General features: G+C 40.4%; 1 protein-coding gene across 1 annotated transcript; it reads right to left on the reverse strand.

Moving 5' to 3' along the window:
- Positions 1-5,436: 5,436 nt before the first annotated feature.
- Positions 5,437-57,647, reverse strand: chd1 (chromodomain helicase DNA binding protein 1). The gene is made up of 36 exons (XM_084383414.1): positions 57,249-57,647; positions 55,637-55,743; positions 50,565-50,763; positions 46,287-46,415; positions 45,943-46,139; positions 45,555-45,829; positions 44,531-44,756; positions 41,822-41,922; positions 41,520-41,698; positions 40,324-40,448; positions 39,876-40,092; positions 36,373-36,462; positions 36,014-36,204; positions 33,038-33,226; positions 32,529-32,691; positions 31,281-31,433; positions 31,047-31,118; positions 30,797-30,946; positions 27,341-27,489; positions 26,999-27,095; positions 26,808-26,903; positions 26,523-26,699; positions 26,229-26,389; positions 25,142-25,183; positions 24,924-25,057; positions 21,493-21,631; positions 21,153-21,303; positions 18,706-18,828; positions 18,396-18,539; positions 18,019-18,291; positions 10,769-10,900; positions 10,190-10,368; positions 9,525-9,624; positions 9,398-9,440; positions 9,051-9,309; positions 5,437-7,048 (listed from the first exon to the last, which is right to left on the reverse strand). The coding sequence occupies exons 2-36, from the start codon at positions 55,687-55,689 to the stop codon at positions 6,769-6,771; spliced, it is 5,388 nt and encodes a 1,795-aa protein (XP_084239540.1). The 5' UTR covers positions 55,690-55,743; positions 57,249-57,647; the 3' UTR covers positions 5,437-6,768.
- Between the last annotated feature and the right edge of the window lie 14,442 nt (positions 57,648-72,089).

The raw sequence follows: 72,089 nt of genomic DNA on the forward strand, positions 1-72,089 counted from the left end.
AACAAAATTACTATTACCGAGCAACTCAGTCTGTTAGTTGCAGGTAGTTGAGTAACACACAAGTGACTGTCACTTTCCAATACTTTTAATCTGGTTGTTGTCAAGAAAACGGCTAAAATATTTTTTTTCCACATCTCTGAAAAAAACAAAAAACTTCAGCCAAAGCACAACAAAGTGAGTAAGATAAATAATTAGCAACTCATGTGAATTATTACCATATTTTTGTGATAAAGACATCTATACACTAGTAGAAAAAGAAATCTGAGTAGTTGTAATACATAATCATCTTCTAAGACACTAAAATCACAATTCTAGTGCATAACAATGTGATTAAAAGTCACTGTAAGTGGCCATTGGGTGCTTGAAGTAAAGTAATAAAATCCCTGTGTTATTGGCAGATGTAATACATGACAAGCTGGTTGTAAATCACTATACATAAGTGGTCATTGTCTGCTTTAAGTAAAGTGAAAAACAAGGTTAAATGAATGCACAAAATGCTGTAAAAATGATTTTTTAACAGGAACCAACATACATTATACTAATGTCTATGATGCATAATAGACATTGGGGTGATAATGGATTATATTATTATAAAGAATTGTGAATATTCATAAGTGCGTAAAACTATGAAAATACGTCACTATAGGCAGATTTAAAAGCATTTTAGGTATGTTAATAATGTGTGTTCATGCATTATACACATGGGCTAAACAGAAAGTGCTACCAATAATTAATATCACATTTATTTGACTAGTAAAGTTGATTTGATTTTAAGTAAAGACAAAGTTTTTCTTTTACATTGTACAAGAGTGATGAAAATGAGATAACCATGAAAAATATGTAATAACTGACAAATACTTGCAGGAGACTTCTGTTGCCATTGTTAATTACCTTCCCTGTGTCTGGTTCAGATATCTGTTGTATGCAAAACAAAACAAAACAAAACAAAACAACAACAACAACAACAACAACAACAACAAAAACCCATAAAATTATAGAACATCATTGTGAGTAAGATAACCAGTGACTTAATGAAAAGGTGGCAAAAAGATACATAGAAGACTTGTTAAAAGACTGTTCATGTTGTTGTTGTTATTAATTATGCCTCTGTTAAATACAGACATCTACTTAGTAAAACAAAACCATTGAAGCACATCAAAATACAACAAAGAACCAATTTATTAAATAACTGATAAACATAAGTGCAGAAGACAATTATTACTGCCTTACCTCTGCTGCTTCAGTCTGCTTAAAAAATAGATAGATAAATAAATAAAACAGGATAATCATTGAATTTTATAGTGTCAAAAAACAATTAACACCAAAGCTCCAGTTTTTACTACTCTAACAGGGTAAATCTGATGCCAAAGTTTGTTATTAATACACTATACGATATTTATTTAGAAGACAACAAGCCTTTTTCCTCTGTACATTGCCCATGACAGAAGACCAAAAGAATTTTGCTGCCGGAGGTGTAAGACAGTCCAAAGCATTCCTAATATGTGGCTTACCACATGGTTTATTCCAGATACCAATATATAAATGCCAAATAATGTTAGGGTGAATAATGTTACCCTCTGTGAGATTACAGTTCTTTAAAACTAAACAGAACCTCTGGGAATTGCATCAAAAATAAAAGTATATTCTTTTGGTGTGATTGGTATCCTAAATTTTTGAAGCAATTTTGAATAGAACAGGAACACACCATTTGTGTTGATCAATTGAACAGGAAACTAAATTAACTAAATTCCATGGTCAAACAACGAGCAATTAAAAAGTTATTTATATTTGTATAAATATCCTTATTATTCCAGATAGAGTATCTATGAGGACTGAAATTGTTTTGACATACTAATGACCAGGCCAAAGGGGCTTGCCTACGAAAATGTTGCCAATTTGACTGGGATTTTGTCGACAGCTTTACATTTTAACAAAAAATAAAGATATCAAGATTGTGAGATACATTGTCCAAACAAAAGAAAAATAAAGGAGAGTACTCCAATCAAACTGTTTATTCTTGCCACACGGACGTTTTCAGGCAAGATGCCCTTCTTCAGCATGAATTCTGGTAAAATCACAGTAAGACTACACAGGTGTGCTAATTATAGGTTATCCAAAACTGCACAACAGATATACCAGAAGCCTATTTGATACACTTCATCGACACTCTGATTCCAAAAGGACTGAATAAGGAGATTATTTTTCTTGTTTCCTGTGACACAAACATGTGCTATGTTGTTTCTGTGATACAGTTAGGTGCTATTCTGTTGTGAGATTTTGATTTATTTGTATAAAATCGTGTGGTCCTTTGCTCTCCTTCAAAAGGATACAGCTCCCCCTATTGGGGTATATCTGTTGTGCAGTTTTGGATAATCTAAAACTGATCACCTTTAAAAAAATAAGGGTGTATAAGGGTGGTTACCCGAAACATCCGTGTAGCAAGAATAAACATTTTAATGGGGGTGCTGTCCTTTATTTTTCTTTTGTTTATTCACTACAAGAGTGATTCAACCTGAATGTACTGAAGCTATATATGTGAGGTGAGCGCGTTGTTTCTTATTTGTAAGATAAATTGTCTCCAAGTCTCTGAGAACTCTAAAATCCCAAATAAATTTGAAAGGACATTATTTACACCCTTAATGCGCAGTCGAGTGCCCAGTTTAGACAGGGTGCTTGCCAACACTTTTAGCACAGCAGTTACAGGGAAGATTATGGCAAAAAAGAAAGGGTGTAAAAAACTTCTTTTCAAATAAACTTGGGATCTCTGGAGACTTGGATTAAGCTGGACCAGCTGTACAGAGCCATTTTGTTTAAAAACAAGTATCAAACAAGAAAGCACTGTTTCGCTGTGAAGTGCCAGAAATATTTTGTGGACTACAAAACTTCACCTGACTGTCCATCAGAGGTTGAGTAGAGAAGTAGACAAAATTGTAATTTTTGGGTGAATTTATCCATTAATTTGTATTTGTATTTGTAAGTATTAGGACCTAGTCCATGACCAGGACTTCCTGGATATGATGTTCAGCTTGACATATTCCTTCTCTTCCTCGATGGTTCTCACTCAGGTTGCCACCACAACAGATGACCTTTTGATCACAACTCCGAGCAGTCAACTCTACGATGGAGCCTTTGAACATGGTCCACTCAGAAACCATGTCCAAAATTTCTTTGCAGATACACGAGAAATTCTTCCTGTGGTGGTAGTCAAACACCTTACAGACAGGGGCATACCCAGGTCACCTTCATTTACTATTTTGGTTTACCAGGTCTGTGTGGTCCCATCATCTGATCATCTACCATTTAATCACATTCGTAAAGTCAATCATCGATCTTTGGCCTAAGATGTTCCAACATCAGGTACACATGTACAGTACAGACATTTAACTTGAAAATGTTGAAAATAAACAAACAAAATTAGGAGATTTCTCGAAGGCCAACTTCTTCTTAAATCAGAAACACAGCAGTGTTACTCTGTTAGTGCGTCTAAGGAATGGAAGCCAGTATAGTAAAATGCACTGAATGGCTTTCCACAGATACGCTAACTAGAGCGTTCATGAGTGTACGTACTTTTAGTTTTCTGCCTATCAAAGATGCAAAGTGATAAGTTTAACCAGTTTTTAACTAGATCTGATGACAGGACTACTACAACGACAACTGTAGGCTGCTTAGGCTTGTTGTGGCAGTAAAAAGTAATTATGTTTTATTGAAACTGGTGTTGGAATAACACATTTTGATTAATACTACTGAGTTGGCTTTAGAAGATGTTTGACTTGAACATTAGGTTACGGATTCTGAGTCTCTATGAGAGTCGATACAAATAGTTTCAGTGTCTTCTGTCATACTGACATTTTCATAGATATTTGACTATCCTGACTTAAGCTATGATAAAGGAACATGCAGTTTTGGTGGCAGTGATAGACATTAAATAATGTTTTTTAAATCAATGACAGCCTTTTGCAGAACAAGTGAAGTGTTATGCGGCATTCCAACTTGTGCATTACACTCTCAAAATTCAGGGCTCCTGACGGTTCCCAGGGTTAAGAAGAAGTCAGCTGGCTGCGGGGCTTTTCCCTATCGTGCCCCCTTCCTCTGGAATAACCTCTCAGCTGACATCAGACAATCTGGCTCTACTCACACCTTTAAATCTAAACTCAAAACTCACTTCCTTGACTTAGCCTTTAATCAGTCCTTGACTTCAATTGCTAGCTTCTTCAGTGGGTCAGTCTCAGTGTCAATGAGTTACCTATAGTATTAGAATTCACAATGTCCTGCCGACGAGAAACAATGTATTCTGATTAACATCACATTTCTCTAACTTTTCTTTTTGTTTTCTGTCCCCACAAGCTGCAAGCTGTGTCGCTCTCTCACTCTCTACAGCTTCCTCCTCTCTTTTCATTCAGGCTCCCTTCTGATGGACGACGGGCCCCTGGGACCATCTACCTCTCCTTGCTCCTGCTGCCTCACATATTGATGCTTATCGTCATACCCTGGGCACTACTGGATCATTGCTCTCCTGTTTTACTATCTCCTTATATCTGTATTTCTGCAAAATTTAAAGCCTGTTCAATCTGATCTTCTCCGTTTTACTGCTATTTATCCTGTGTGTCCTGCCCTCTTCCAGGTCGCGACGGTGGAGGGGAGGTCATGTGGCTCGGGCACCACTTGGCGATGCCTCGTCGTCTCTTGGATCCACACACTTTACATATATTATAATTTGTATCAGATATTCTAACAATGTGACTTGTAAACTGTGATTTTGTTGTTCTTTTCTGTACATGCAACATCTATTGCATGTCTGTCTGTCCTGGGAGACGGATCCCTCCTCTGTGGCTCTTCCTGAGGTTTCTTCCATCTTCTTTTTTTCCTTGTTAAAAGGTTTTTTTTCTCTCAATATGGCAAGTGTTTCCTCACTCGAATTGAAAGTCTAAGGACTGAGTCGTTCACTGTACAGATTGTAAAGCCCATTGAGGCAATGTGATTTTGATTTTGGGCTATATAAATAAAATTGATTTGAAGATACGAACAAATGAGATGATTCAGCCATTGTTTGGAAAATATAGGGGCGTTCCAGTAGCTCAGTTGGTAGAGCTTGCGCCCCATGTACAGAGGCTGTGCCTTCACTGCAGCGACCTAAGGTCTGAATCCTACTTATGGCTCTTAAATGCATGTTATCCCCTTTCTCTCGCATCCTATTTACTGCAACACTTCAGCCATTTTATCTAAAAAATATACATACTGTATTAATAGAAAATGTGCAACTTGACCATGGTCCTGGCTGGCCCAACACAAATGAAATAGTGAATTATTTGCAGTAATTGTGTCTTGATAGAAATTGGCTCGAACTTTGCTTGTGATAGCTGAATTGAATGAAATCAACCTACCTAGTGTGCTCCAGAACAGATTTTGGACAGAAGCAAAACTTGACACATTGTTCAATAGAGTTGGTACGCGTGAGTACAGTAATTGTTTTTAATGGCTTCATAAACAACTATATAAAACAGTTCATAAAAATTCATGCACTTTCAGTGTAAATTCATTTGGAAATATAAAGGAAATTTATGTACAACAATGTGAACCGTAACAGTGACTTCATTCAGTTGGGTGGTTCACCACAAATATACTTGGCTGCATAGAAACATTGACATTATTATTGCCTACGTAGAATAGAAAATGAAAGGTAAAGAAAAAAAATATGTAAACAGTCTAGTTTATTTAAGATCTAACAGGTGCTTCTACTGAAAGACAATTGTCTTTTTTTCAGACTGTGATTTTAGAAGTCAGTTCTTTTTAACTCACCGATTTCCACACTGAGGCAAAAGAACTAAGAACTAGTGAATAAAACTGAGTATCGTTAATGAACTTTCCCTTTACCAAAAATTACATTCTGAAAGCATTATCATTAAAAGAACTATTATACAGAAACTCACTTGTAGGACGACAAAAGAGCCTGAGTTGATCGGGAAAAGTAGAGTCATAATAAATCCCAAAAGCCTGAGGAAAAGACCACTGATTTACTTCTTTACAAAAATTTACAATAGTATTAGTGAAGGTAAAACAACATGAAAAAAATAAAAATTAAAAAAAAAATCCAATTGTTGTTGTTTTTTAACAACGAAGATGATATTAAATAAATCCACACCTGGTGGAAAAAGAAAACCTGCTGAGGAAATGAGAAATGCTGTAAATGTATAAATGAGGTACTAATGGTGGTGAGCCTGAGCCCAGACTGGATTCAACAAAACACCTTTACATCAACTTTTAACATGATTCATGTGACAACTGACTTCTCATCAAGTTAACACTTAAATTAAGGTAGATAATCACATTAAGCATGATAGAGAGACAGAGACAGACAGACAGACAAACATAAAGAAACAGTCAAATGCAGGATCCAGTGTCATGGGTTGGTGGGAATATGAGGCAGCACTCAGGGTCAATTGTGTCCATTTAAGATTAAAAAAAAAAGTTTATAAAAATAACAAAAAATTGTGCTGCATGCTGTTGAGCCAACACAACGATGCAGTTTTAAACTCTTAAATACAAAAATATTCTTTGATTTTTATTATCTGCTGACGGGTTTGAGCCGCTCCCTGGCGTTCATCTCCCAGGTTCCAGAGATCAGCTGCAGCTGAAGCGAGGAGATGACAGCCATGAACTGACTGATACACAGTGCTTCGAACAGCTTTAGGTTAGAGTCCACAGTCCCTGTAAGGCATTTGCTGTGTTGCTGAGTCTATGGTCGCTATAAGCAGACCCGGACAGCTCCTGTTATGTCTTGCGGCTGGTCCAGATCTGCTCTGGTGTGCTCTTATGGTCTGACGAGTAGTCGAAGGGTGAGCGGTGTCCCATGGGTGAGCGAGAGTCGTAGGGTGAGCGCTGGTCTCTGGGAGAGCGGGGCCCGCTGGCTGAGGCTCGCTGCTCTGCCTGCCACTCCGAGTGGTAGCGATAGGATGAGCGGTGGTCTGAATGGGAATGATCCTTCATGTCCGGCCGATCTCTGCTCGAGCGGAAATCCTCTAGCTTCCTGTGCTTACTGTCATTGTAGTATCTGCACATACAGAAACAGGATGACTTAGCAACAAGGCAGATATGATACTAGAACAACAAAACTCTTTTGATGTGTGTTTACTGATATTCTGAACCAACTTCAACTTTGATATTTGATTTTGTCATTTGGATGACTGTAGACTGTAAGTGGAAAGATGAGTTGGCATAGATAGACCACTTGATGTGACATGTCATTAAACTGTACCATGTAATGCTTGCAAAACATTGGTGAAAGCCTAGGTTCCAATTACTGCAAGTCCGGCTGCAAAATGGGGCTAAGTTGCCCCCCTTTTCGGGCCCAAGCATTGTGAATTTGGGGGAATGTTTTTTTTTTTTTTTTTAATAATATAAAATAAAATTTTGATAATGGAACGGAAACTGATGGTACTCAACACCTCAAAAAGGTATGTTTGCAGTTGCCATACCTTGACCAACATGGCCTCCATATTTTCTGTCAACATGACCATAGCATAGCACTTCAGATGCTGTTTTTGCCACTTATCACGAGTACAGCAAGAAAAAAAGAAACTGACCTAGGGAAGTGAAATGTCTGACAGCAGGTTGGAGGCCGATTGATATTCATTGCATATATACACTGATCAGCCACATCATTATCACCACTGACAGGTGAAGTGATTAACACTGATCATTTATTACAGTACAATGTTTTGTTGGGAAACCTTGGGTCCTGGTATTCATGCGGATGCCACTTGACACAAATAATCCCACACTGTTGCAGGCAAAGTTCACCCTTTCCTTGCAACTGCACTGCCCGATGGCAGTGGCCCCACCAGTTAGACAATGTGCCCTGACACAGAACAGATAGGAAAGTTTGACTAAAACACAGTACAAATAGCTACCCATGAAATTAAACCACTGAATGTCATATTACAACCAGTGAAAAGTAGGAATCTAAAAAGCTTTTTATATATATATAAAAAAAGATTAAATGATTTAGTAATATAACATCTTTGAATTTTTCATGTATATGCAATGAATATCAACACTTTCACATAAGAAAGTTTCAAGGAAATTAAAGAACTCCTTCTTGGGAAATCTACAATATATATATATATACATATATATATATATATATATATATATATATAAATGTTTTTAAAAAGTGTGTTAATAAAGCTCCCAAGCTATATAGATCTATAATAATAATAATAATTATATATTATATATATATAAAAAAATAACTACTCATTTATTGTGCAGCTTTAGATTGAACCCAACATGAACGACGGAAACCTTAAAAAATAAATAAATAAAATTAAAAAACGATAACATTTGTAAGGGCAGTGTAGTTTGTAATGTATGTACCAAGTGCATTGTGCAGTGAGCGAGACGAGAATGCAAGCAAAGCAGAGAAAAAGAGTTAGCAATAAGTTTTTAAACTGGCATTAAGTCTAGAGTATAGGTTGGAAAGTACCATCTCCAGAGCAGGGAAGTTTTGGCAGCTGAGACAATCGTATAAGAAATACATTTAGACCTCTGTTTCACCGGTTGAAACCTGAATTTATATCCTTATTTCCTAAAAATGTCCTTGGTCCCCTGGGAAATTCCTCTGGTGAAAACACTCTAAATGAACCACACCATTGCACTGAGCAACATGTAACTCCATTACCATGAACACATGCGCACACTGTAGTTTATTTTGACTTAATCCCTCTTACACCGTCCTGCTGCTTCGGAAACTTACTGAAGCACCAAATGTGGATTAATAAAATGCTGAAAATAGTCCTATTATTGGCCTTTAATGATTTGATTGATTCAGTAGGAATCAATGGGCTTGTGGCTGAGAGCCACAGGCATAGTACAGAAATAAGAAAGTATTTAAAGACCGACTAACATAATTTTCACTGGGATTCTTTGACATTGTAAAAATATGGAATGACAGCTTTATACTCCAAATTCTAATGCCTTTTGTTTAGATCTTGTAGGCTGACATCATTGTAGATAATGTGACAATATATTCCTGGAAGCAGCATTTCCCTCACCTGTCCTGTCTGTCTCTGTCTCTGTCTCTGTCTCTGCTGTCTGGTCTGTAGTGATCTCTGTCTCGGTGGTCTTTGCCATTGCTGAAGGAGGAGTATGGTCTTTTCCTTGACTCCGCTCCCGTGGTCTTCCTGTAGGATTCTGAGCTGTGTCTCTCCTTACTGCTCTCATGGTATCGACCTGAAGGCTGATGCCTGTCTGAGCTGCAGCTATCCCTGCTGCTCTCATCCTGGTGAGAGTTGTCCTTCAGCCTTTCAATATCTAAAGAAAAAGACCACAAATGGATTAGTACACAGTGAAAACTTGTACATCTTTTTCTCTACGCAATACATAAGAAAACGGACTGTACCTGCATGTTTATAGCCGTGGGTGTTTCTAGTGTTCTCCATTGCCTGAAAAGACAAAATCATAATCATCATGGATTTCTAATGTCAGAACAGGATGTAACCAAAGAGTTACTGAGGGCCTTCACTTACCTGCGCATTCTCTTGTCTTTTCTTGATTGCATGCTTATATAGTTTATGTAGCTTCCTGGCATCAAACTCAGTGAATTTTGAAACAAATATCCACAGGTTTCTGTAAAAGAACACCAACAGTTTAACATATGTACACTAATACATCATCTACATCTAATCAACGATTAAAGCCTTAGCCTTATTTAAACAGACAGTGACCCCAGTTAAATCCTTTGGAATCAAAATAAAAGGGGGGGGGGGTTTTGAGCTCCAATTTTTCCCCCCCCAACAATCTCTTCATTTAGGAGAAAAGTGATTCATTGTTAATAATTTGATTATTGTAATCATTCATCAACAACTATCTAAATGAATACTGTACGTGTTGGCAAGTATCCTTAGGGTTTCTTGGATGTTCAAGACAAATTTCAACCCAATCCAGTTAAAGATAAACAGTTGATGAGGCTTAGAATACACATAAAAACAATCACAAAAATGATAAAATGTAGTTCTGAGGGCCAAACTTAAAACATTCAGTATGTATTTGGAGAACAGCTATAGGATTTTGCAAGGTCCCTGACATTAACTGAAATTCATGACATGTACTGGGAAAAGTTCTGAATTCTGGGTTAGTTGGCATAGATGTCCCAAATGCAGGTACATCATTAGAAGAGACAGTTCATACTAACTTTCTCCACTGTTTGATCTGGTCAGGATTTGAATATTCCTTCAGACACTCTGTAATATGGTCTCCGATCTTTATGAGGCACTGCCTTGTATGTTCAAGCTGCTCGCGCTCCGACAGCCCTTTCTCTGGTCTGTCCAACTGCTTCAGGGCTGCTTTAACTGGCCGCATCCTCTCTTTACACTGCAACATACAAACAAAAGTGAACCCCACCACAACTTTATTATGCCATTTGGAAACAACATGGGTTGCTGGATCTTACCTGAATGAAAAATAGCAATTTCTTCACACACATTTTTTTTTCTTCTAAACTTGCACCGGTTTATTTTCTAAAGAAGGTTGACATTTGGTTACAAAGACCTTGTAACCAAAACGTCAACAAGTGTCTGTGCTGCCTTTGATTCAATTGGATCTTAACTTTGTCATCAAGGTCTGTTTTAATGTGATGCTATTATTTTAGTCAGTGACATAATATTATAAGCCGAGCCATGTTGAGTTAAATTAAGTCATAGAATATATGTTGTTATATATACTGAATAATTATCAGGTTCTATCTGTAGATTTAATTATCCATGGAACTTACCACACTGAAGGTCCTCTGGTCCAGTTCCTCAGACTCCTCAGATACTGGCACATTCTCTCCACTTGCTGTGATATGGACCGGCATATCAGAGGCTTTCTTTGCTCGTTCTCGTACCTCAGTCTTGACTTCATTCTGATGAAAAAGGATTTGAAAATGAATTCCTTACCAAATTATCGTTTACTTATTTAGACAATATTAACCATAATTATCAATTCATTTAATACATTAAAAGGTGTTACTGATAACATTCAGACACTATATGTGGCATTCTATCTCCATTGTATTCACTCCACAACACCACTGTTGTTTGAGTCATCTGCCCCCTCAAGTGGTTGCCTGTTTGTTGCACTACTGAAAGTTGCTAACGCAAGCTAACTATTGTTGACATTGCTAACGCTAGCTAACAAACGTTAACTTTGGGAACGTTGGCTGATGTTAACGTTGATTACATTAGCTGGCTAATGACAAAATGACAATTCATAATCATAAAATGTTTTTCAGGAAAATACATACTTTTATTCTGCACCTTTCTACAAGCTCTGTAGGTGTATCATTTTCAAAAAATGATTTGTCAACATAACATTTTTATCAATATGACCTTTCAGACTATCGTCTACAGAGGGTATATCACATTATTTTACCAGGCTGTATGCAGGAATTCTGAAGCTAAATTTTGTCAACTAATTACTGCACTGAAAAAACCACAGAGCCACAACTTTTCAGCTTTCAATAGGTGTATTAAAGTCAAGCAGGCAAAGCAATACTGGTGCACTGGTCAGTCTCAGAGTTCAAACCAATCAGTAAAGAGTCAGTTTTGTTTTCTCCACAACCCAAAAACAGTTCAGTCCAATCCAGTTCAACAGAAAGATAGTAAAACATCCACATGTTTTTTTCATTGATCCACACACAACCAAATCCCATCAAGACTGAAATAGCAGTTAAGTAAAAGCCAGGGATGCAAACGGGTCAGGACAAAAAAAGAGTAATTGTCTAACTAAATTGTCTAATTGTGTTACATTATAGTATCACGGAAAAGTCCATTTCCAGTAGTTCAACCCCAACCAAGTATTGAGTGCATTTAGATGGACATAGTTTTCAGAAGGCCAACATTCCTATATTAACAATGCTTTAAAAAAAAAAAGAAAAAAAAAAAAGTTCCTTTGTAATATTTAATTTTTTGGGGATACAGAATTTTAGGTCTTCATTGAATGTTAGCCATAATTATTACTATTAAAATAAACTGAATAAATAAAGACATGGGATGTTTAATTCGGTGTGTAATGGACATGTATATAATGTATTAGTTTCACTTTTTGAATTGACTTAGTGACATAGGCCTTAATAAACTCTCCCATGACATTCTAATGCACCTGTACATCAGAAACAATAGGAGTGATAGGTACAGTAGGATATGCAATAATTAACTACTGCATACATCTTGACAGCTCTACTTTACACTGTTGATTTGTATAATCCCAACAGACATGTCCAGTGATGTTCAGCTTTTTGTGTTTACATGTGTCTGTTTTGATGATACAAGTCAGCGGTCCTGAAATGTGTGTTTCTCTTCTATAAAACACATTCTACATCGCGGAGGCAACGTCTCTCCACTTAGGGCTTCCTTCACCTTTGAAGCTCCACGGACATGCACGGGGGAAAAAACGGCGTCGCAGTCGCACTGAATGCACGCGGCGACGCGCCGCTTTGGGTTGTGAGCGCGCATGTCGCGCGTCTACATTGGAAGCTAATAGGTAGGCTATTATCAGTATAATCAGAGGCAACCATGAATGAGTTCGCCTCAGTTTCACGTGATTGTCACTGTCAGCCTGTTAATTTTACTGACCCGAGCTGAGACGCGCACCCCCCCACCCCCCAAAAACAAAAACTCTGCGGATCTGAACGATTCACACAAGTCACCTAATTGGCCAAGAAAAAAGCGAGTTGCGCTTTTCGGCGCGCTGTTTGCATCCCTGAAAAGCAGTTATTTACAATATTGACATTCAGTCAGTAGTGATTCAGGTATGCAGCGTTGGCCATAGCTCCACCAACACCAACAAATTCTGGACTAAGACTGTGAAGACAAATTATTCCCCTTACAGCACAGACTCCAGAGCTGAGGCTTTTGTTTTTCCACTAGTGGGCAGTTTGCAAGCTTGTTTTTCTTTACTTATCTTTTCTGCTTCATACACGTCCAAGTAGGCAGGGTTGGAGAGGAATAAAATTGGGAAAGTATCGCTTATCCTGCTTTTGATTTTGATGTTCAAAATTGATTATTTGCTTAAAAGCTTATTTCAAGTGATTTCTGATTGACAATCATAATCAGGATCTTAGATTTACTATACACCGATTGTAAGATAGCACATTAAATACTGGTCAGAAAAGTGATGTGTCACCTTGAAGTTGACATTGGACCTTAGGAAATACATTTTCACTTCCTTTTTATTCTATTAGACATCTGTGTTAAATTTTTAGTTAGTGCACACGTTCTTGAGTTATGACCAATAAAGTGGGGACTTCTAACCACAGAAATCTAACTAATTTATCCTTGAGTCCAACTGGACATTTTTGCCAATTTTGATTAAGCTTAATAAAAAACAATCAGCGGTACACAAAGCTTTTTAATCCGACAGAAGTTGTGAATCCACACAGTTTCATGTGTCTGACCTTTGCCCTCTGCACCCCATAGTACTTAGCATGTGGGAGAGTTGATCTCCATTGAGGATAAACCTTTTGAATGGCTATTTTATTTGAAAGTACAGCTGGAGTGTGACAGGAAACGGGATGAAAGAGAGGGAGGATGACAAGCAGCAAAGGGCCACAGGCTGGATTCAAACCCTGGGTCACTGCGGCGAGAACAAAGCCTCTGCACATGTAGCACATACTACCAAAGAGCTGCTGGGGCACCCCGCCTCATAGTTATTTCAAGAGACAGGCCTCAGGTATGGTTCAAACTCCTTAGAGGGAGTTACTCTTGCACACAGAAAAAAAATACGCCTGAACTGCCAGAGAAGCTTCGTCAGTGGTCCAGCCTTTTCTTCCAGCAAAGGGACATTCACACTAGTGGTCTTCACAGGCTTGAAAATTAAGCTGCCTGTGACGTAGAGACCCAACCCAACAATAAGCCCGACTGAAATGCAACATTTGAAGCCCGCTCCCGAGCCTAAACCCGAATATCAGAAAAAAACCTTTGCACCCCTGGGCGTGTTGGTCTTACAGTGAGGCGTGGTCAGGTGCACTGATGGCAGATTGCTATCATAAGGAAGCAGGAAGCAACAACGCCATAGACAAACAAAAAGCTGGTCTGAAGTCAAATGCGATTTAAAGATTTAAAGGACGCATCATTCAGACAGTAAGATGTGCCTACACAGGTAGGTTCAGGCCGTGCATACACAATTCTATGATGTGAGAGGCTGCTTTCAGTTATTTTAAACATTTCATGAATGCAGTCATGTCACTGCAACAAATATCGTGGCACATTTAATCAGCAAAACTAAAAGCTGTAGTTATAAACTCTCAAAAGGAATAAAGTTTATCAGCTGTTCCTCTGCGCAAATATGCATGTTAATATAGAGACACACATATAGTTTCTGCTGCTGGGGGATCGATGCAGGTAATGCCATTAATATTGTCCTCATTAAGGACGCATTTCTCGCCTCTCATCCCACCCGTTATTGATCAGGATACTTTCTAGTGATTCAGTGATACAAGCTAGAGGCAGAATGGATACTTGCTGAGCCGACTTCAAAATTAGAAAGCTGTAAATTCTGCTATGTTTTGTGTTATTTTACTGTTTATTTTGTAGGTTAGCCTGTTGAACTTGGGGTTAAGTATGTTGCTTTGTTCATGTGGCCGCTGCCACCACAGCTTGTAAAACTGTAATATTGAGGAGGCAGGAAAGAGACACTGTGCAAATGATTCTTTTTTCATGTTGTTTTTTAGGTGTTTATACTACAGCACTAGCTCAGTTAGCATTAGCTTTGTTGTTATACAAAGCCCATTTTGCTCCGGGATGCCCACTGGTATGTATTACCCTGAAGGTTGTGACACTGCGTAACTTTCAAGGATGAAAACAAATATGGTAAAAAAGGGAGACTGCTTGTTGAATAACTGAGACTGTAATGTCATACGTGGCAAAGGCCTGTGCTATAGGATTATATTACTGAAATTACATTACATATACATACTCAGATGAATAAGAGAGACATGATATTAGTAGGATCTGATCTTAATCTTATTGGCCCAGTTATTTATTAATACTCTTCCATGTTCTTTTTTTAATTGGATGTATCATTTAAAAAAAAAAAAAAAAAACACGATTCAAATGGATCTATTTACCAAAAAAAAAAAAATATTGTTCCTAGAGCAGCAACAGCAAAGTTAACAACAGCATACGCAACAAATCCAAAATGTTAGTAAAATAAATAATATTCCTGGCATCAATATACTGATGGAGTTTTGAAAGAATGAAGAACATAGATCTCAGTCAGTATCACTCCTTCCTCCTGTCATCTGTCTTGAGGACAGGAGCTGTGCTGCCGCGATTCAGTGCCTTGAGGTACTGCTTGGAGAGGGAGAGGGGGATAATCCAATAACTTGCTAACTTTTCAGTTACATACATCTTTTTTAAAGCTTGTTCATTAAATTTTGTTATTAGCTTAACAAGCAGTTGTGTCAAACAATTACAACCATGCTCAAGTGTTATATTGGTAGGGGAAAAACTTGCATACAGCGCAGAGAAAGAGTTGTGTGTTCACAGACAAACCTAACAGCCTTCACTGCTGTGTCAGCCACTGTCCAGTAAGACTAGAGTAAACAACAACATAACCAGTGATGCTATGGCAAGGACGCTGCATGAAAATGCAGTGGCTGGTAGCTCCTCCACATATGCTACATTTTTGTTTTTTAACTGTAATTCTTTCGGCTTTATTGCTGAAACATGTACTGCCTATGGCAAAAATACTGTCATCAGCATTGGAGAAGAAAAAGCAGGTGTTTTTGGATTAAGAGCAGCAGACTTTGATACCATCACGGCCCATGGCATCTTTCGACCATCCAACCTGACAGACTGTACCACCCCAGGGAGGAAGAAAGTCGCACTAAAGGGCCATGCTAATCCAGTTTGGTTTAAGTCGGCAGGAAAAGCAATTGGACAAAATGGGACTTAGACTGGCCAACAATGCGAAATCAGAGACTGTTGTGCCCGCAGAGACCTGTCATCGCCACTACATCTCAGATCAAGCTGTTGCAAGCCGCTAGGCAGGCCATGTTCCAGGCCAACAGAGCACAGGACTACAGCGGGACGGGAGAGGTCGACGGTTTATAATACTGATGCTTGGCTCTCACACACCATCAAAGTTGATGGACAGCGTTTCCCAGATGTTGAACTTTTGATATATTTCTTGCCTTCTTAATGTGTAACATTACCATCACAACCTGCAAAACACAACCATCAGTTGTGTGGTGCAGAGGTAGGGTTGGTACACAGTTCTATACAGGGAATAGCAAGAACCACTCAATTAAGTAAAGAGAAACGACAGTCCATCATTACTTTAAGAAATGAAGGTCAGTCAATCCAGAAAATTTCAAGAACTTTCAATGTAACCTCAAATGCAGTCGCGAAAACCATCAAACACATGATGAAACTGGCTCTCATAAGGACCCTCCCAGGAGAGGAAGACCAAGAGTTACCTCTGCTGCAGAGGATAAGTTCATTAGAGTTACCAGACTCAGAAACCACAAATTAACAGCACCTCAGATTAGAGCCAACATAAATGTTTCACAGAGCTAAGTAGCAGACACATCAGGCCTTCATGGTCGAAGCCGCTATTGAGGAAGAACAAGAAGAGAAGTGTTTGGGCCAAGAAACACAAAGATTGGACTTTAGACCAGTGGAAATCTATACTTTGGTCTGATGAGTCCAAATTGGAGATTTTTGGTTCCACCCGCTGTGTCTTTGTGGGACGCAGAAAAGGTGAGTGGATGGTTTCTACATGTGTGGTTCCCACCGTGAAGCATGGAGGAGGAGGTGTGATGGTGTGTTGCTAATGAAACTATTGGTGATTTATTCAAAATTCAAGGCACACTTAACCAGCATGGCTACCACAGCATTCAGCGACATGCCATCCCATCTGGTTTGCGCTTAGTGGGACCATCATTTGTTTTTCAACAGGACAATGACCCCAAACACACCTCCAGGCTTTGTTATAGCTATCTGACCAAGAAGGAGAATGATGGAGCGCTGCGTCAGATGACCTGGCCTCCACAATCACCCAACCTAAACCCAGTTGAGATGGTTTGGGATGAGTTGGACTGCAGAGTGAAGGCAAAGCAGCCAACAAGTGCCCAGCACCTCGGGGAACTCCTTCAAGACTGTTGGAAAACCATTCCAGGTGACTACCTCATGAAGCTGATTGAGAGAATGCTAAGAGTGTGGAAAGCTGTCATCAAAACAAAAGGTGGCTACTTTGAAGATTTTACAATATAAAACATATTCTGGTTTGTCTAACACTTCTTTGTTTACTACATAATTCCATATGTGTTCCTTCATAGTTTGGATGTCTTCAGTGTTAATCCACAATATAGAAAATAATAAAAAATAAAGAAAAACCATTGAATAAGAAGGTGTGTCCAAACTTTTGACTGGTACTGTATATTTGTACATAAATAACTGTATATATGTTCTGTATTTATGTAGCATGAAGGAGTTCACAAACTTTCATTTTGTGATGCAACCCTGTGTTGAATAATGACAAATACTTTACCCTACACTTTGTATTTGAGGTCCTTGCAATAGGTCAGTTGACGGTAGAGTTCAAAGTAGTTAACTCATACTGGCGTGACAGAAAATACACTGTAGAAATCGTCCTTCATCCATAACCCAAACCCAATATTAAACTCTTCAGATCTGACCTATTCCTGAAAAGCAAGTTGTTTGCATCCTTGTACTTTGATGAGCACCCAGCAGCTAGCTCGCTTTAACTATACAAAGACTGTTACAAAGTTGTAAAGCTGCCCACTGGGCAGTGTGGCCGAGTCTAACACGGATCAAATTACTGCTCCAACATGTACGGAAACAGTCCCTGTGGTGATATTCATGGTAGAATAGCAGCAAGTTGGGAGGCGAAAACACTGGCATCACTTATTGGGACCACAGAGAGTTTTGGACGGGGGGAATAGAACTCTTTAACATTGTACAGAATGAGAGGTATGATGTTTTTTAACAATGAAGACTATGCAGACACCCCGTTTACCTTTTCCATGCTCTCCTCTTGTTTATGTACTGCCTCCAGAGGCCTTGTTTCCTTTTTCTCTTTTGGCTCCCTGGTCTCCTTAATGTCCCAACTTTCCTCCTTCTTCTCCTTTTTGCTTTCTTTTTTGATCTCTTTTCCTTTAACCTCCCTCTCCACTGATGAAGAAAGCTCCTCCTGCTCAGGCTCATCCTCCTCCTCCTCCTCCTCTTCCTCCTCCTCCACCAGTCTGTCGGCTCGACCCCGTCTACTTAGTGCCTTCACTGGTACCACAGCCTGAAAGGATCATAGCATTTTACATATCAGCTCAAAACTGAAAACAGGAAACATTCACTTCATGCTACGGCAAGCAAAACCGTACAAGTCGAATCTGAATTTACCTTTTCCTCCTCAATTTCATCGTCATCATCTGACCTCTTGTCCGATGATGGATCTGAGGATATGTTTTTCATCACCTCCTCTGTCTTAGTTGGTTTCAGAGTTTTGCTCTTTTTACTTCTTGGTTTCCTCTTCCTCGAATTGGCCTACATACATACAAAAGGGGAATGATAGATTCTGGTCGACATACATTTAATTGTATCTGCATCAGATTTAAAAAGTGACTCATGTTTAAGCTAGTTAGTGATTCTAGTTATTGATTTGTTAGTGATGCAGAAGAAACTTGAAAAGTAGAGTTTCTGTAAAACTTACTGTCCCTGCTTGTTTCTGTGCTTCTTTTTTGGCCAGGTCCTTGCTCAGCAACTTGATGAGGTAGTCTGCTCTGGTCTGTAACTGTTTGGCCTGTGGCTTCTTGTCAGGGTCGTCTGGTAGGAGCTGATCAACAATGGACACAGTAAACATCATTATATAATTTTTTCAGAAGAAGATAACAGTCCTGTGAGTCATTAGGGAGAAATAATTCATAGTACACATGACAAAGCTTTTATTACTGATACATGTATCCATTAAAAAATTAGATACACAATCAGGTCAAGGATTTATTTGTGGTGGTCAAAGCTCTGAAATCCAGTGTTTGAGTTGGCTGCAAAATAGCACTGTAGTTGCAACTATAGTCAGCTTTTCTTATTGTTGCACACATATCAATCTTTGTGCGAGGAGGAACAGGAGGAGCACTGCCAGAAACAGACTCCATGAGGGTGGCATGAGGGGCCGACATACTCTAACGGGACCTGTGCTCACAGCCCAGCACTGTGCAGTTCGATTGGCATTTGCGAGAGAACACCAGAATTGGCAGGTCCGCCACTGGCATCCATTTCTCTTCACAGATGATGGCAGGTCTAGAGACGCCATGGTGGATATTGTGCTGCCTGTAACATCATCCAGCATGACTGGTTTGGCAGCTGGTCAGTGATGGTCTGGGGAAGCATATCCTTGGAGGGTCGCACAGAGCTCCATGTCATAGCCAACAGTACCCTGACTGCTGTTAGGTACTGGGACGAAATCCTCAGAGTGATCGTCAGACCTTACGCTGGTGCAGTGGGCCCTGGGTTCTTCCTGGTGCAGGACAATGCCCTAACAGAGTGTGTAAGTAGGTCCTGGATGACGAAGGCATTGATGCCATTGACTGGCCCTCTTGTTTCCCTGACCTAAATCCAATTGAGCACCTATGTATCAGCGCATTCGATGATGCCAAGTACAGCCACACTATGTCCAGGAGCTCACTGAAGCCCTGATCCAGGTTTGGGAGAAGATCCCCCAGGACACAATCCGCAGTCATCAGGAGCATGCTCAGATGTTGTCAGTAGTGTATACAGTCACGCGGAGGCTACAAAAGGACTGAGAGCTGAACAAACATACTTTTGAAAATGTCTTTCTCTCAGGTTTCCTGCACAGACATGAGTTGAGTATCGATATGAGGGGGAGATGGGTGCTTGTTATGGGTTTGCTGCAGTCGCGAAACGTCACCACAGCCTGCTTGGCCCTACTCTGGAGCAGGTCCATCACCAGCACAGCTCAACACGGTAAAAACTGGTGATGGAAAAAAAAAAAATGCGTGGCTAGGTTTGACTCAGCACGGCCAAAAGTGCTAGTGAAAAACGGCAAACGTGTGCACTAGGCTTCAAAGGATGTTCTACCAGCGTGTGGTGGCCAGTGTCATCTTCTTTGCTGTGGTGTGCTGGGGAGGTGGCATTGCCAGCTGTGGCACAAACAAATGGAATAAACTGGCGAGGAAGGCCAACTCTGTGGTGGGGAAGGAACTGAGAAGAGGATGAGGAATTAACTGGGCTCCACCTCCAACACTGTGTCCAGTAGTAAAACGTCCTTAATAGACCCAAATACCTTCTTATTTACGCACCACCACTGAATGTTGATAGCACTCAGTGCAGTTCGCCTTTACTGAGTCTATATTTAGCAAAACACAAGAACGACAACAAACGACTATCAGCATCCAAAAACTGAAAACCAAATACCTAACCCAACAAACGGATAGTCATATATTCGGGTCCAGCCCTAGCTTACAGTAATAAAATGTACTCAAGTATGGTTTAGAAGTAAAAGTACCTGAATGATTACTCTTTTGGTTGTCTTAGAGCTGTTGTAAGTGTTTGTTTTGCATGCATCAATCCCCTCCCACATCTCTATGTAACCACACTTGTAAGATTTTTTCAAGGCTGCCCCTTTCTTTCTGCAAGCATTTTTCATCACTTAGCCTGTTTGGTAGTATAAGCTGTTACCGGAAGCACTGCCATTGGCAGCTTTTCCTGTTCTGCCATTGCTGGTGTAGGTACCAGAACAGGGTTGTCTGAGCAGACATGACTGCCACTTTATGGAGTTCTCTGTCCTGATTGAATAAAGTGGATAGGGATACCAGAAATGTTCTTTTCTCTTATACTTCATGAGCGAGGAGTGGCATGGGTTACACTCAAACAGTGATTAAGGCTGGATTCCAGAGCTATTTAACATTTACAGCAGCTTACGGTATAGATGATAATATTTAAGTATGGATGATACAATAAAAGAAACATTTTGGTTTTTGGGACAGTTTACATTCACTTCTGGAAGGTTCAAATTATTTATCGAAGCAACTGAAGCTATGTGGTGTATAGCATGTCATTTTAAAAAGAAGCCAATATATTATCATGCATGGTCTTTTTTAAGTTCTACACAGATTAAAAATGTATTGTGCCTTGAATTACCTTATGTGTGAGATTGAGGTCAGGGTCCATCTTGATCATCTCCCAGCTGCCGTAACCATACTCATAGATTCCTATGAGGAGGCTAGAGTCATCCTCCTTCCCCCACTCAATGTCGAAGTGTGCTGCCTTTGAGTGGCATGGAATCATATACCTATCCAAAGACATACAATTAAAATCTAAACATACAAATATATTTGGTCACGTCCTATTTTGCGACTGGGTTGCTTCATACAGAAAATACATAATAATGTGTCATTAACTAACCAAAGAATAAGACCTAAAACTAAGCTGTGATGCTAAATCCAAACTAACAAAACACAAAGTCTATCAAGAGCCTTACTTCTTTCTCTCCTCAGGGTCAGCAGGAATGGCTTTGTGGAGTGGAGCCAGTTCTTCCTCATGGGATATAACAAGCTTGGCATTAACCTGGACTCCAGAGATCCTGAATGTAGGGCCTTTCACCTTCCCTCTTCTGCCTCCTGATGATAAGGAGAACAAAATAATCAAGTTTTAAACATAATTAGTAATTTAATTCTGCAACAGAAAGCTGTTTCCAACACAATGTTGGCAAGAAAAAAGAAACAACATTTTATATTATCCTGAGCATGAACACAGATGTCAAACAATCCAGGGCAAACAAGTTAAAAAGAAATACAAAAGTTCAAAACAACAAACGTTATGAGTTCATACACATTCAGGCCGAGAGAAGACACTTATTAAAAGAACAATATGTCATTTCAGGCAAAGCCCCTGCTCAGCTGCTCAGAGTTGGGTACAAAGCTAGAACTTCTTGAGGTATAACACTGGGAGTGACGTCAGATTCTGCTCTCATTCAGAAACATTTACCAAAGGGAGAGGAGAGCTCAGAGAATTCTTTTAAATTTTGTGATTACAGGAGGATTTATCCCACTTCCGCTCCATCAACCTGACTGCCATAGGGAGTCCAGTGAAAATGCTTCTATTTCCTATTTGATTCAAATTTAAAACATTTGTTTTTCTTTACACATGATAATATGAGCCTAACAATGCGAGTGAAAAGTTGTATCTTTGAAAAATGTTCACGAATTTTATGATCTCTTAGTATTTGTGAATTAATTTTGATCGATTTCCATTTAAAATCGAAATCGTGACACCCTTAATAATGACCATAAGAAGTGGTTGTCTGAGCCAAAAATGCAATAATGGCAATCGGCTCTGTGGGAATCGCCCTTGATGCGTTTGTTTACACTTAAGCGAGTACCCCCAATTTAAGTCCATTTGGACAAGGAAGAAGGCTCGAGTCCCGCTTGGCTACAGCAGGTCAAATGCTTTGTGTGATGCTGACATAAAGGGAGCACATGGGAGGTGTCTCAGTTAATTTTTTCTCTACATGAAGAATGGTGTGGTACTTCTCCTTCGTCAGGGTGGAGGCATTCTGTGCAGGTGGCCAACTCCAGAGGAGGCAAAACAGCCCCAGACTTGAATATTCCCACCACCATGTTTTCCTGGGGGTTTGAAACACTGAGATACATTTCTCATTCTGTCTGTCTCCTTATATACACCCTTCTGTTACAGGCATACATCTCCAAACTGGATTAATCAGTAAGTAGGACTTTTTTCAGTCATCCACTGTGAAATTCTGGTATTTCTTAGCCCACCTCAAGCAATGGCCTTGTTTCCATCCTGAGAAGTGCAGACTTCTTTTGACAGTGCTGTTGACTGGAGTCTTGCATTGTTTATTTAGCAAATTCTGTATCTGTGATGAAGTTGCTTTTCTAACTCTCTGGGAACTAAGCTTGATATATTGTTCTGATGGTGTGGTCAATTGATCAAATTTCTGAAAAGTGTTTCAGAGTTCCCTGCACTGCCCCCTTAGTAACCTTTAGTCTAGCCATGATTTGACTTGACTTCATACTGCAGGAGGGAAATGACCCCAAACACACCTCAAAGTTTTATAAGAACTACTTAAATATCAAAGAAGACCAAGGAGACCCAACTGTCATTGACTTTCCTCCAGGCCAGGTCCAGTGCATGCAATCAGGAAAGTCTTGAGGGGAAATACCACATACACATTTTCACTATTATTAGGCTTATATTATCATTTCCAATGAAAATAACTGTATTAAATTCAAAACAAATACAAAATAGAAGTATTTTCACTAGTAATAACACTGGACTGTCTGACCCTACTGTAGATATAAATTTATTTTTACACAAGAAACGCAAAGAGAAAATTTGCTTCACTCTCGGTGGGGAAAATATGACAGAATTGTCCTGACAGAGACTCTGCATTATCTCCGCAGCAGAGTTTCGCCAATTCTCCGCCTTTGTTTGTTCACAAAGAACCAAGCAGCTCCGGTGTAAAGACGCACCAGTGTGTCAATTCATACAGCATGCCACTGATGTTGATCAAAAGGAGGCGTGGCAGTACACATCGTGACGTTGATGTCTGTGTGTTTTTTTTCAACGTGTTTCCCCGGTGTCCTCCTGTTAATCTAAACATGTACCTGCTGACTGTTTATAATCATATGGATGCTGTTATAATGTGTTGTGATTGAGATCCTGACCCACCATGCATCCTGGAAAGTGACAAAGTTACGTTTTTCGCTCTAAATTACATAATTACGTAATCGCCATCAGGAAACAGGACGCTGTCTGACTCACTCACTCGCAGGGAGGGAGGCTGTTTTCTGGAGGAAAGTTCACTGAAGTCTTGGTGGAGGGCTGACCGTCACCATGAGACAGTAACTACAACAACGCAATAGTGGAGGAGACAAACACTTGGTTTTTTTTCCGGCAGAAATGTGAGGAAGAGTCCGTAGGACAGACAGGATGACAGACAGGATGACAGACACTCCTCCACGTATAACTGCTGTATTTTTTTCCTCATACAAGTTGCCAAAGACACTACCTACGTTACAGTTACTACGTTACTGTTGTTTGGTCCTGTAACGTTGCTTTGTGGGTCATTTCCCTTTATTTTGTTGAGTGAAGGATCTGTTGACAGACAGGATGACAGACAGACACCATCAGATCGACACGTCCCCGCTCTGTGCCGCCAGCTTATCTATTCACACAGATGTCGGTTCACCTCGACTGCGCCTGACTCTACCTCTGATACTACCTCAGGAGGCACATCAGAGCCACGGCGAAATTTCACCCCTCACTGCATCTGAGACTTTCACACAGACGAGGATGTGGAGAATTGGCGCAGGATCCCCGCACTCAAAGGGGCAGTGTGAATGGGGCTTGTGTGTGTCTTTTACTCACTGACTGCTCTGTTAAAACCTCAAGGATGTGTGAACTTTACCACGGACTGCATTATCACTGAGGGCCAGAAGGTGTACAAGCTGAATAATAGATTGATCCCAGCTGTCCTTGACCTGACTTCAAACTTGAAAGCCCTGCTACAGAAGAGGTTCGCCTGGTGATATTCACAGTAGAAGTGGCATTAACTGGAAGCTAAATACAGCGACATAGGTGACCTGAGGCACTATAAGTGGCACTGGCTCAGGCCTGAATGAGCTGACCAATCATAGCAGACTGGGCTGTTTCGGGAGGGGGGCCATAAAGCGACAGGAGCTAAACAGAATATTTCAGACAGAGAATACAGTGCAGTATGATGAAACACTTGTGTTTTTGGTTTTTTTGCTACTTGGTGAGATGTTCCAATTTTTAGTGGGCCCCAGATTAAATCTCATCACACAGTGAAATTTGGATTAGATCTTTGAGTGTATATGAGTATATAAAAAAAGAGGGTTTTTTATATCACAAGCCGATTTATTTGGTTACCTGAGGTCTTCTCTGGTCCACAAGGGTTTTCTCTAAGGGTTCTAACGCAGCCATTGTGAACCGTCTCTGCCAAGCGTTTGAGGTCATGTTCAGACTTATCCACAAGTTCAGCATCACGAGCAATAGCATCCAACCTGAAGACACATGTTGAGCAGACTATGTGGCATGTTGTGGTTTGTTGTTTGTAATGAACCGTAAGAAAATCTGATGCAGCTTACCTTTCCAGTGGTCCTCCAAATTTTTTGTAACTCTTGACAAACCTGCAAGTAGTTCACACAGATGTTATCAGGAATATGGGAGGAGGAGTAGATAATAGCCAAATTGAATGAGTTGTTAGGGCTGGGCAGTGTGTCAACTTTTTAAGATAAATGTATACAATTTCAAATGAAATATCGTTTTTAGGCAATATAGTTTATGTCAATAGAGTGTGATGTCTTCTGTAAAGCCAGGCCAGTTCTCCTCTCTCACACTCTCTGCACAACCCTGCCTCACTCACAAGTTCTCCTGCAACATTGAGGGAGGCACAGTGCCAATACAATATTTTAATAAGTCTGTTAATTAGTCTACAGTGTGACATAGGCATGTATATTGCATGTGCTACGCAAAATCTGTCTGTGCCATGAATTAAATCTGCAAAGGCACTCATGGAATACAGCAATGTGTTGCGTGCGCATGACACAGAGCTACTTGTTCGGGTGAGGTGAGGCGCCTGAAAGTGGGCGACAGATGTGTTAATAAAAATGCAGCGCAGTGACGATAACGATATTTAGACAAAAGTCATTAAACTGACAAAGTCTCTTTCACTCACTGTCCAAGCTATGTGCATAAATAAGAATAATTACAGACATTTAAAACATTGTCTGTATCTTTTCAGTACTATATTCATTTGAAAGGCCATTGAAAATACCGTAAGAATTGTAATTGTCTCAACCTACAATGGACTTACTTGATACTGTTATACTCCTGCTACAGTTCAGTGGCCTGTGCTGCAAAAGTTTTAACCTAAATCTGTAAAAGTTAACCTACAGCTCTGCTATTCCTTTTATAGAATTTATTTACAACTTTTGCAGCTGGATATATTATCCAACGTGGATGAAAACCCTGTCTTTACATTTTATTTTCAACATAGTCTATTATAATAAAAGTGCCTGTGACATCTCAAACATGGTTTTGACTTGCAACTGAACTTTTAGCTCACTTAAAAAATACCAGATATATATATAACGTGCATCGCCATTCAACATGAAAATACAGGGGTATGAATTTTGGACCATATCACACAGCCTCATCAGTTGTTAATATAACCTTCGGATCTCAGCATCACTGAAGCCCTTGATATTTTCTCGTGGAATGGTCCGAGGACGTCCTCGTTTCTTTGGCCTCTTTCTGTCTGAGGGGGAGTCACTGTCGGACCCAGAGTACCTCCTGTTCCTGCTCTGCCGGCCCTCACTCGCGTTAAAGCTTGTCTGTTAACACAAACCAAGAAAATCACTTGGAAGTTCATTAAGAACCCAAACAGGCATTATCCCTGAATAGGACACAATTTCTCAATTTTTTCGGGAACTAAAAACCTTATCATATTTTGCATTACTCGAGTACCTGTTTGGCACAGTTCCTCATGCGTGGCAGCAAATAGATTTCCTCAAGCTCCTTTTGTCTCTCCTCTTCCTCCATCCTCCTCCTCTGCATCTCAGGAATGATGTCATCCCAACTCCGATGACTACGCTCAGAGTCAATGTCTATTTCTTCATCCTCCATCATGGAAAAATTTGCCACCTGCACAGGTAAACAATTATTAATGTTAACTTATTGAAAAACACAGTAGAATAACTTTTGATATTGTTTAACTAGTTTCTAAAAAAAGACAGATTTTTTCAATTTTACCTTGAACTGAGACAGAAGTTCTTCTCCCACAGTGGAGGGTCCAGGGTCATTCTCCCTGGTCTCTGCCCGTTTGAGGATCTCATCAATATCCATTTCCTACAGAGCAGAACACGCCATGATATGCTACTCTAAGCTCCTTAAATATTTCAGGAAAAGGTGTTATTATTCACATTCAATATATAACAACCCACCTGAGGCTCTTGCTCCTCCCCCTCTTGCTCTTTGAAAAGCTCCTCTGCACCAAACTTTAGGATGGCAGACAGCTCCTCCTTGTTGAATGGTGCAGAACTGTTTGATATAAAACACACACAACTGAGATAACAAAAACAACAACAAGTGTAGCAGCAACCTTTGAGAAGAGTAAAACACTACAGACACTACTACTACCACTTTTTGGGTGAAAAAGAAAATCTGCACTCATCTCAGCAGCTCTATCAATAAGTGGGTCAATAAGCAAAGAGTTCAGTACAAGAATGAAGTAGACAAAAAGAGGAGAGTCAGTCAAGCAGCTGAATGATCTATGTGTTGCTTGCCTGGAGGGAGCAGCACCGGTATGGAGGACAGTTTTTCCTGTGGTGTCCATCCTCTGAATGACAAGGTGGTCCAGCACCATTTTCTTCTTTGCCCTCTCAATGATATCTTCTTCCACTGAGCCCTTTGTCACCAGACGGTAGATATTCACCTGCAAACCCACAAGCAAACAGTTGGACAGTGGAAGACACCCAGTTATCTAGAAAGCAAGCTACAAGGGGCATTTTATAAAAAGGCTAGCTCAAATCAAACAATTGGATTGGTTGTTGGATGTAATATAACAACTGTATATAACATCAATGACACCTAATTGGTTGTGAATGTTGGAGGCATTAAACATATGTTCTTCTATGCACTGAATTCTTTATATCATATTATTCCCATGTCATATTTTTTGGACTCCTTCACCTTCCACATTTTTCAAGGTATTAACCCCATTCAAACATCAAACTATTCAGCTCAATTAGCACATGCCGGCTCTAGGTTTTCTCATTGGTGGATTTCATACTTTCAGAAATACTCAGCTTTTTGTGCAATCCCATAGCAACCTGCCATAGTTTGAGTGCAACACCACTGTAGTAAATACAAATCCCAGGTCTGTAACAATTTGTCAGACATAATGTGGGTGCTAACTACAAACAGAACTTGTTACATCATAATAATGTTTTGTCTTGAAAATGTATATCTTGAAGTAAACATGTAATGTGATGAACCTACCCTCTCAAAGAAATTACATGGGGGGGCCGGAGTGGCTGTGACAGAGACACCATTCACGCTTTTACAAGACAATTAACATTTTAAAAAGTAATAAAGTTACATAACGTTGCTTTAATTGCACAGCAACTTTGACATGACTTTGCCCTACTGCATGACAACTGAGATGCCCATATAAACAAGATCCAAAGGCTTCCTGCAAAATTTGTAATGTGTCCAGTGCACTTCTCCTGATACTTCCCCTGGACAGTCCCTCAACTGGGGGTCTTTTATTTGTTATAGAATTCAGTCATTGTATTTTATTTTATTTCATTTCGAGAGCCCCTTGTGTTCTATGCTTGGCAAGGGCTTTGTAAATAAATGTTATCATCAGTATCAAGCCAGTGTTTCCACCTGTGTAACGGTCAACATTCCTTCTCAAATGGAGAATGGGAGTCTGGTTAATAGTCAGACTTAATCCATTACCTTGGCAACCAGACTGCCATTATAGCAAGATCAACATCATTAGCATGGATAGCGATAACATGGACATTAGCATAGATAGCAATAGCATGTATATTAGCAGGGATTGTGATAGCAGTCACTCTAAGATGAGGTCTTCTTGCCTATTTAAGAGCTGCAGTGTTTAATTCATGGTCAAACAACACTTGATACATTGCCAGTTCTCCTACCGCTTCTCAAACTGTCTTCTAAGTGTGCAGAGCTTTGAGGTATTTGGCGAGCTGTGTGGCTCATCAACATAGTCAAGAAATGACTCTGAAAAACATAAAATAACCAAAACAAAATTCTGGAGTGGGGCTTTCACGACCTAAATCCCTTTTTCTTATGAATTATTAACCACTACCCAACCCTTACTGAACAGCCTGAACACCTAACACAAATAGTAGCCACAATTTTGCCTACAGGCAAATGCAGACTGAACTTTACTAATCCTGACAAATTTGAATTGTACATTTAGGTATGTAACTGCCCCAACCCTGATCAGCTTATCATACCATACTTTAGCCACTTTACAAGTGATATTAAGTTACGTTTTGCAGCCCTGGTGTAGTAAAATTATAAATTAATGAACTATGAGACAACCAAACCCAAAATCTGTATGATCCATAATATTATGCTAAATTGACAAACTGACATTGCCATATGACGCCTGTGTTTTTTCGGACATGTGTGGAGTTTGAATGAGAGGAGTATGAGTGGAACACAGTATTTTCACAGTACATTCATGAAGTGTGTTTCAAATATGAATTTATAATGGGTATTGTGAAAATGTGACTAAATCTCCCGGGTAAAACTATAGATACAGTGATCCTAACATTTGATGAATGTCCCTTGGTCATTTTCACCTCAATTAAACACAATTAAACACTTTTGATGCCATGCACAAGCTTTTGGCAAGCCTCTGAATGAGGTTCAGCTAAATTTGTTGACTTCCTGGCACAAATTTCTTCACAACAGTCACACATGTTCTTGATGGGGTTCAAGTCAGGACCTTAAGACAACTCCAGAAACTTAATTCTAGCCTGATTTATTCATTCCTTTACCACTTTTTGATGTGTGATAATCCTCCTTCTTCATTATTACATTTACTTTCTTTAGAGCAGCAGATCCACTGGCAGCCAAACAGCACCACAGGATAATACTACCAGCACCATGCTTGACAGTAGGTCTGGTGTTTTTGGGGATGGGATCATTGCCATGTTGGAACAACCAACTACACCCAAGACCCAATCTACTGGCTGATGATTTTAGGTTTTCCTGACGAATTTGGAGAGAATCCTCCTTCATAATTCACCAGATACACTGGCCGCAAACCAGCCCCACAGCATAATACTACCAGCACCAAGCTTGACAGTAGGTATGGTGTTCTTGGGATTAAAAGCAACATTTTTATTTTTTTCATCTGACCACAGAGTTTTTCTCAAGAAGTTTTTTTCTTTGTCCATGTGATCAGCAGCAAACTTCAATAGAGCTTTAAACAAGGGCTTCTTTCTTGCAAAGCAGCCTCTAAGCCCATGGTGAAACTCACTTCCAGCAGCTTCTAATTCATCACAGACTTGCTTGTAGGCGGTTTTTGGTTGACTCCTGACCATCCTGACCAGTTTTCTCTCAGCAGCAGGTGGTAGTTTGTATTTTCTTCCTGATCGTGGCAGTGACACAACTGTGCAATGCACTTTACACTTACAAACAGTTGTTTGTACAGTTGATCTTGGGACCTGTTACTGCTTTGAAATGGCTCCAAGTGACTTTCCTGACTTGTTCAAATCAATAATGCGCCTTTTCAGATTGATGCTGAGCTCCTTAGACTTTCCCATTGTAGTGTCTGTGGCTGAGTCTAATGGCTGTATCAAACAAGCCCTATTAAAATGGGCCCAGAAAAGTCACCAGCTGTTATCAATCAGAATCTCTGAGAAGAAGAGGCCATGCCACAAACCAAACTTGATTCAAACAACTTTCTACACTTCAACTCGGTGTATGTATATTTTTGACCTGGCAAATTTGGTCACATTTTCAGAAGAAAATAAAAAATATATGAACCACACTCCAGAAATGTTTTTTGCAATCAAGTAGTATGTGTTCCACTCATTCCATTACAGAAAAATGAGAGTTGTAGAAATCACTGGAACTCAAGACTGCCATGATATACATGTTCTTTACAATTTAAACGTTTGACTTGGACTGTAGGTGATATCTGGCACACTGTGGGATAATACAATGAAATATAAATGACAGCTGTTGCTTACCTGTCTTTTCTGTCCAATCCTGTGGGCTCTGGCCTGGGCCTGCAGGTCATTCTGGGGATTCCAGTCTGAGTCAAAAATGACTACTGTGTCAGCTGATGCCAGATTGATACCGAGACCACCCGCACGCGTTGATAACAAGAAGCAGAAATCCTGAGCACACAAGTGAAGGTTAACTATATATGACAGTCCTGGTTTATTTCAATGACGCACAGACCACATTCATTTACTGTATCCTGGGCATTCAATTTACCTCTGAGCCGTCCGCATTAAAATGATCCAACGCCTGCTTCCTCATCTCCCCTTTGATTGAGCCATCTAATCTCTACAAAAATTTACAACATATCAAAGACATTTTTAAACAGAAAATAAGTAGAGGCATTTCATATTTTCTGGTTAGGTTTAACGACATTATGGGAGTGCTTCTGTGGGGCATATTTGTTTATGAACGTATACTATAGGTCATGTGAAAACAGTGTGTAGCTACCTGGAAGAGGAACTGCCTGCTCCTCAGGTAATCAGCCAGGATATCCAACATCCGTACCATCTGGGAGAAGATGAGAACTCTGTGGCCTCGCTCTTTCAAACGCACTAGCAGTTTGTCCAACAGAACTAGCTTCCCACTGCTGCGGATCAATTGCTGTACAAGAAAAATGGGGGCAAAACATTTCTGGTCTACCCTTTCAAGTAATATCATGAAATTAATATTTACTCAACTGTGTTTATTTGGTATGCTGCTGGAATAAACCAAATCCAGCAGGTTTGTTGTTACAAATGTTTCAGTGAGGGTCACCATTTCTTTCCCGAACTCCCAACATACACCCACATATAATAAAACAGAAACGCACTTTGCTGTGACCTCCTAAATAGAATTAATTTGCAATTAGGGATGGGTATCAAGGACGGGTACTTATTGGCAATGCTACATGATTGATAAGTACCGAAATGTGATAAATGACAAAAACAAATCAAAATGACCAAGGCTAAAGAATTTAGAATTATATAGTTTGTCAGGACTAAAGGTGCGTTCACACCGGACCTTTTATTTTTGTCGCTGGCGACAAGTTTACATATTAAGTTAATACAAACGAGCGACTGAGCGATTAATCGCTCAGGCGAAATGTCGCTGGGGCTCTGAGCGACAGCGTCCGAGCGACGGAGCGAAAAAACGCTCTGTCGCTCGAGTTGAGAAACCCCAACTCTCTGGCCGTCAGTCGCTTGTCGCTCAGCGCTGACTGGCTGCCGTAATCTATATGTAGGCCTAATTATGACAACTACTGAAACCATGTAAACGTAATACAACTCCACCGGTCCGGAAGAGCAAAGCCGGCTTTACGTTGACACACACACAAACACACCCACACACACACACACACCGGAGACAAATGGCCAGGCGCTCCTCAGCTGGGATGGAGCGCCTGTAGTTGGTGTCCAACCGGGCAATCCTGCCTCCGATTCTCGCCAACAGCTCGTCAAACTGGGCCGTTGTCAGCTGCGTATACCGTTGAAAACGGGAAGAAATGAGCGCCTCTGAGCGACGTGAAATTCACTGGAATCGCTTGAATGACGTTATCAGAGCGATCTGTTGAATTGTGCCGACGAGCGACTGCAGCTGAGCAACAGAGCGACTTTTTTGGAGCGACATGAGCGACAGCGACAAAAATAAAAGGTCCGGTGTGAACGCACCTTAACAGAAACTCTGATGTTGCAATACAATAACATAAAACATACTGACCTGTAAAACTTCAACTTTGTTGAAGAACTCGTTGTCCTCTGGGGGCTTGATGAGGTAACAATGGTTACAACACTTCTTCAGCTCCATCATGATGTTCAGGAAGCCCGACGTGCTGCCTTTGGTACCTTTACTCAGAGCCTTGTAGTTCCTGGTCAGGATCCATCTGATCACAAACATAAGACTCTTCTATAAATTATGCCACAATGGAAACCAGCAAAATGACTGACTATTCTCTGTAAAACTCAAGCAGGAGATTAGACTGATCAACTAATTGACTGAAAAAGTTGCAGGGTATATACAAGAATATCCCTGCGTCAAAACCTCAGCATCTTTATTCATTTCAACAAGCCTGCATTGATGTTGCAAGAGTTGCCCCTGAACAGCCTTCAAAAAGGAGCCAGAAACAAGTCCACACCACAGAGCTTATCAGTCAGCTCACATCACCTTAAGTTTACTCCTGTAGTTTAGTAAGTGTTTTCTTTGATTTTAAGGGTAGAACCAGTACTTACTTGTAATACTGTTTCTGTATAGCGCTCATCTCTACTCTGAGGATTTGCTCCACTTTGGCAGGAAGGGATTTCTCCACATCCTTCTTGACTCTGCGCAGTAGAAAGGGTTCCAGCTCTTTGTGAAGACTGGTGTAGCCAGAGTCCCTGCCTTTACCATGATCCTCTTCAAACAGCTCCCAAGAGTGAAACCTTGACAAACAAGACATACAACATACATCATTAGGGTATAGTGATACAGTCAACTCATGCAGGGTTTTCCCGGCCTGTCTAATTCAAACAAAGGCCACCTTGGTATTTTTGGTTGCAGCCTTTGTTAAAAATTCAATGTTTGTCCTTTTTTTTTTAAACACCAAAACAATTATGCCCTTTATGCTTTGTTGATAGACTTAAACCAAGCATGCAGACATTACATGCAGCACTTGTATGGAAGCCAAAGGGAAGTTACACATCGACAATTTCTAAGATCAAAGTAATCACTGAATTGCCCATATTCGTGAAGCAAACAAACGTGTTTGTAATAAAAGCTAGGTTCGTATCAGTTTCAGAAGAAAAGAGGACTGGCAATCAAATACTTTTTTATTGCCAGTACTTGACAGGTCATTTTAGAGAGCAGAAATTGAATGCATTGGAGTTGGGGTTTGGTTGGGTATTAGACAGACATTCACTCTGGGTCCAGCAGTATCTTCTTACTCCGTTTCACCCAGTGTTCCATCCATTCTTTGCTGTTGCAATGGTGGCCCATGAAGATGCAGAGGTTGGTAGCTACTCTAAATTATGCTACATTTTTGTTTTTTAAACTGTCCTTTTTTTCCTTGGCTTTATTGCTGAAACGTGTATTGCCTACAACATTGAAGAAAGCTGGCTAAGGAGATCATGGACCGCGGTGTCTTTCGACCATCCTAACCAGACAGATCGCCCAAGAGAGGAAGAGAGTTGGAATAACAGCCATGCTTTTCCAGCATAGTTAAAGGCTGCTCCTGGTCAAGTCGCAGAAAAAGGAAACGCATAAACGGGACTCAGGCTGACCAAACAATGTGAAATCAGAGACTCTGACTGCTGTGTCCACAGAGACCCGTCTCCAACACAACATCTCCGATCAAGCTGTTGCACTCGACAGATGGACCGTGTTCCAGGCTGACAGAGCTCAGGACTACAGCGGGACGAGAAGATGTGGACAGTGATAGATGTGAAGATGCCAATCACATTATCATCACCATCATATTGCTGCTGTTTACATTCAACCCGAAGCAGATTGAAAACATGTGCTACATGTTTATGCATAGTCATATATAAATAACTGTATATATATGTTCTGTAATCTATGTAGCATGAATGAGTTTATGAACTTCCATTTTGTTATGCAACCCTGTGTTGTATAATCACAATTAAATTACCTTGTACCTTATTGGCAGTAAGTGGACTGTTCACTCAGCTCAGAGCCTTTGCTCTTACACAGAGCATGTTTCAATAGCTTTCATGTCAACTGTTGATATCTGTTCAGTGTTTATTCCGTGAAGCTCTTTCCCTTCATCATTCCTTTTGACATTTTCTGTCTCTTTCTTATTTTATCTTTTTGTTCCATCTTGGTATAAAATGTATATCCCTATGGACACTAGGGGTGTTCCAACAAGGGTACCTCACGATTCGATTTCGATTATGGGAGCTTTGATTCGATTATTGGCCACGATTCTTCGATTTTTGCAATTTTTAATGCTTTTTTCCATACAAGATTGATTTTGTCTTCATCTGTGGCTATATTTGTAAATAAATAGCCTATCAATTAACTCAGTTCCTCGAAAACTACACTCATAAAGTAAATAAGGTTTTTTGAACATTTGACTTGTATTTTTCAAAGACACAAAATATTTTATTTTATGACTATGTAAACATTTGCACTTTGACCTACTTAACTTTGACCAGGGAAAGCTCCACTTGCAGGAGAGCCCCTTCTATTGGCGGAAAACACTGAAAACAGTCAAGCCCTGGATTTAATGAGGCGTAAAAATGTGACGTGACGTGGCGTGAAGCACGAAGTTGGGCAGTGATCAGTGACAACAAAGTTGTCTTCAAAATAAGAGCTTTACATTGCACCCCATTGGATTTTAGAACTGGGTTCTTAGCGGGGGGCTTTTAATTTGAAAGTAGCGACCGTTCGTAGCTTGCCGCTACACAACAAGCTGACAGCAGCTACTAGCTGTTTGGTTGTGTCCGCTAGCTGTCAGCTACAGAGACCGAGGAGACGGTAGCATCTCCCGGATCTCAGCGGCTTTCCAGTTGCTCATCTTGACATCCGCGGATGAAGTGATGAACTGACTGCCGTGATCAGCTGTTTCCTGGTTTTAAAACTCCTGGCTGCGGGTCACACAACAGTGCACGTTATCGACACCTCCGCCCATGTCCTGCAATTGCCGGCACATTGACGCCTCGGATTTAGATAGCAATGGAGGCGGCAGTACCCTCAGAGGCGTCAAATTGGCGGACCAAAACAGACCGCCAATTTGCCGCCTTCTGTCTAAATGCGCGGACCTAGCAAAGCATCGACGTTAATTAATCGATGCCGAATCGTCACGTGAAGCATCGCGATGCATCGCCACATCGATGAATTGCACCCACCTCTAATGGACACTTCAGTCAGACAAATTGTGACTTGTTTTACTTAAGCACACAGTTCTTTAAGGTGCACACCTGACAGTTGTGTCAAAGAGTACTGAACATATTCAAAGCACTTCTTAATCAATGCAGCAAGTAGAGAACTTAAACGGATTAGTCACAATATTTCAACCACTGACAGCTTAAGTGAACAACACTGGCCATCTTTTTACAATGCATTGTTCTTTTGAGAAACCTTGGGTGCTTTGCAGAACATTGCATTGCAACAAGATCGTCAAAGTTATTAATTTCACATGTCAGTGTTTTTTTAATGTTGTGGCTGGTCAGTGTAGTTGGTCTATAAGTGTAAGAATTCGTAAGGCATACTTCTCGGGCATAATGAAGTGCAGCAGGGACCAGAGCTCTTTCAGAGAGTTCTGCAGTGGCGTTCCTGTGATCAGAAGCCTGTGATTGGACTTGAAGTCCATCATGGTCTTGTAGAGAAGGGAGTCATCATTCTTCAGTCTGTGCGCCTCATCCACACCAATAAAGGCCCAGTTAACACTGCCCAAAAAGGACTGGAAACACAATTGTTACAAGATTAACAGGTGCTAACAGAACACTGCACAGCTTTAGAACTGACCATTACCATACCATTTTCAAGGAGATTAAGCGATGAACACAAAGACACTACACAAAAACCATATTGATTACTTTTTACCTTATGAAGTGAGGCAGCTGCTTACCTTGTCTTTGAGAAGAATCTCATATGTTGTGAGGAGGATGTTAAATTTCATTCTCTTGCTATGGACATGCATCCACTCATGTGTCCTGATCTATTTGATGATTACACAGGACAAAAGGAAACATCAAGACAGTCATTAACCAGTTGAGGCCTTTGCAGCATGTATTCTTACATCTTAAGTCATCTTAACCTTTAATTATACAAAAGAGAAATATGAAATTGTATCAATGTAATCGTTAAGAGTGATTTTTTGGGGGGGTGGAAAAGATCATGCAGGACAAGATGCACATACATACGCTTGTGCAATATTTTTTACTACAAGTCCCACATGATAAGCAATTTTCTGCTACTGAACAAAAACAAAACAGCGGTTATTGTGCAGGGCTCTAAACATGTAAGAGAAACATTATCTAATGATATAGCTACTCTGGACGCATTTCTCTGGCCTCCAGTACCACAATAAGGAATCTGGAAGTTATCTTTGATCAGTGTTTGTCCTTTAATTCCCACATAAAACACATTTCAAGAACTGCTTTCTTCCACCTATGGAACATTGCATCTTTTTGAGGCAGGATGTTCCTGATTTTTGCAGAGAAATTAGTCCATGCTTTTGTTACTTCAAGGCTGGATTATTGCAATTCTTTTATATTAGGCTGCCCTTATAAGTATCTAAAGACTCTCCAGCTGATTGAGAATGCTGTTGCGTGTTTTGACAAGAACTAATATCAGAGATCATATTTCTCCCATGTAAGCACCTGTGCACTGGCTTTCTTTCTTTCTAGAGGTGGACGCAGAGCCTTTAGCTATCAAGCTCTTCTCCTGTGTAACCATCTTCCAGTCTTGGTTCGGGAGGCAGACACCCTCTTTACATTTAAGAGTAGGCGTAAAGCTTTCCTTTTTGATAGAGTTTATAGTTAGGGCATGGACAGGCTCTTAGCTATGCTGCCATAGGTTTAGACTGCCAGAGGATTTCCCATGATGCACTGAGCTCCTCTCTCCTCTATCTGTACACATTTATGTCTCACTGATGCATGTAAACTGGTGATGACCTGTGGTTGCGTTTGGTACAGCTAAGTCGTTCCCTCAAACTTTGCTACACTTTAAGTTCACATTCATTTCTTCCATTTTTAATGAGCTGCTCACTTACTAATAGGATTTTAGTAACGTTATACTTGTTATACACAAGTTACTATATTAAAGGATAACTACCGTTTTTTACAACCTGGACCTTATTTCTAGCAAACTATATGATCATTTACTCACCCAGATAACTTTGGTGTCATCTGAAGTCGTTCGGACGAAATTAGATCCAGTGTAGCGCCGATATATCCATATAATGCGAGTAACGGGGCATCAACACACAGCCTCTATAACGCATTATCTGCCACGAAACTAGTTTATTTCACAAATATTTTGTTACGATATGCTAGTGCTATTCCCCTCTGAGTCCGGGCTCGTCCGTTATCAACATCCGGGGTCAAACTAGCAGTAGCAGCTACAGGTAAACAAGCTGGGCTGTCGCGGGTGCGCGCGCAGCTCAGAGACGACATCTTCCAGGTCAGAGGTAGTAGATCAGCCTACAGACCCCGGATGTTGACAACAGACGAGCCCGGACTCAGAGGGGAATAGCATTAGCATATCGTAACAAAATATTGGTGAAATGAACTAGTTTCGTGGTAGATAATGCGTTATATAGAGGCTGTGTGTCGATGCCCCGTCTCTCCCATTATATGGTTATATCGGCGCTACACTGGATCTAATTTCGTCCGAACGACGCCGAATGACACCAAAGTTATCTGGGTGAGTAAATGACCATATATTTTGCTGGAAATAAGGTCCAGGTTGTAAAAAACGGTAGTTATCCTTTAAGTAACGCAGTATCACGACCTCGTCATCTGGGATCGATGTCTCATCAAAATATGTCATAAGGGATACTAAAGAGGTTTTGTGTGTTGCAAATTGAAAATAATGTCTGTACAGGAAACCTGAAATACTTTTCTAAAAGTCAGCGTGTTCAGGCTCTCAATACTTTTGTAACTTCTACTTCTGTACCGCCAAATGTCTTCAATGATTATTAAATAGGTCATATTATGCTTTTTTGGGTTTTTGCCTTTCCTTTATTGCGTTATGTAACATTTTTGTGCATGTAAAAGGTCTGCAAAGTGAAAAAACTCAAAACACTGCCTGAAACGCCTGGTGTGAAGTCGAGCCTTTACTGCCATAACTTAAGTGCATCACTATGCAACAGGTGCTATATAAATATATATTTATTTATAAAATATATATACTCCAGTTAGCCAGCAGACATACAGTTGCTACTGCTGTAGCGGCGTTACTTTAGAACACATTATCTTTGCTCGGCATTTGCAGCCCTACTCTGCCTGACTGGCTTCATCCTGCCCGTTAAGTAGTGCGCATGTGCAACTCTCACCAAAGATTGAACAGAGGCGAGATGTTTCACTCACTGTATTTTGAAAATTTAAGTATATAAACCTATTCTACCAGGACCCCCAAATAAAAGTATGAACCTGCAAATTAGCATAATATGACCTCTTTAATCTGTTTTCCGTGTTGAAAACAGTGTTACTGTTGTTGTTACTCTCTTGCATTTTAGAAACAGGTGTATGAGCATTGTAAACTATTGCGGGACCAGTGGAGACCCCAAGGGGAGCCACCCTGATACAATTTGCTGGCCACTCCACTCAAGTGCAACTCCATTATTATTCATAATAATGCATACCATGCTATATGCCTCCCAGTTATTGTATACATAATATGCTTCTATATGATGTTTCACATTTGTTAACAATAAAGCAATAATAAAAATAAGAAATGAGTAGGAGGAGTCACATTTCATTCATAACATGACAACAGTAAAAAGAGTTGACCGGTAAAACAATGGCCAAGGATTTTTTGTCAGAGCGAAAAGCTAAGGGGCCTTTTTGCTTAAATATAACCAAGATATTTAGGGCTGGGACTGTACCCAAGACAGCGAAAGTAATGACTTAGTGTGACACATAAACTGAGAACTCTGCTCATCACTGAGTTAATAAATTCTGTGAATATTTTTCACAGTGCTACATAATTTCTTTGTATGATCCCATTTTTTTTAGTTCTAACCTGTATTTTTATAGATTACATAACTAAATACCTCTTCACCTCATCACTTGAATTAGTAGAAATATTCTACACTGTTGTATATGAGTCCATATTTAGAAAATTAGTTTCATGTCAGTGAGGCCACCGTAACTTCTGGAGCTTCTCCAACGTCTTCGGAAAGGGAGGTGTGAGCGAGAGCGCGTTGTAATCTAGAACCTCACCACTCACCCTTTAAAAACTCGATATATTACACACTGTACCTTTAAATGAATCTATGAAATTATCAACAACAAGCTTTATACACAAAAAAGGATACAATTATATATTTCATATGTGCACAGTACGTCAAGTCCACCATGACCCTTTCCACCCAGAATCATGCTTGTATGTGTGTGACCAACATACCATATTCCTGCTGCTGATGTCTCCCAGATAGACCACAACATTCATCTGAGGGGCCCAGAGGTGGATTTCTCTCTGCCAGGAGGTTAGTGTAGAGAGAGGCACAACCAGCAAAAAGGGCCCATACAGTTGGTGCTCATTAAACAGGTAGTTGAGGAAGCTGATGGTCTGGATGGTCTTCCCTAAACCCATCTCATCAGCAAGGATGCAACTGTTGCCTCTATGCATGATGAAGAGTAGAAGAGAGCAATAACAAAAGCTCAGATTGTGGACCTCCAACACAGCGTTGAATAATCGGGCATTCCCATGACCATGGAATATAAAACATTTACATATCAGGTGCCACTGTAACTTTTTGGGATCCAGGGAAACCATGAGTCTTTTTACCCATAAATACAGAATGGATTTTCAAGACAATGCAAGCTGAGAATTTGTATTACTTGAAACATACTTGCACCAGGAGTGAGCCATCCAGTTTAAACTGTCCAACTGGTAGTCTCGGAGTTCTAGTCCATCACCTCCTATGTAAGTAGGCTGCTTTTTCATGGGCACAAACCTGGGTCTCTGTTTCAGCACCTACAAGACAGAATAGCAGCAGGCAGGGGTGTAACAGTGCTTGAAAATTTCCAGAATGGAAAAAATATTGTACGCCAAGATAGATCAACCTAAGTTGAGTACGTATATGGAAACACTTTTAACATGCCAAGTCATTTACGATGACATCACGCAAATGTGTTGAATAGTGGAACAAAACAAAAACAGATAGGAAGATAAGTCGCCTCCTCCTCTTCAGTGTTTAGAAAGCTTTTCATTGAAGATTCGAACTAGTGTCTCCGTTATATACATTTTTGCGGGGGCCAGCACAGCAGAATGCTGCCATTGCTTGCTCTCTCCACATTGAGAATGAGTAACTGGAACAGTGACAGGACTTCGTTCATTCATGAAGTGATAACAATCAAAATATACACCTTCAGACAGAGTGACAAACAAGTCAGAGAATAGGATTATGTTACCAGAGCATAAGAAAAAGGATTCATCTAGCCAACATCCTTTTGGCGAGTAAATCTCTAAAGGCAATCACAGTCATCATCCTAGCCAATATGCATACACTTTGGGCTGCTAAAACCTATGCTTGGCCCTTGGATTAAACAGAGTCAAAAAGCATTTGGATACTGCTCTGTCACGCGCACCATCCAGGTACAACATAACCCTTTAGCCCGGCTGCTGGGATCCTACAGGAAACACTGTGAACCATGCCAAACAGTAACTAATGCTATTTGAGTGTTTATCACTGCAGATATAAGCCCACACATAGAGAAAACATGATTTCGGCATATGGTCAGTGTTGAGCCCTGATACAATGTGCCTTCACATGTGCACTTCAGTCAGTCTGTTGTGTCTGCCCTGTACAATCAAGTGCAAGTTGCAGTTGTTCAGGAATAATTAACAGGTCAGTCTTACAATAGAGCATTACTGAAATTTTTTTTCTATCTTTTTCATCACAATTTAATAAATGGTGACCCTTAAGACCTTGGTACATACGGTACAATTCATTTTGTGTGCCATTACAACCCTAGCAGCCAGTGATTACATATTACATATTACCAACATACTATTACTGCCAGTAGAAACTTGGCAGTGAATTACCTTGCAGTCTCTGGATGGAATGGCCTTGGACTGATTTCTGCTCATGTAGTCATCGATGTGTTTCTGGAACTTTTTGGAAATCAGAGCACCATCTTCCCAGCTGCACTCCGAGTACGGTAAACCCTGCCATTTGCACAGGTAGTCTGGGTAACCGGCCGCTGACTTCTGGTTTGAATGTCCTGCTCAAAAGAAATTTAGAGACCTTTTTAATAATACGAATCCAGTGGTATGAAATATATTCAGTCAGTTGAAACATTAAACTGTTTCAAAGAAACAAGTAATAAGTCAAAAATAAAGCGCACCTATGATTCGCTCTACAAGCTGGTACTGAGAGTGCAGGTCATCCATCAATTCTTCCTGACAATTAAAATACTCTATATCCTCAGGTGAAGCCGCCTTTAACCTGGTAAGAGGAAAAGAAGCATTAGAAAGTACGCAATAACCTGTCTGCCATTTCAACACAATCAGTCATCTTACTATAAGGCAAGGGATCTGTGTCTTTCTTTCTGTGGTTTGCATATATTAAGAACCATTCATCCAATCTATTTCATACTTGGCAGGTTTGTTACAGGGGGGTCCAGGAAGTGCAGTGTTAATTTTTGGTGCAATTTGGACAAACGACACTTTCAATTTAAAGAAAGTCTAAAAATACAGGGAACATCACTCTGCACTCAACACTATGGGTACACATTCAGACCAAATCAGGCTTGTGTGGCAGTGTCACTCTGTAGTCTGTGTGTGACGTGTTGGAGACCCCCCTGATCAGTTTGCCGAAAGACAGAGCCGCATTGTTTATGTGCTACTAGGATGCTGGTCCTACTATTGACCGTTCGTCCACATCACAGGATTAAAAATAGTAAACAACCAGGATGTGAGGTAGATCATTACTGTGTGTTTTAAACAAGTGAAGCATAATGCTACACGGAAAAATGTCCGTTGTATTGCCTCTGTAGCATTTAGCCATGCTACATAGCATGCCCAGCTACTGACCCACTCTACTTTGCCTGTGATCTGCCGTTATGCCTCTGCCACAGTAGGTTAAGCATGTTGCTCCGAAATTGATCGTTGGCATCCAGAGTTTAAAAAAAGTTATTTTCCAACTGGTGCAGAATGCCACTCTGAGCGAATACATATGACACTACGTTACAATCCACTGTGGTGGTAGTCATTCATTCTGTTAGTCTGATTGCCGGCTTTGTTTCTCTGAAAGTTGAGTCGGCTTCAACTTTTTTGCTGCAGCCAGCTGTGTTGTCTTTTTGTGCGGAAAACCCCTACGACCAGCACCATCGCAGCCAAAACAGACTGCTCTCATTAAAATGTATGGGGAAAACCTGCGTTTTTGCCACACAGCCGGATTCAGTCTGAAACCAGCCTCACTCTACAGCAGTGGGGAAGGGGCTGAGGGTTTAATTCACGTTTGCACTAGCTACTGAACGATGCATGTTTTTTGCTACCACAGAAGAGAAATTTAAAGTCCCTGTTTATGCAATGTGACAGCAGTTTAGATGAACGGTTCTCAAAAAGGCTTCAATGCCAAGAGGCCACTGCACTTGTTTTTCAAAAAGGTAGTATATGAAATTTTATATTTGGCAAATTCATTTTTTAGAAGATAACCAGTTTTAACCACTGTAAAGTCCATGAAATTGTTTTCGTTGACAGTGCAGCAGAAGATAATCCAGAATATACCTTTAATGTCTCATTACAAGTGCAATGGTCCCACTAAAATAGATGAGACATCTCGTTTTTTTTATTGCTCAAAAGACACAATAGTTGACCATTGAATTTAATTAGGCATGTCACAGTATATTGGTATTGGCAATAACTGATATTCAAAAATGAAAAATTGATGATAACGATATGATAATATTGTATAAATTATTTCCATTCTAGTAATGGACCTTAGAGCTGGTAAAATGGTAAAAAAAAGAAAAAAAAAGAAGCAAAAGATGCAGTAACTAGCTAGCTACTCCCACAGAATGTGGCTACTACTGCTGCACAAAATCATGTCCAAAGAGATGATGGAAGAAAGAAAGACACTTTACCCGTATTGAGAGTACATATTATAATAATATTGTTATTCAGAATTCTTATGGCCATGATAATTGTGGAGTGAAAGTCTATATTAGTGCTGATATGACAGCACTAATTACCTCCACCAAGGGGATTATGTTTTCACTACACATATAGAGAACGGATTGACAGGAAACATCTGGGTCTGGGCACAGAATAGACCCCATTAACTTTTTGTACGGATCCGGATAAAGGGACATATTTAGAATTTTTTTTCCCACTTTCTTCAACATTGTGAGCTAGGGCATTTTTCCACATTTTTGTTAATATCTTAGGGAATAATGCATGTCTTGAAATTTTTTTTAAAAATTAATATTATATCATATCTCGGTAGCTGATATTAAGAGTGTGTACGATTTGATGCAGATGAGGGGACTATTGGGCCTTGGTGGAGGTATGCGCTCTGCTAAGTGCCATTTTTGTTCCAATTCTAATTAATGAAGGCGGCCAAAAACTTCATTAATCACATGGGCTCAAGGGTAGCTGAGGGCAATTTTAAAGTTAAGTTTTAAAGTTCCGTAGGGTCTTGTGGGATGGCAGTTATGTCAGTGGCTTACACTGGCATTCATACTGAACATACAGGTTCCACTGAATTTCATTGGTTTTTTCCTTAAACATGGCTATTTTGACAGATTACTTTAACAATTATTTAAGTCGAAGCAGTCAAGAATGGTTGTACCTGTAGTTTGGTTGATGTGTTCCAAGCCAAGGGAAAAAAATTATACACTTGATTTTTTAATTCTGGTCCTTATCATGTTCACACTGTCTTTTTAAAAAACCAAGAGGAGTAAACATGAAATTTTAGAGGCTGAAAGTTAACAGTGATGGCAAATGTCATCTTGCATCATCAGTACATCATCAGGACCCAATTAGGGAAACCAAATTAAGGTGACAAGTTTTCACAGCACTTTTATGCATCTGTCTATTTTACAAGTTCTCACCATCTCTTTTTCTCCGTGTCCTTTTTCTTGAAATTGTCCAGTTTCTTCATGCCCTTGACATTCTGTAACTTAAGCGTCTCTTCTGTCTCCCAAGTGTTGTGGATATGGGCCCAATTCTTCCACTTTATCAAATACTGGATCTCACCCGCCTCTTTATTGGAATTGAAGTTGTTATTGGGGTCCCCGTCTGCTTCTACAGCATATACAGTGGTTGCACTTCCTGTTGCTGTTAGAGAAAAGAATAAAGGAATAGTGTGTAACAAATGTATTTATTAACACTTAACAGGGCTTTGTTTGGAATGTGAACCAGTTGAACAGCGGTTCAAGCTGTTTTTGCCTTAAGCGCAACGCCACCAATTGTACACATTTAAGTGTGTTTACAGGTCTTGTGGCGTGATACTGCATATGTGAAAAAAGTAGTATAAATAAAGCCTTTTGTGGCTCCAGCACAAGCTGCATGTAACCTGATAAATTGCCTCCACTGATGTCACTCTGTGGCTAAGTCATGGTTAACGTAGACTTTTTTTTTTTTTTTTTTTAAAAGGAAGAAGAATGTCACAAAGGTGTCAAAAAGGTGATATCTCTGGCTCTGCTTTATTAACTTTGTTTGCTGTATTGATTTGTTTTTATACTGTCCATAATGAGTCCAACATTAACATGTACAAGAGTACAATGCTAGACCAGTGGACTGCTTTCCTAAACCTGCCACCTGCCTTACCCACAGTGCAATTTAGACACTAAGAGACATCACTGGAGGCAATTTCTCAGAGTACATTCAGTGTCCTCTAGGGCCACAAAAGGCTTTATACTACTTTTTTCACATAAGCAGTAGTACTCCTCAAAATCTGTAAAAATACTTTAATGTGGAAAATCGTTGGAGTTACCCTGTAAGGTGTAAGCCACCATCCTGTTATCCCTCTACTCTTAAAATTTGATGATGATCCTGAATTCCATACCTGGCTAAATTCCTGTCTATAGTGGCAGTTATATCAGAATGGATGACATCAATCTTAGTACTGATTACCTCTTTTCCTTCCTATCCTGCTATCCATTACTCTCTCCAGTGTTTCAAACTCATCTTCCTCAGGCTGAGGGACATCTTCACCCAGAACTTCCACCAGATCATCTGAGTCAGTCTTCAGTTCCTCATCCTCCTTATAGCTGATGTTGACTGTGGCTTGCCGCCGTGGTCCAGCAGACGCCACCTTCTTGTAGTTGTCATCCTCATCCTCAGAAGAAGAACCCTTTTGGACTTTCTTCCTCTGGGTGCTGCTTTTCTTCCCATTCCGAAAATTCATCCTGACATATGACAAGAGATGAGAAGGAAATTGATCAATGATAATGATCAATACATAAATGGCTGATGGGAGTGACCACTGCTAAGGGAAATAGTTTGGCAGTTGTCCACTTACTTGGTTGGGGGCTTTCTGCTTTTGATTTTGTGACTGGGTTCATAGTCTGATGCTGTTTCATCACTGTTGCCCTCTGCTGATGAGTCTGATCCAGAACCACTACCAGATCCAGAACCCGATCCAGAGTCAGAGGAGCCTGAATTTCTTCTTCTTTTGGAACCACTCGATGAGTCAGATTCATCACTACTCGATGAGTCCTGGAAAAGATTATTATCAAAGAAAGAATCTCATGAATCACCAGATAGTGCACCTACAATCACAGATATAGCATTCATTAATGGCATTAATCAGTTTCCAGTCAAACAACACAGGAAAAGTGTATTGGGGATCTGTTTGAAACAAACCTCATCAGATCCACTGTTTGACGAGCTTTGTCTCTGCTGCTGCTGCTGCTGCTGCTGTTGCTGCAGCTGTTGTTTCCTGAGCATAGCAGATCTTTGCACTGCTAGGATGCTTGGGTTAGACTTCCAGAACTGCAATAAGTGCAGAGCAAGGTAAGCGAAAAATATGGTAACATTATATAAAGCTATCACATGACAAGAGTTAACCACTGTATTAAAACACCCAAAAATAACTGTGCCAAAAGCAAATATCTGCAATTGTGCCACTTCTGCAGCAGGAATGCCAGGAAATGTTTTATCTAGTCCATGGGGTATTCAACTAGAATTCAAAGGAGGTCCAGAGAAAATCTTCCCAAGCGAATGTCCAGAATATCATAATAATAACTTGCATTATGATTCAGTGCCATATACAGCGCAGTGAAGAAGCCTAGTAGTTGTATCAACGTCTGAATGTAGTAAACAACTGCCTGTCAAAGTAAGGTACAATTCCTTAATATTTCAACTATTTTCACACTGAACTGAAGGGATTACAAGTAAGTACTCAAATAATAAATTAATTTTATAATTTCAAGTGAAACTGGCTGCTTTTCAATACAAAATACATAACAGAGGTTTTGAAAAATGTGCCTCTTAAAAATAATGCTCAACTTAAAAAAAAAAAAAATAAGTATTGTAAGTTGCATTTCAACTTTCTTTTTTAAACGCTTCTTTTTTCCCCCACATCTTAACAGTCTCAACCAACCCTCTCGACTAGAGATGTAACAGTACACATATCCGTCCCTAACCAACTTGCCATGGACGTTAAGGTTCGACGCGCGCAGTCATATGGCAAATACGTAAGACTGTCAAATGGCGAGAGCATGAGTGAGATTCTAACTTTTCTGATCCACACTGCAATCCAGTAAATGGTACTAATGCGGCTAAAACTGTTTTCAAACAACCATTAAATAACAAACGCAGAAGAAGAGGAAAAAGACGACAAAGAAGAAGACACTAGGTACATCCCAGTTCCCTTAAATTGCATCCATTTTTCCCTCACTTGCATCTTTTCTTTGTGTCTTAGTCTCTCCCACCAAGGATTTGTGGAAAGGCGCAAGGAAACGATGAAGTATTAAGAGAAATATGACGTCCTTTCCTCTGAAGCGTCATGTAGATCAACATCAGTTTCACTTTCACTTTCCCTGGAGAAACTGACAGCTGGATCTGTAATGATCTGGTTTTGCGGTTTGTAAGAGTTCAGTTCCTATTTCATTCTTGCAATTTTCACTTATCATCACTTACTGGACATGTTGGGATATGATGCACCTACTGATATCCTGATTATTAATTTTCAAGCAAACCAAGATTCTGTTTATTGAACTACTTCTAGATTTTTAGATCTAAGCACAAATAAGAGCATTGGGAAAGCCTGCAAGATGGCGAACAGGAATGACTTCCTGTTCAAGCAAGGACCAAGGAGCGAGGAAACGACAAATAAGGGAATTGGGGATGTACCTACTGTGTTGCGTTATTGCTAATTCACAAGCGAAACTGCAGCTACAGTCGTTTCTCCTTTCATATGACGTGTTTGTATTCAGCACAGTATGCAAAGCTCTTGCTCTCTGTGTGACAATGCACCTTGTGGGGGCTGGGAGACCTGTTGGACTATGGCCCATTAAGTGAGCAAAAAGGTCCACTGTGATGCTAATATGGTATGTAGTCACAGTAGCCCTCCTGGCCCTGCCCTGCTGCTGCTGTCTGCTACACTCACAGAATGTGAGGAAATAAAACATGTAATTTTGTTCGACCGTGTCCCTGTCTCGGGAAACGGATCAAGAGGATAACCCCTCTCCCCTACTAACTAACAATTCTTAGTCTTACTTGTGTATTATGTCTTTGATTCCTACTCTACTTTTACATGTTGTTGGGCATTAAAGGACAATGAAATCTTAGGACAGTTTACATTGTATGTTCCTCATCAAAGACGAATTATTTCACCCACCGACACCCCATCCCCTATTAATCAGAATGATAGTTCTAATGTCCAGTCCGATCAGAGGACTGTCAGGGCCCTGATGATGCTGGTGAGAAGTCCGGCATAGTTTCTTATTCCTCAAAGTGCAGCTGGAGACCCGTGAGGGTATTCTCCAGCAACAATAATCCATATAATGAGCGTCAATTGTGCCCGAGAGGAAAAGGTCCATAAAACTACACAAAAACTTTGTAATATTCCTCCATACTGCTTGTCTGCTGCAATCCAAGTGTCCTGAAGTTGCTCTTATTTTGAAGACAACTTTGTTGTCACTGATCACTGCCCAACCTCGTGCTTCACGCCACGTCACGTCACATGTTTACGCCTCATTAAATCCAGGGCTTGACTGTTTTCAGTGTTTTCCGCCAATAGAAGGGGCTCTCCTGCAAGTGGAGCTTTCCAAATGTTTACATAGTCATAAAATAAAATATTTTGTGTCTTTGAAAAATACAATTCAAATGTTCAAAAAACCTTGTTATTTACTTTATGAGTGTAGTTTTAGAGGAACTGAGTTAATTGATAGGCTATTTATTTACAAATATAGCCACAGATGAAGACAAAATCAATATTGTATGGAAAAAAGCATTAAAAATTGCAATAATCGAAGAATCGTGGCCAATAATCGAATCGAAGCTCCCATAATCGAAATCGAATCGAATCGTGAGGTACCCTTGTTGGAACACCCCTAGTTCACAGCAGGAAGTAAATACCGGTGTGTATCTATCGCGACTCTCGTTCATCTTGTCCGGCGCAGCTTCCGTAGTGCAAACGCTGTGAGGGAGACTCGCGTGAACGCGGAGCGTGCCTCCAGGCAGATGTAGCATAGTGACTGTTTAGGCTAGAATAATGTACTAAATGACGTCGTTTCGAGTAAACTCTGAATGTCGCCACTTCAGGACACTTGGATTGCAGCGGACGAGCAGTATGGAGGAATATTACAAAGTTTTTGTGTAGTTTTATGGACCTTTTCCTCTCGGGCGCCGCTTACGCTCGTTATATGGATTGTTGTTGCTGGAGGGTACCCCCCCGCGGGTCTCCAGCTGCACTTTGAGGAATAAGAAACTACACCGGACTTCTCATCAGCATGTGGGTGAGTCGATAATGACTGAATTTTGTTTTAGAGTGAACTATTCCTTTAAAACAGGGCTTAAATCATTACTGTTTAATGTGAATTTTCAATAAATTAGATACATAACCTCTTTATCATTTAGAATTATTTCTTGCTTGCTTTTGTTATTGTCTTGAAAAGCAACTTCTTCATCTTAAACAATTTCTTTGCTAACTTTTCCTTTGTTTTATTGTCATTTTAAATGTAATTATAAAATGGCTTATGTCCTAACTTGGTGGAACAAATTGTAATGCACTACTGTCAGTTGAAAATGAAATGAAAGTTTTCTCATTGTACCTAAAATCGCACAGAAGTGTGACACCGAGGTACATACCAAACTGTGACTTCTATGCATGCTACACCTAATCTCAACACATTTAACTAACCAGCCATTTCCCAATCTCCCACTTTCTCTAGTTCAGTGAGACAAGTGAACTCTGTTTATTTTGTGTGCCCTCAGATCAAATTCAGATTTCAGAGGTTATGTCTGCTCAGAGGACATTTGCTTCGTCTCAGTGGTGCTTCACATAGCCACTTTTAGTAACCACCATGGTCTCAGAACATACAGTATGAGACATACTCAGATTGAACCCATGGGAAGAATGAACATGTAAAAGTCCATTCTTGATTAAAAGCTCAGTTTTCGTTGTCAACGTATCTCTTTTTAGAACAGGCCATGTGATAAACATCTTATCTGACTACTTATTCTCAGACCGTTGTCACTTGTCATGTGTACCTCACTCGCACGAGTCTCTGTGTCTCTGCTTTCCCAAATGCACTGATTTGATTGGCTGCGTGGCATCACTTGAGATGATTTATGACACATGCAATTGGTCTGTGGGCCGCTAAACCAGTGTCGTAAAGGCAAGAAAAGCTGCGACAGCTAAAATAGAAACACTCCATCATAATTAATAATTCTCAAAAATGTATCAGTTATAAGTCCAGGTCTGGTCCGTAGTCCACCAATTAGTGACCTCTGAACTGGTCTATTTTGACAAATAGTTTCGAGCAGTATTAAGCAATTTGACACTGATTAGTTAAAGGCTGCTTTAGTTAACATATAATGATCAAAAATTTCTTGTCAGAATTTCATTTTCACCACATATCCACTTCAAGTGACAAATACCACCCAATTTCCTGTAAATACTTTTTTTTTCTTTACCTCAGCTCCGTCGATGTTTGACTTATTTGGCTGTTCCATCTTCTCCTTGGATTCCGAATCTGACTGGCTGCCAGACTCTGAGCCACTACCTGAGTCACTGCTCCCTGATTGGCTGCTGCTGCTGGAGGAGCTGGAACTGGAGCCTGAGCCGGACCCTGATGGTGACCCCGATCCAGAAGCGGATTCATCATCAGAATTACTGTCGCATGGAAGGAGAAAAACACAAAACACATATTTGTACATGAGTATTTAAAAGATTAGACAAGCAGTGTTGAACTTTTGTCTACCCCTCTGGAAGTAAGAGTAATTACACAAACACCACTACTACTACCACTACTACTTGCTATAGCCACAAGGTCCTCAAGGGTCCACCCGAACCCTAGGACCACAGACCCAACCCTGAACCCGTACTGCTTTAGATACACGTTTTATACAGACAATCAGGTCTGGGTCATGCCGTTCTATTAACCCAGGCCCTGGGTCAGTCTAACATTATGTGTTATACAACATTATGTCAGACATGAATATTATTTGAACTTGCCTAACACTAACATGCAAAAAGTCACCAGGATAAAATAGAGCTGTTGTCATAAAATACCCTCATATTTTCAAAGAAGAATTTGAAAATTTAAATGACGGTTGTCAGGGCAAAAACAATGATCTGTTGATCTTTACTAAGCCAGATGTAATATTCTGACAACAGCATAGCCGTCAGTACTGCAAAAAGATATTTAACTGGAAAATTGAATTGTGACCTTAAAAAAGTCAAATAGCATTATTTGGAGAAGCGTAACACCCCTTTCATACAAGTTTGTTTCCACTAGTAGAACTGGTACTCCATACTTGAAATCACCTACTTAAATGTTAGGGGCACCTGCACACAATTTAAGGAGCCAACTACTTTAATTTTCATGCTACACAACATATTCATATTTTTTCGATCTTATCTGTTGATGATAAATCTTTTGGCAATAAACAGAAAATGTACAGAAACAACGATATTCTGTATAATTTTAAAGGGGGAAAAAAAAATCACAAAGTGAATGAAGGTTTGTTAAGTACTTATTAAATAATGTAAAAACCTCCTGCACCATCAAGCGGACACAGCCAGCATAAGCAGCACAGCACAGCTCACACGCACGTCATTTAGTGATTCAGAGTGTTGTTTTTTGTTGTTTTTTCAGAGACACGTGTGGTTCTCGGCAAAAGAACACCTGAAAACAACCTGTGGACAGTCATATTGACATCATACCAGCATTTCACTACAGTTTCAAAGTCTATCTGCAGACTATGTCACAGACATGAAAATATTACAGTTTACAGGTCAGGTTTTTTTCCTGTGCACTCTCTCTCCCTGCCTCCTTTTCTTTTTATTTTTTTATTAATAACTATCAAAGGCAAACTCCATCTATAAAGATAGGGCTGGCAGTAGCCCTCACGGCTCACAGCTCAACGACTACAACAATAGGCATTGGGTAGATGTCAACACTGAAACGAGCAACATTGAACATGGATTCATGATTGTCATTCTCGCAGAAAAGGAAAAAAACTGCCCAGCAACTTCACCTGAGTGCCACACTGTAACGTTACAGCAAACACAGTCATTTGATAGTAATACGCAGGGAAACACAGATCTGTTAAATAACCATTTGGAATATTCGTGTTGATATAAAGACTGCAAGTGTTCCACATGAACCGACTGTTTACCTCATCCTGGAGGCTGGCCTACTGTGCGCACGGGGCACCATAACGCGCGACAGCTGTCAATCAAAGACAATCGACAGATTCCCTCAGAGATATTGACAAATATTCAGAATTATTCATAGAAAAATAGTCTTAAATGTAAGTTATTTTAATCATTGAAAATGTAGTTTAATTCAAGGAAATTGATAATACAACTCTGTGGTGATGCAAGTTAATTTTAGAAATAGTTAATGAATACTACAAGAATAATTGACTACTAGCTAGCCACAACTAGATGAGGAGTCACCCAGGGGGTGATAGTCACACATTTAATAATAGCCTGCTTGTCAAATGACATAGGTGTAAATCTCTGGGGGACAGCTTGGGCACGACCCCACATCCTGGGAAAAATATAATTTGCCTCCCCAGTTTATCACTGTAAACACAACTAGCAGTGTTTGCAGGAGCAATGTACTTTTCCTTAGCAGGCAGGGTGGTGGAGTGTTGCTTTTTTTTATTGGTAGGAGAGGACCGAAAGAGGAGAAGAGGGCTGCGTTTTACTTCAAGTTAGCCCATATTATTTTTCACTATGGATGCTATATGTAGCTACACGTCAATTCACACACCTGCGCGGAAGGAGAGGCCCCCCCCTTATAACTTTAGACTTATGTTGTCTCATTTTGCTCTTTCACACACTTGTTAATAAAGCATAGAAAAGGAGAGGACTCTAGGGATGGGTACCGAAACCCGGTATTAAACTGGTTCCGTGGTTAAATTTAGAAAGACCGTGGTATCAATCAGCTCCAACGCAATCGGTATTGAAAAAATTAAGGCATTCATATATGATGGATTTTAACTATTCCCAATCCTGAACACAGATCTGTGTGGGAGCCTGATCTGTGCAGGGGGCGGGGCAGGCTCTCACTGTCTGTCCGTTACCTCACACACGCCGGCACAGACAGAGAGTGCTGAGTGGCAATAATGGAGAGAGCCAAACGTTCAAACGCTTGGTCATACTTCACGAGAATCCATGCAGACAATGCTCATCACCAAAAGTGAAACAAGTCTTCTGCTTGTAAGGGCGGGAACACGAGCAATCTTTCAAAACATCTAGCGAAAGTACATCACATACAGACGGAGAATATACACAGTTTGACAGCCTAGCTCGTAGTTCCTCTCCTGTTTCCCATCTGCATCAGGTATGTTATGCTAGCAGGAGCCCACACAAAGTTAATTAAATTATACAGATATGGGTTGATAGCCATTAGTAACCATTAGTCACCTGAATGTTTAGCTATGCAGCCATGAATTCTGTCTGACGTGGTGAAAGCATCATTCAAACCAGGGTTCGAGTCACAATATGAGCTTTGAAGGGGTCACTATGATAAGTAACCCTAACCAACATTAGGACAGGAAAAGATGAATAAGATCATAGCGCATGCAACGGCTGACATTAAACGCTTCGTGCCCCACCAACATCATTAGAACAAACGGATACACTTTTTACACAAAGAAATAATGTCTTAATGAATCAAAAAGATTTTTAAGTTACCTAATACTATGGTGTGCGTTTGTCAGCTGGTCTCATTTCTTACTGCTGATGGCTGCTTCACTATGTTAGCAGTAGTCCAGGTATAAAAACTGTCCACAAACATGTGGCCTACTTCACGTTCAGTCACAGTCTCACAAAGGTAATTATTTAGTCACTAAATAAATGAAATGCTTGCAACCTCTGCCTTTTTTAAGTCCAAGATAACTCTAGTGTGTGCACACTGCATGTTGTCCAGGTGCTGCACATCCCTAGCAGTTGAGTGCCACCTAATAATTACATATTATTGCATTATTAATTAACATTTAGAAAATGAATTTTTGACATTGGTGAATGATTCTAAATCATAGGATTCCTATCTCCTATGATTTAGAATCAATTCACCAACGTCAAAAATTGATAAATGTGTAAATATTAGGTTAGAGGTTGCAAGCATTTCATTTATTTAATGACTAAATAATTACCTTTGTGAGATTACCTTTTTACACCCGGACTAATGCTAACAGAGCGGAGCAGCCATCAGCAGTAACAAACGAGACCAGCTGACCAACACACACCACAGCATTACATAACTTAAAGATCTGTGATCAAGAAAATAACCATGCTCAGTCATTGCTATGTCAAAACCCTGCACCTGCTCAACATCTCGTACAACGATGGCCCTCCCCAGAGCTAACAGTGCAGCACAGAGGCTGCTCTCCACTGGTGGAACTCATCACTATCAATTTCACTTATACTTATTCCTGTATTGCCTTACAAAATAACTATGAGGTCATCTTTTCACACAAACTAAAATCCGGAATGAGATCTAATATGTTAGAGAAGTAACTTCTTTTATACACTACAAACAAGCACGTAAACTAAACACACCATTTAATGAAGGACACACCTGCAACCACTGATTTAAAAACTCATGTAACATCTTGCTCATTCTATTGCGTCTCCTCTGTAGTGTACATGCAGATATATATGTTTTGTTGTCTTGTTTCTGTGGATTGTTTTTCATATTCTATTGTAATGTGATTCTGTTTTTTAAGTGCAACAGAACAGGAATCTGCTGTAGAACAGTTTGAACTTGAACAGGTCAGTTTGAGGGAAAGACATTTGATGTTACTAAGTGCTGTATCGTAGGCAGCTGGACTGTTACCTACGATACAGCACTTAGAATTACCATGACCTGGATGACTGAGAACCTTCATTAACATTTGATTTGTTGAGTTACTTTTCATCTATAATAATAATAAAAACGGAATGAAATGAATTATTAAACTTTGGCAACACTGCATCAGAAAACACAGCCCCATCATTCATTTCAAAAATTCAATTGGTTGAGCACAGCTGGAGTGCCCACTACACAACTTCTACCACAACACAATCTCGCATCATCTGGCAATGCGATGTGTTAGCAAATTACATACATGCAAGTGCACATTTGAGTTGGATTACCTGGCATTCCACAGTTTAACCTGTAATCAGGAGCTATTTACTGCAGCCCACAATTTCCAGAATTGTAAAATCTAGCCTGTATGCAGCATATACTGCTGCTTTATAGTGTAAACAACAGATGAGTGCAGAAACACAACCATACCATTAGACATCAGTAGAAACTTTATAAGAGATCAATGTATTCAATACAAACAAACTTGAGTCCTGGACATAGAAATGAGAGACAAGAGGTACAAAGTAGTACGCTGCAGTCTACTATGTGAAAATGAGTGTATCATCATTATATTATCAGGGGCATCACCTGAAAAGTGACTTTAATAAAAACTCAATATTTTTATCCCTATCAACCCAACTACTCTGATGTTCTTTGGCGAAATACGATTGGTTGATGTACCTTGATTCTCCACTGCTGTTGCTTACACTTTCGTCTTCACCACGTCCAGCCATGCTGAAGTCAAAAAAGAGAGACTTCCCCCTGACAACCTGTTCCACGTGGAAAAGCTGTAAGAGAAGATCACAATAACATCATTAGAGACACAGCCTGAAATATGCCAGGACTGTGCCTTCATCAAAGCTGACAAATTCCAGTAACATGATGCCTTACCGGCAGTAAAAGGGACTGATTATGAGTTTTGGGCACAGTCTTGCCAGTTGAATACACTACAGTTACTAATCCTCATATAAAACCCATTAGCAGCTCACTACACCGGCCCGACGAACTATAGCCCCTGCATCAAAGTTTAACCAATGAACTGACCCAGTGTCAACACAGTTTCGCACGACACTTTTTCAAATGGGAAGATTTCTTTGGTAATTTATGCTGTTTTTTAGTTTTGATATTGGGTAACAGTCTCTTGCGCACCAAACCCATTATTTTTTTTATGAATATCGCAAGTTAAAACCAGAACAGACGAAGGTGTGTGGACGGCCGTAGCTAATGTTACACTAACTTGACTGTATTTGTTCCCTCTACACAGAGGCCTATCGGGCCTATGTAGCGTGTTTCCACATGCACACAAAGCTCCGTGGGCACTCTAAACACTAAATAACCTCATTAATCTTAGCCATGGCCAAAAACGTATAATAGTAAACGTTCTTTTGTCAACCTTGATGCCATCTACTCCGGGTAACACTAAGTCTGACTGTGACTGCAGTTTAGCTTGAAGCCAACTAGCTTATACCGGCTAATGACGCCAACATTCTGTATTGGCGGGGTACGTTCGCAGTAATGTATGCAGACACAGCCAACGCGCCAGCCAGTATTTTATTTCGATATTCAAACGGCAAACAAAATGCCGCAACAAGCGCCATTACTGTAATAAGTTACCACAAACAGCTTGATTAATGCCAGCCACTTCATTGCTACAGTGTAGTGGCTGTCCCCTACGCCTAACTGTTTGCAAGCGCTTATGTTATGCTAGTATTCTGATGTTCTGGTTTTGATCATCATAAAACTTGTACAAGAATACGAGCAACAGTTATCTTAATAATTCTACAACATGTGTCGCGACTACGTGGGTCAAACGATAAATATAGTGCCGTTTTAACGTCAACGTGGGTTCAATTAACATGTAGTGAGAGGAGCGATCGCCAAGCGTTTACGGGGGTTGTCAAGGAAAGTAGCAATAGCTAATGATAGGAAGCACGAGGCTAGCAAAGAAGCTAACAAAATGACAAAACTTTGCGCTAGTTCAGCAGGGAACTGCTGGAATGTCCATTTTCCAATTCAAACCGATACTCGACGTTCAACAGTCAACAGTATTCAACTGTGCACACTTCCCTGCAAGCAATGGGTCACAGAAGAGCCTGAAACTTAGTTAGAACTCGTTCTTAACCCCACAAACCAGAATTAGCTAACCTAATTTCACCCTCTTCCATCTTGTTTTCATTCGCCGCTCACTTCTCGCGGCTTTTACCACATCAACATGCAAGTTAGCTGACTTTCTCGCTGAACTAGGAGTTAAGTAACTCCACGCTGTATGATACATAGTATTGTTTTAGGTTACCTGGGAAACTCCAATAAAACAGTTGTCTAAATGAGCCTTTCCACTTCAGAGGTCCTTTCTTCTTTTATTCAGCTAGTGAGCTAGCGTTAGCAGGCGCTGATAGCTAGCGCTACCTTACGCTAGCTTGCTAGCTAGCCAGCTTTCTCCCAGTTAGGGAGAGCAGCCCCGAACGACTCACTTCGGTAAATCTGGCGCAATGTTGGTTTTACTTTCCCTCCGAAAATCAAGTAAATCCCCTTCCCCGTTTTTGATGTAAGCAAAGTCTTATGTTCTTCGGTCACTGCGATTGTAGAAAGCTGGCATCTCAATCCAGGATCTTCCGAGAACCGGCCTCCGCCATGACGCCGAAAGGTTCACTTCTCTAGGAAACCCCGGACAGTGACGTAACGACTGTGCTCATCTACACAGTGCAACAGCAGCAAACATCTGGCAGCTGGGTATTTTTAGACAAGAAATACTTCTTCATAACAAATGGAATCAACGTTTAACTTAAATCCCAAAGGGTTAACGTTAGGCTACGATTAGGAGAAGTGAAACGTGGAGGCTATAACTGGGGGTATTGCAGGGAAAGGAGGAGAAAGGCTTCTTTTTGTGATGGAGTGGTGTATTTATAGATTAACGTGAATGGATTCAGGTAAGAAGAAAAATAATTCAGTATCTTATCACAGTGAGAGAGAAATCTAAAATAAATGAAAAGGCAGTAAAAGAAATGAGAGTAAGAGGTGGAAAGTAACTAGTGAGTTAGTGAGGGTAGTGACTGTAGTAAAGCCCTGTCCAACTATATATAAAGGTACACACACTCCTGCCTGCTTTTATTGTGCTGTCTGTTTGTGCTGTCTGTTTGTGCTGTTTCCCACCTGTGTTTCTGCACCTTGCTGTTTGTGTTTAGAATGTCATGGGTTATAATCAGTGGAGGAAAGTAACTAAGTAAGCTACATTACTACTTACTCTAGCAGCAACAACAGTGTAATGCTGCGTACACATTGATGCTTCAGTATTAATAATCTTATAATGTCATAAATAATCGTATGCCAGTCGGAGGGGCCAAACCAGTACTTTTACTTTAATACTTGAACTACATTTTGCTACTGATACTTAGTTACTTTTACCTTATTAAATGATCTGATTAATTCTTCCAGCACTGGCTATAATGTGGCTTAGGTGCTATTGTTGCCTGGGTTTCACCATCAGCAGTTTTATTTATTAATGTAATGTAACACCCAGTGGTCACATATACTCCTCTGTTCAGATGCACTTCTGTAATATTTTGTTCCCACCTCTGCAGATCCTCGGCCACCTGCTGACACCTCCACCTCAGCACCTTCCAGTGATGCAGCAGCAAGTGCTCACCTCAGTCAAGCCCAGCGATGCAGCATCAGCTTCTACTGTCCCTCCATGTCAGCACAGCTAGGCTCAAACTCTTTAAAACCTACCTGAGATCTTCTATAGGGCAAGAACATCTCAGTGGACTTTCCATCATTAGAGTAAATCATGCAGTCTTTCAATAGATGTCTACATTATTCAATTCAATTCAAAAAACTTTATTTGTCCCCGGGGGGCAATTAAAGGCAAGTGGAGTAGTTGTACACAGACACAAACAAGTCAGCACGTTCAGTACACAGTCAGCACGTTATGTATTGCACTGAGGTTTCTGTAATATAGTTTTTTGTGCAATAGTCTTATTTATATTTGTATATCTGCATTGATTTTTTTGATATTATATGTTGTACAATACCTAATTTATATTGTGTTTATAATTCATTTTATGCAATTGTTTTTTTAAACTGTTATTTCTAAAATAAAGAAAATTGACATAAAGCAGTGCAGTGTCTTTGTGAGTGTATGAACTGCAATGGCAGTTGTCTAACATGCAAGGGGCACTGACCACTGTCTCCGATCTCAGTATTTGGGTCCGACAAAGATACTTAGCCCTAACAGACTGACCTCTCAGCACTCCAAACTGTGACTGACTTCCAGTGTCCCCAGTTTCTGTCATCACTGTTACAGAAGAGTGTTCCTACCTTAAAGATGTCCCTGTACCTACAAAGTCTGCAGTATGTTTTCTAAATGATGCCACCTTGTAGTGCAGTACCACAATGGGGATTTGCATTTCCACATTAACAGAGTTACCTGCTTGAGGTGTGTCTTTAACTAAAGGTGTGTTTGACTTGAAGTCAATGATGCTGCTGCTATCTGTCCTCTGAGGAAGGTACACTGAAAAAAAGGGAAATGGTGGATTGTTCAATTTACAAATATGCATTTAGTGTATACTACACAATTAATTTATGTATCTCTCTCAAACATGTTTTATTTATGAAGAACTCTTTTAATCTTGAGGGATGTAAAGTCAAACATGTTGAGACGACTCAAAGGAGTTATGTTTCGTTCAAAAAGGAAAGCCCCGCCTCCTGAACCCTGGCGCAGTAACAGCCAAGGACTGTTACAGACTGCACCATTGTCTCTCTCGTGTCAGAGGATTTGTTGTGGACCTCCAGGACTTTCTACAGTGAAGGTAATTAAAACCTTTCAAATCAGTTAAAGTTAGACATGGTCTCTTGACTTGACTTATTTTTACTGAGCTGTTACCCAGTTTATCTGCCGGTAAGTAACTTGAGCCAGTTAATGTTGATGCAGATGTCTTTTTTTTTTGTTTTTAGATAAAAGCTGAATTTGTGTATTACCACTATCCACTGCAATCCAGATGTATAAGCTTGTAAGCTACTGAAGATATTGGTAAAGAGAGGACAGAGAGCCAAACACTGTTCTGTTGCTGCACACATCGTTGCTAATGTGTGTGAGAAATAAGAATTCTAACCTGTTTTTTGTTTTGTTGGTTTTTTTTCTGTCTTGACCATGATGACAATGTTTTGGACGTGAGGCATGGGACTCAGTACTGCCTTTACTGCATCTGGTGTGTGTGCTACATGTATTACATGTATTATGCGATCAGTCTATTTTATTAAGGTTCAGTATTATAAGATTTTATGTGTCCTTTCTTGTTAAGCTCTAAATACAGAACCAGTTAAGTGTCTTTTCCCTGTTATTACAACACTCAAACGGCAAATTTAGCCACATAAATTGACCATAATGTAATATAGAGATCGGAGACAAAATACAAAGTCAATGTTTTTCTCAAAAAATAAATTCTAAAGTTCAGCTCAATGAAATAGACAGAGTATATTAAATATATTACTGAGCCCTCAGTGGTTTGACTCAGAAAAAACTGTATTTTCATCCTGACAATTATTCTATTTTTCTAGGTTTTTTGTCACTGTCACAAAGATGATTTGGAACTAAAAACTTAAAATGAATTTCTGTCTTAGATTGCTGAAGCCTTGTATTAAATTTATCTTAAATTAAGAACGAGGTCTGTGGATTTTTTCCTCCACATCAGTCAGTGTAGACTTGTTATGAAGTCATCACTTCACAGACTGTATGGATAGAAGGAATGATTACACACACCAACAGCTCTTTCAGCCTGTATATGGCCTGTGAGTGTGGTTCATGTTATGTTTATGTTTGTGCACATTCCTGACCCTATCTGACTTCATTGTTGAATGCCGACATTTTAATCTCATCTTGTTCAATTTTGTGAATGTGGATTCACAGATCATGAAGTTCTCATCCAGAGATCTATTGAGCAGGCTTTTTGTTGAGGGAACCAGGGTGATGCTAACTTCCGGGTTAGCCTATAAAAATACGTAATCCTTACACCACTCTATTGGACGTGTACTTTAGTACATCTCACATGGATTTGGACTGTTTGACACCTCCCTCCTGCTTTTTAAGTTCTCTTTGTCGCTGTTGTTGTTCATTTTAGACATGTAATATTTCCCTTGGCTTCTACCTTTGGTAGAGGTTCATTTTAATGTCTGATATTGTCCTGCTTGCCTTGGATGAAACTGCAGTTTTTAATGAAGGCTCTTACACGTTTGAAAGAACAGTGCCACGAAACATTTATATGAAGTAGCCTAAGTTATAATGTATTTGCACCATATTACTGTGCCATTAACTATTGATTTTGGATCGGAAAATATTAGAATTTGTCATAATGCAGATGTTTTAAGTACGTACAGTGTATTTAATTAGGTTATAGTATCCTGTATGTATATATACACACTTGAAAAATCCTAAACTTGTGTGAACTGCACTGTTATTGTAATGTTTTGCATTCAGGCTCTGGGTGGATTTTGAGTCCTGTAAGTTGTAATTCATTCTTTGTCCAAATACAAATACTTTTTGTGAAAGAAATGTGTTTTTTGGCTGATTTGAAAATGTAAAGAATTACATTCCGGTGGATTCTTGAACATGATGCACGTGGAGTTCTAAGCTTGGTCTAGTATCTATAAAAAATCGTGCAATTCATAAACTATGAAGTTTACATCCATTTACAACAATGAAATATCGGGTTCAAAAGGAGCGAGAAATAAAGCGTCTCAGAAACATACTGCACTGAAAAATAAGAGAGAAGACTGTAAACGGAGTCAGAGCCCTCTTGTCAGCGCCTACACACCAGACAACCAACAAGGGTCGGTCAGTAACATCGAGGCTGCCATTTTCCCCGGACTACAGCAACAAAGCCACTCAGAGGAAGAGAGCCTTTGACACAGTGAGAAAACAGATCGCTAACAGAGGTTAACGGCCGTTTCTCTCTAACTAACATGTACTGTAAACAGGTGTGTGTGAGTGCTTGTCTGGAAGAACAAAAGCCAAATGGTGGCTAGGGTTCAAAGTGCCACGCTGCCTGGCATGGACAAAGAAAGACTACAAACAAAATGGCTGATCGAAGGGGGACTACAACATGGCTTACAAGGGTTTGACCCAGGTCCAAGATGGTGGATCACCACTTGTTTCTTTGACAGGAGAGAACAAAGAAACAATGGTGGTGCTCACACTGTGTGCTCACTGATATCACATGTAGGTGTGATATGGTCAAGGCTGAAGGAGTGTGTGCGTGTGTGTGTGATGTGGTACCAGAGAAGATGGTTAGTTGCATGCGAAGACCCTGAGGCTGTTTTATGCATAATTCAACTAACACCAAATTAGCCATGTAGGAAAGCAAACTACCAATAACCTGACTACACAGAGATCACAATAACATCCAAACAGTGAACAAACACAGATTTAACAAGTGCATTGCATCAACCAGCGTTCAACAGTCCTGTGCTTAGCTGTGCTATCCTATACTGTGTGCTATCTAGGCCCAGTTCAAGTCAGTCTTTGTAGAAAAGGTGCTGGTGGGTTCTTTGGCTGATGAGACAAGCAGGGGAACATTGTAATCCCAGTGTTGAATAGTGTTGTTCTTGCTGTGCAATGTCCGCTGAAAGACGGTGGATGGAGGAAACTGGTTGCTCCTATGCAGCTAGGTGCTTACTTGCTTTGTGCTCCTCGGATTGTGGAGTTAGCTGGCAAGCTTTGCGTTGTTGCTGCTTGTGCCAGCTGAGCTGGAATACTACAGGACATTGCGTCGCTGCTGTGGGGAGAATTTCTTTGGGCCTGCTGGAACTGCAGCTGGTAGCTCTCAGGAGAACACCTGGAAGCAAGGCTCAGTGGGAAAAGAGCTGGAGAAGAGCTCTGGAGAGCGAAGAGGGCAGGCAGCATAGTGTGTGATAAGAGAGAAAACAAATGCTGCATTCCAGATGCATGGGACACCACCCGCCCGAGTTGCAAAGTGGGAAATCTCCCAGCTGTCTTGCAACATTTCACCGAGGCACGCCCCCTTTTGGTCGGAATATCATCTGTCCGAATCGTGGCTCCTGAGAGTACACCGAGTCGGACAGTTGATATTCCGTTTGAACAATTCTGCTTAACCTTCAACATGACTAGCTCAGATTTCCTAAGATACTTTCAGCTCGGCACTCACTCCTCCCTGTTTCCTCAAATTTCACTCCCAAGTGGAATGGATATACTTCTCAAAGCTGAAACTCTATCTAAAGGCCACATCTCTTATTTTGAAACGTTTTCTCCAGCCTAATGACTCAGTTGTTAACAAAACTAGGGCCAGCTAGGAGAACCACAGATCACTCTGTCAGATGACTTCTTGGGAAAAGCCTTGCAAGCTGTCAATTCTTCCTCCAGCTGTACTAGACTTAGCCTTATACAATTCAAAGTATTACATAGAATTCATTATAATAAGGCCAGGCTTGACAAGTTCTATCCATTGGACGATGGCCCAATCGTCTGGATGGTACAATCGTCTGGAGGGTTAGCGGTACCTGACTTTGAACTACTGGTCATTGCAGATAAAACTATTGACTACTTTGTGCGATGAACAAACTGCTACACCCTGGCAGACAGAGCAGTAATTAGTATAACCACATAGTCTGGCAGATGTATTTTCCTGTGGAGTAAAACCTGGGCCAACGCATAGAATGTTTGGGCCAACTGTAGGCAATTCTCTAAAAGTCTGCGCCGATGTCCAGAAGCATATAGGTTGCAACATCAAACTCTGTGATTGCTCTCCTGTTTGGTACAATTACAATTTGCTCCAGAAGTCTGGTCCATATTTAACCATAGTTGGGCCTCTATGGGAGCCTGCAAGATTTATATGATGGATATGGATTACTTTCATTCATTCCAGAAACTTAGAGAGTCTTACTCCCTTCCTGGGTCTTCTTGGTTCTTATACCTACAATTGAGATCAGCAATCGGTACCCATGGTGTCCCCTGGGACTTGCCTGAACCTCTCACCCTTTAAGCATGTGGGTTAACCCTCGAAGTTCCTCAGCTAGGCTGGTGTCCACCATTTATAATGAGCTTATCTCTAAAAATGCCAAAACTCTGGGGGGTAATTAAGTCATGGATTCGTGATTTTGAGGGATAAGGTTTGAAACTTAACATCATCAAAAAATCCCGGCGCTTCAAAATGAAGCTAACAGATAGCCCGACTTGTACTCAATGTAACCTGAATATTGTGGCTACATACCCTCATGTCTTCTGGGAATACCCTTCTGTATCTAATTTTTGGTCTAATGTGGCTAAATGTCTTGAAAATATTCTCAATTTCCCCATCCCAAAACAACGTACCCTATTTTCATTCAACAATGACTCCATCCTCAGTGTTAGCCCCAGATTAGCTTTTAGAAAGATTATTTTTGCAAGTTTAACTGCTGCCACAAAAAGACCATAATACACTCATGGTTCTCCCCCGAGTCTCCATCAATAAAAGAATGGCTGAATCATTTTAGGGATATTGCTCTCATAGAAAGATCATTTGCTGTAATCCACAAAGCACGGGCATCTACTGTAGAAGCTTGGGATATCCTCAACCCCACACATTCTTGCACAAATATAATGTGTAACTTTGTTATAGTGTACAGTAACAGGAATAAACGATCTCATACATCATATAACACTGTATTATCCTTCAAGTGCAAAGTAAACAATTTTTTCATCTAGTAGATCTGTAAAACAATATCATACATAAAACATAAACACTATGCATATTTGCATCAGCTGTTTCTTGCTTTTCCTCCACAATACCAAAATAGTGCACCTTAAGTAAACATTAACAACAGCATAAGTATTTTATTACACTGTAACAAGGCACAACAGGTTTTTTTTGTTGTTTTTTGTTTTTTCTTTAGGGGAGCGTTCTCTGTACACTCTTTACAATCAGTTATAAGTCAATAACTTGCCTTGGCTTAATGGTACGACCATACCTTGTGCAGTGGCAGGGCTCGGTGTGAATTGGTTCACACACTGGACCCTGGTGAGGTTGTTCTTCACCTGTCTCTGTTTGTCCAGAGGTCAAATTGTCCTTGCTGCCCTCGGGCTGCTGTGTGACAGGTGTGTGCTTATTGTTGAGCAGGTGTCATAAGTTGTGTCTGAAGGTCTGTCCATCGCTGGTTTTAATGTGGTAACTTCTTGGGGTCTCTTTGCAGGTTGGATTACTGTTGCAGGTGTCCACTGTCCATCTTCCTGCTGGAAGCGGATGGGTGCTCCGGCGTACAGTGCTGGCAGAGGTCTAGCAGACTTGTTGTAGTGCCGCTTCTGGTGGCACTGGCATTCCTCTCTCCTTGCTTGCACTGTGTTCTGAGGGGTTACCTAAGGTTGCAGTTGATGTGTTGTTGTGGGTAAGATAGAGCACAGTCTGCGGCTCATGAGGATTTAGGCTGGGGATTTCAGGCCTTCGACAAGAGTATTTCTGTACTCCAGGAGACTGAGGTAGGGGTCTTTTTTTGTCTTCTTTGGCCTTTGTGAGGATCCGCTTTGTGGTTTGGACAGCCTTCGGCCAGCCCGTTGCTCTGGGGATAGTGGGGGCTTGAAGTGATATGTTGAAACTCCATGACTCTGCAAACTGCTGGAATTCACATGAGCTATAGCATGGCCCGACATCACTGATGACTTTTTTTGGTATGCCATGTCTAGTGAATATTGCTTTCATTTTGTGGATGACAGCAGCTGTGGTGATGTTATGCAGGCGTTCGATTTCAATGTACCTGCTTGAGCTGTGGCTGTCTTGATGTCATGTAGTCTGTTTGCACTCACCAGCGCGGTTCTGATGACGGTGTGTACTTGGGTCTCCAGCCTCAGCTAGTGAGCTGTCCTCATCATCCATGGATTTTCTTGACAATGTGTCAGCCCGGGGATTTCTTTGCCCAGTCTGTGGATGAGAGTTATGTTGTATTTTTGCAGCACGAGAAGCATGCGCTGTAGGCGTGGTGGTGCAAGGGCTAGTGGCTTGCAGAGTATAGTCTCTGATGGTTTGTGGTCTAACTCCACTGTTACGTTTCGCCCGTAGAGGTAATCATGAAATCTCTTACACCCATATAGGACTAGATAAAGTTCCTTCTGGATTTGGGCATAATTCTGTTCTGTGTTGTTAAGCAGCTTTGAAGCATATGCAACCGGTCTTCCTTCCTGCATAATGTTTTGACCCAAACCGTTTTTCCATGCATGCACTTGGAGAGTCACTTCCTTTTTGGGATCAAAATAGGCTAACACTGGACCTGGTTCAGCTGTGATAGTCTCTTTTATCTGCTGAAACGCCTTGTCATGTGTCACGTTCCATTCGAAGTCTGTGTCACGTTGTAGCAGGTGCCTGAGTGGTGCATTCACCTCCGCCAGGTTGAGAGCGAATTGAGTTCTGTTACAAAGTGCTCTAAAGACTCACCACTCCCCTGCATTTTCTCATGGAATTTGTACCTGGTGAAACTAGGGTTAGCTTTCGGTGTGAAGTATGTTGAAAATCCATCATAGTACGTTTTTAGCAACTTAGCATCGCCCTTTCGTTCTTCTTTTTTATATTAAATGTTTCAAGTGGGTTCGTAGTCTAACTACTTATGATTACTCTGACACCATGTTGTAACTCTCTATTCCTTAATAAATCCAGGTACAGGCAGTGCTTTCTTGAGCTTTAGCTTGATTTGTTTATTTTCCGCTGGTACACAATACATTTCTGGTTCCGGTATTTCAAAATAAAGGTCCTGCATACAGCAGTATCATTAAACATTACAATACTGAGTAGTGTTTCTAACTGGCAAATGTTACTCCATAGCTGAGTTTTGTCAAGATTGTGTGGACTCCTGCTAATGTGTGTTTATTTGTGTGTGTTAATACAGATCGCAGCATCATGACAGATGTAGGCTAAGAGATGAAGAACACTGAAGAATTTCAGCAGTGAGCAACTGGACTAGACCTCTTCTCCATGTGCAGAGCTAATAATAACTATCAGTACTATTAGAAGCAATTTCATGGACAATTTCTGTCTACGATCTCTGTAATTGTTTTTGATATAGTATGTAAACCTGGTGCTGTTTTTGTTGACATGGCATTTTTATTAAGGGTGTGTCGATACCACTTCTTCATCTCCGATACCGACAAGACAATTTAGTATCTGCCAATACTGATATCAATCCGATACAACCTTTCCGACTCTTTGAATCAACAAAGCTATAGGGAATACATCTGTATGGAAGCACTTTGCTTAACCTAGCCATTTAAAAACATGCTTAAACTGTAGAACAAATATTCTGCTTCTCCAAAGGAACAAACACATAGACAACATCATGTGTAAATAACCCAATTTGTGTTATCTGCTAAAAGTTCGTTTCATTGTGTAAGATTTGCTTGTGGTGTTACTCCAGGTCATGCTTTTATTTTGAAAGTGTCTCCCAGGTATCCTTTCAGAGTTCCTGTTTTAGTGAAGGGAAAAATGAAGTTGAGAATCAGCAAAGTTGATATAAAATAACAATGGTTAAGGCATTAGCAACCCTCCGAAGAGGCACAAGGTTAGTATTTGTTGTTTTGTTATAATTTTAGTACATGGTTTGTGTCTCTAAATCATTTTCAAGTGCAGCATTTCTTTTAATTGATTTGGTCAATGAATTAATGTTAGCATATTTTGCACTAGTATCTCATTTTAATATATTGCATTTCATTTTTGTTTTATGTGCCTTATTTACAGCTCACATTGTTGGTTTAGGTTTGTAATAAATCTGAAAAACTGTCTGACAGTGTCTGACCATCTTTCGGGGGATCTGCTACATCATGAATCAGTCTTGCAGTAGTGCTGCTTCTTGTTATTTTGACTTCTTTACGAACAGAAATTTGAGCATTTTTTTGAACATTCAAAATTAATTACAAAGTGCAACTTGAGTGTAATTCTGTGTATTTACAATAAAGGTATTATAATCCCAGTTTAACATACGTGTCATAATTAACTCAACACAGTGTAGCCTATAAATGTATTTCCTATAACTCCTTCACAATAAAAGCTCCCCGTTATTTAGACATTTAAAAGCTTTTATTATGACGCAGCATTTCAGGAAACGTGTTTTCAACAGCAGAAACTAAACGACTCCAAAAACAGCTGATAGTAAACACGATGGAACAGTAAAACACAGCAGATGTCTGAAAGTACAAACAGGACAAGAGAAACTAAAGAGATTCAGTCAGAGGCTTTAAAAGTACTGAGAGCTGAACACACTGACTTTTAGAAACCTCTTTCTCTCAGGTTTCCTGCACAGACATGAGTTGAGTATTGACAGGAGGAGACGGTGCTTATTACCGGTTGGCTGCAGTCGCGAGTCGTCACCGCGGCCCGCTTGGAGGCGGGATGGGCCCGGCTTGGCCCTACTCCGGAGCAGGTCCATCGCTGGCGCGGCGCGGCTCAACTCGGCGCAGTAAAACTGGTGATGGAGAAGCAGCGCGGCTCAGTTTGACTCGGCAGGGCCAAAAGTGTTGGTGGATAACGGGATGACAGTCTCCCTCAAGCGCTCCAGCTGGTCTCAGGACACACGCTGCTTTCTTTATGGCGTGTCACGCACAGTTTAAGCATTTATGGGAGGGGTTTGGCTAATAAATCGGATCAGATTATATACATTTCCCCCTCTCAGATATCTGATCCAGTGATTTTAGCCAATATCAGACCGATACCGATACTGAATATCGATCGGCGCATCCCTGATTTTTATGTTTACATTTCCATTTACCTTTACAACAGGAGGGGCTCTATACGTCTATGGTGCTTGGTCAAAGCGCAAGGCGCTAGTGCGTTTAGGGCGTGTGAATCCATTTTGCTGGTGAAACGGCGGATAATCTGGGTGCACAGTGAGGCGCACAGCGCAAAGGGGTTGTATTTAGTATCTGAATCAGCCATGGGTGTGTTTTGGGTGGAACATAGATCAAATCTGAGTGTCGTCTCCCATTCCCTTTAAGAGCCAGGTGCGCCAGGACCAGCACATTAAACAGGGGCACTCGTCTTGGCTGAGGGAAAGGGATGTGGTCCTCGGCTGCTGGACCCCTGCCCCACCGTTTCACAATCATCTGTCCCATCAACAACTCTGTTTGACTGCATATGAAAACATACACTGATAATAAACCGATGATGATGAGGAGGAGGAGGAGGAGCACTGCAGCGTCCCTCTGTGTGTGCCAATTCTCAGTCCGTGGATCAGACAGGACGGTCATAAAAAGTATCATCCTGATCAATAGGGTGGGATGAGAGGGGAGAAATACGTCCTTAATGACATTACCTGCAGCGATCCTCCAGCAGCAGAAACCTTATGTGTTTCTCTACATTAACATGCGCATTTGCGCACATGGAACAGCTGATAAACTTATATGTTTAAAACTCCTGACTCCCCGACAGGATCGGTTAGTATTTCATATTAATGTTCTGTGTTCTCCTACACATCGAAAAATCACACACAGTCCAGATTCATACAGTAAAATAGTTTGGCGAAAAACAGCTGTCCTGATAAATCCTGAGATCCTGTCTATACATATATTTCAGAAGCTAAAAGTTGTAGCCTATTTATTTTAAATAACTACATTGTGGTTAAATAAAATGCCTGAGAATATTTGTGTCAGTAATGATAATGATAATAGTTATATTATTATTATTTTTTAAAAGTTCAAAACTTAACCCCAAATTTCACAAAGTGGTTCCATGAAGAACCCTTCCTCAGGGAACTTATCCAGAGTGGTCCCTCAATCAACCTTTTTGAATTGAAAAGGTTCCTCCACAATGGCAAACCCCAAAAGGTTCCTCAAGGCTCTTCTTCATTTAAGAGTGTACTTGAGGAATAGTTTTCACAACTATCTCGAAATCCAGGGCTTCATTTCTGCTGGATCCTGCCAGAACAGGATCCGGGTCGTCTCAGATTGGGACGGGCACCTATTTGATAGGATCCAGCATCTCCTCTGACACTAAATAAGTGTTGTATAATATTTAATGTTATCTATCCTGTGCTTCTTTTATTTTCCACTAAAGTTTCTCAAAAATGGAGTGGTCATGTGACGCAGTGACACGTAATTAAAGCTCTGAGATTTGTGCATTAAACGCAAGCTAAGATGGCATTTAGGCCTATCGCATTTTGTAAGTATTTCTGCCATATAATCACTGTAAACCTCACAAGCAAGTGGGTGTTTGTGTTTAAGATGTGTGTGCGTAGGTGTGACACAGTCTATAGTACTAAATGGGTCCAAGGCTGTCTGCCTGTCCATCTGATGATCAGATGGACAGACAGACAGACAGTACGCACCTCTCCCTGCTGATTTTAAGTGATTATTGTGAATGCTCTGATTAATTAATGTAAATAAATAGTGCTCATTTTGTAACAACAGTTTTAGTTTTTTACCTGCTAACCCCCAGAGATTGTCCAATGTGTTCCCTCACTTTTTGCTCGCCCAGAAGGGTGTCATAAAATCATAATAAAGTACTGAAGAAAGGAACAGAAGGGAGGAAGTTATCATAACATAACCCAGATTACCTTGATTTATCCTCCGGTACTATTTTATTTATTATCTTACATATTTTTATCTTTTTAACTGTTCACTCTTTTTATTCATCTCTTGTCAGGGTTTTTATCCTATCTTATGTTTTTAGTTTTTTAGGTTTAACTCCAGTGTTTTCCCCAGGGGGGTCCTCCACACTGGGAGTTGTGCCTGGGCTGCTGCTGGGGGTGCTGTCCTGGGTCCCTTCGGCCCGGCCAGCTGTTGTCTGTCGGGGTCGGGGGGCCTGGGCACTGCTGCCCAGCCTGTGACCCCTCCCAGTGCGGACGGCCCCAAGGGTGGCGTTTCCTCAATCCTCTGTGCCATGCCATGTCTCCCTATTGTCAGTAGTGAGAGTGTGCAGGTGTGTGTGTGTGTGTGTGTGTGTGTGTGTACGTGTATGTGTGTGCACGTGTGTGTGTGTGTGTGTGTGTGTGTGTGTGTGTAGTATGGAGGGTGGGAGGGAGGGGCTTTCTTTGAAATTGTTTTGTCTTTTATGTGTAAAGCACTTTGTGCTGCACATCCGTGTATGGAAAGTGCTACATAAATAAAGTTGGATTGATTGATTGATTAGATCACACAGGTTTTAATGTTAATGTTTGTAATGGGCGAAAGGAACTGTGACAAGCGCAGGAGCTGTGGAGTGAAAGAAACGTTGAACATGTTATATTACAATGCAGGCAGTATGACACAGAAAGACATGAACTCCAAGAGGCAGCACGTCAGATGAATCTAATGGGGATTCTGGGAACAGGAGGAGGGAGAGGGGATCAGAGTCACCAGGAAGGCAGTATTTGCTTCTTAAGATTGGTGGGTAGAATTTAAAAATAGGGTGTTAGAGCCATTTTTTGGTTTATGTGTGCATTTGTGTTTATTTTTTGTGTAATACTGGAAGCCACAGCAGGTGGCGCTCTGTACTACGGGGTGCGGGAAATTGTTAAATAGAACAGCAGGTAATTACTCAGCAGGTGTGCTGCTGACGGTGGAAGCACACAGTTTTTGACCGTCGTCATCCTTTTATTGCGCAGTGGCAAACATGTGAGCCCTTTGATTTGATTTTGCATTCAAGCTACAGAGTCAATGTAAGTGTCTGCACAGTTCGGCTGAGATCGCTTGTTTGTTAAGAGCGCAAGGCCGTGAATAAATGTTTGGTGACTGCATACGTCGCTCACGTGTTTCATTCATTCATTGGACCCGGAAGACGACGCGTCAACTACTACGAGTACCGGTACAGCAGCCCCTCAGTGGCTTAGGTTCGTTTTGTTGTTTTATTTTGATAAGAACAAGTCACAACATAGGGTAAAATGACATGTTACACACTCTTGTACAGTAGGTGGCGGTATGCACCTAAAAGTTGTTTGCGATTCGCCAGTAAATCCAGAGAAGAAGGGGTCCCCTTCCAGTGGTGACTACCTCAGTGATTAATATGATAGTTTTCTTTCCACATGTGAAAGTGTTAATATTGCAGGGGTATTAAACATTAAAATGTTTGTATTACTCTATCCATAACTCAGAACTTTTTGAAAATACTTAATTCATAGTATTTTTCCACTGGCTGCAATATTACATTTAGTTGTTTTATGGCATAGGTAGATATTTGTACTGTGTTGACTTCGAGGTTTT

This window comes from Pagrus pagrus, assembly GCF_965226575.1.
Source record: "Pagrus pagrus genome assembly, chromosome: 19".
Classification (NCBI taxonomy): Eukaryota; Metazoa; Chordata; class Actinopteri; order Spariformes; family Sparidae; genus Pagrus; species Pagrus pagrus.

Excerpts from the sequence above, each read along its gene's own strand:
- chd1 (XM_084383414.1), bottom strand. The coding sequence starts at position 55,689 with ATGGCTGGACGTGGTGAAGACGAAAGTGTAAGCAACAGCAGTGGAGAA. Across the intron at positions 30,947-31,046 it reads TTAATGCGGACGGCTCAGAG|GATTTCTGCTTCTTGTTATC; the intron begins GTAAATTGAATG and ends TTGTGTGCTCAG. Across the intron at positions 7,049-9,050 it reads GACAGAGACAGACAGGACAG|ATACTACAATGACAGTAAGC; the intron begins GTGAGGGAAATG and ends CTGTATGTGCAG.